The following is a 56,559-nucleotide window of genomic DNA, read 5'->3' as shown; positions in this document are numbered from 1 at the left end:
AGACTCCGGGGACATGGGATCAGCCTTGTGGGATACAGTGTGAGCCCTGTGGGACACAGTGTGAACCTTCAGGGACAGGGTATGAGACTCCGGGGACATGGGATCAGCCTTGTGGGATACAGTGTGAGCCCTGTGGGACACAGTGTGAGCCTTCAGGGACATGGGATCAGCCTTGTGGGATACAGTGTGAGCCCTGTGGGACACAGTGTGAGCCTTCAGGGACATGGGATCAGCCTTGTGGGATACAGTGTGAGCCCTGTGGGACATGGCATGAGACCCCCAAGACACAACACGAGCCCCTCAGGACATGGTGTGACACCCCCTGGGACGTGACACGAGTCTCCCGTGCCCACCCTCGCCCCCATCCTGCCCCGTCCCCCTCCGCCCCCGTACCATGAGGATCCTCTTGGGCTCCTGGTAGCGCAGGCGGGTGGTGGAGCCGTCGATGCCCACGAGCAGGACGGGGTAGAGCCGCCCGTAGTGCTGCCGGTGCAGGTGGGACACGGAGGCGCGGTTGGAATTGCTGCGGGTGGAGGCGGCCAGAGGGAGCCGGGACACGGCCCGGGGGTACAGGACACTGTGGGAACAGGGACACGGGCAGGTGTCACCGTGGGGGTGACGTGAACCTCCATCCCACAGCACAGACCTGGTGCTGTCCCAGGGGGTCCCAGACCCCACAGGCTCACCTCAGGGCCCGGCTGGCGGCCATCCCAGCACAGGCGGGAGACTCGGGACCCTCACGGAGCACACGGAGCAGGGGACACAGCCCAGGGACACCCTGGGGACAAGGAGAGAGCTCCTGGGGTGACACCGGTGTTCCCATCACAGGGAGAGCCTCAACACTCCTTTCCCGTCGTGGATCAACCCCATGGCAGCTCCTGGCAGGGTTTGGCTCCGACATGGCTTCCCCCACCCCCATAATGGTTCAGCCCCAGCACATCTCCCCCCGCCCTGCAGTGGTTCAGCCCCAGCTCCCCCCGTCCCCACCATGGTTCAGCCCCACGAGGGTTCCCCCCTTCCCCAGAATGCTTCAGCCCCATTAGGGATCCCCCCATCCCGATAATGGTTCAGCCCACGACCTCTACCCCGCGCCCCCGTCATGGTTCAGCCCCACTATGTCCCCCCTTCTCCATTATGGTTCAGTCCTACCATTCCCCCCCTCCCCATAATGGTTCAGCCCCACAATGTTTCCCCCTCATCACCATAATGGTTCAGCCTCACCACGCCTCCCCCCGCCCCGCAATAGTCCAGCCCCGACTCCCCACACCCCGCCATGGTCCAGCCCCACCATGTCTCCCCGCACCTCATCGTTCTGCCCAACACAGCCCCCCCCGCCGCCCGGCAATGGCTCACCCCATGTTCCCCCGTCCCTCCCGCGCTGTTCCCCCCCGCATCCCCTCATGGTTCAGCCCCATCCCCGCTCACCCTCCCCCCCGCCCGCTCGCGCCCTTGGTCCGTCCCGCCGCCGCGGCCGCGCGCTCCACTCAGCCCCGCCCCCGCGGTGACGTCACGGGGCGGTGGGCGCGCGCGCGCGCGCGCGGGGGCTGCCGGGATCCGCCCGCCCCCCCCATCCCCTCATGATCCACGGGCGGATTCGCGGGGCGGGAATCGCCCGGGCGGGTGAGCGGGGACGGGGACACGGGCTGAGGGGGCACGGCCGGCCCCGGGGGTGCCGAGACCCTCGCGGGGATCCTGGTCTGAGCGGATCGTGGGAGCTCAGTCGCTCACAAGGGCCTTGGGCTGAGGGGGCACAGGCGGCCCCAGGATGCTCAGCCGCTCGCGGGGACCCTTCTCTGAAGGGGCGCGACCACCTCCGGGTGCTCAGCCCCTTACGGGGGTTCTGCGCTGAAGGGGACCAGGGTGCTCAGCCCCTCACAAGGATCTTGGAATGAGGGGTCCTGGGATGCTCAGCCCCTCATGGGGGTCCTGGAATGAGGGGTCCTGGAGCGCTCAGTCCCTCACAAAGGCCTCAGGCTGAGGGGACTCAACCGGTCCTAGGGTGCTCAGCCCCTTATGGCGCCCCTGGGCTGAGGGGTCTTGGGGCGTTCAGCCTCTCATGAGGTCCTGGAATGAGGGGTCCTGGCCGGTTCTGGGGTGCTCAGCCCCGTAAGGAGCCTTGGTTTGGGGGTCCCAGCCTGCCATGGGGTGCTGAGCTTCTCATGGGGGTCCTGGGGTGCTCAGCCCCGCACAGGGACCCTCAGCTGAGGGGGCTCAGCCAGCCCAAGGTGCTCAGCCCCGCACAGGGTCCCTGTGCTGAGGGGCCCCGGGGTGCTGAGGTGCTGACCTGGGGGTGCTGATCCCACCCCAGAGCCCCCTGGATGAGGGGTCTGATCCCCATCCCTGGGGATGCTGAACTCCCTATGGCCCTCAGAGCCCTGCCCCTGCCCCGTTATCCATGTGGGCTGGCTGAGGGAGGGTGGGATACACCACCCTGGGCTGGTGTATCCCCAGCCCTGAGCTGGGATATCCCTGTTCCCACTCAGATAAGCCAGACAGGGAAGTGCACGTGGAATCAGTTTGGTTTGTGGTTTGGGATAAGCCTCCTCCGGGTATCCAAAACCAAAGCCCTGCGTGGTGAAAACACCTGTGGGGAAGTGGCTGGTGAAACCACAGCAGGGCGAGCCTCACCTCTGCAGAGGTTCACCCAGCTGGGTAAACTGGTTCCAGCCAGTGGGTGGGTTAAACTGGTCCAGTTTGCAGCCGAGCACAGTGCTGGAATCACTGGCCTGGACCTTGGAGATTCCTGCAGTGACCTTGAGCAGGTGGTTCATGTTCCCTCTGCAGCATCACTGCTGCCTGCAAGGGGCAGTGCCCATAGGGCGCGGCCAGGGGAGGGGCTAATTAGTGCTTATTAGCTAATTACTTCCGGGGGAAAAGGTGCCTGAGTGTTCCTGCCAGCTCCCTGCTGCAGTGGGATGCTGCTCATGGAATCACAGGATGGGGAAGGTTGGAAGGGACCAACCTCCCTGCTGCTGTTTCAGTGCTGCACATAACTCCCTGTCTGCCAGGGCAGATCTCTGTCTCTTTGGAAATAATCCCAAATCTTAGAAAGGTGGGAGTGGCATCTTTTTAAGGAACCTGCTAAAAATAGGGAGGAGGTTTATAATCCTAATCCAGGAGACCTTTCTCAAGGCTCCAGGGAAACTGCTTTAATCTTCTTTTCTTCTTTGTAAATGGGGCTTTGCCTTCCCTGCAAAGCCTCTCTGCTAATCAGCATTAATTAGTTTAACTCTTGTGATGTCTGTCCTTTGCTTTCCTGGTTGTGTTGCTGCCTCCCAGGTAAAATCCAGGGTGAGTTTAGCAGGCAGGAGCAGACCAGGAAACATTCCTTGATTTAGGGACAACGTCCTGTATGCTCCTTCAGTGACCACTTCATCTTTTTGGAGCCCAGGGGGGTTCACAGGGCCATTTGTCCTCAGTCCCAGGTGTGAGACCTGCCCAAATATTAATTAAATAATTAATTAGTCGTGCTGTTCTCTGGCTGATCAGCTCCCTGGTAGTTTTGGTGGGTTAGACTGGATCCAAACCCATTTTTAGGAGACCCTCAGTGCTGGGTGTTTGCAGATTGGCTGCTTTGAAAATGCCAAAACCTGAGCAAAGGATAAAAAAAATCCAGACACTTTGCTCAAAATAAATCCATCTTTGTGATGTTCCTGCTGCAGATGGCTTGGAAATGGGATGCAGGGATGCATTCCTGGGATGCAGGGTTGCATTCCTGGGCTGCAAACAAAACAGGAGGGAGAAAAAGCCCCGTATCCATCAGATCTTGGGCCTTTTTGGTGCTTTACTTGTGGGTTTTGAGGGGTTGGGAGGAGCTGCTTTGGCAGAGCTGTGGATCCAGGGAATGAGATCAGGGACACAGGGCTGAGTGGCTCTTCCTTAGGAGTGGATTTGCCCTGGGAAGCTGTGGCTGCCCCATCCCTGGAAGTGTCCAAGGCCAGGTTGGATGAGGTTTGGAGTAACCTGGGATAGTGGAGGGTGTCTCTTTCCGTGGCAGGGGGTGGAATGAGATGTGCTTTAAGGTCCCTTCCAACCCAAACCATTCCAGGATTCTGTGAAATTCCCAGTTTGCTGCCCACGAGGGCCCAGCCCCATCACCTGGGAGTGGGAATGCCTTTTGTTCCCTCTCAGTTAAGACCTGTTTTCCTCGGCAGATTCCAGCAAAAGATGAGGGATCCGTGAGGGAGGCCAGAGGAAGCACCTGCAAGTCCCTTCTTAGTTTAATTTTAGCCTGTTTTCCAAGGAAGTGAGACAAGTGATCACACCCAGGTGCCTTTTCTCACATAGTTATGAGTATTTTTAGGGAAAAAAAAAAGGGGGAGTGAGGTCAAGGAGAGGATCCCAGTGTGGACGTGCTGGGACATGGTTTGGATCTGTGGGCAAGAGGAGGAGTTTCCCTGGGGCCTTCGTGGTCCTTGGCCTGAGGTGAAGCAGTGGCTGGAGGTGACAGCCCTGTGTGGATTTGGTCCAAAGGAACTGCACTGCCTGCAGAAGGAAGTGCCTGGAAGTGTCCAAGGCCAGGTTGGACAGGGCTTGGAGCAACCTGGGCTAGTGGAAGGTGTCCCTGCCCATGGCAGGGGCTGGGAACTGGATGAGCTTTAAGGTCCCTTCCACCCCAAACTACGTGCAGGTGAAATCCTTGTCCCTTTATGCTGGTGACTGTGAGGTCACCTGCAGGGACAGGGACAGTTTTCCTGTTTCCCATAATCCCAGGCCAGCCCCCCTCAGCCTTTTGGGGGTGTTGGATGCAGCTTTGCCAGGTGGGAGAGCAGGGAGCGGAGGAGGATCCACGAGGGCAGATTAAAGCCCAGTGGGTGGCTCTCATTGGCCATCTTAAAACTGCAGCTCGTTAATTAAGGCTTTAGGAGCTCACAAATAGCCCAGCTCTGTGTCCTGAGCTTGTCTCTGCTCCCGGGGGCTGGACTGCATTCCTTGGCTGGAGGGGAGCAAAAGGAAAAGGTAAGGATGCCTTGGAACCTGCTCCCAGCCCATCCCTCCCACCCCTTTCCTGCTTGGAGTTGAATGAAATGATTGGAAGTGATTTTGGGCAGCTTAAAATTCCTGGTTTTCTATCCGTGCCCGCTCAAGGGCAGGGGAAATTTTGAGGTGGGAGCGGGGAGAGGAAAGCTCTGTTCCCTCTAGCTGGGATCTAGGACTGGGAATTGCACATCTGGAACAGCTCCTGTTGGCACAGCTGGATCACCTTGGAGGGGAAGCTGTGAAACAGCTGGGCAGGGTCTGTGCTGCCATCCCAGTGTCCCATGTGGAGCTTTCCAGGTGGCTGAGGAAGCTGGTGTGTGATGAAGGAACATTGTTTGGGAGCAGTGCTGTGAAAGTGCCCTGGGGTGTTGAATTTCTGTGGTTCCTTCCTCTTTTGGAGTGTTTTCCAAGGAAATGCTTAGGGCTCACCTGATTTATTGATGTGGAAGAGAGGAACTGTCAGGGGCAGAAGAGAGGGAAATGCTTTGGATGACTCCTCAGGGATCCTCTGCTTCCTTGCTGCAGGCACTTTGCTGGTCCTTTTCCCTCTTCTGGTATTGAATATTTAGGCAAAACCTGTGATATTTGGAAATCACCAAAATTCAGGGACTAAGGGAATGGTGAGAAGGTCCCCAAAAGGGCTTCCTGGAGCTGCTGTTTTTTGGATGATGGAGCTTAATCCAGCAACGTGGTGATGGGACTGATCCTCCAGGATCCCTGGAGAACATTTGATCTGATGGATCTCCGGGGCTGCAGCACCTGGAAAACACCAAGGGCAAAAAAAAAAAAAAAAAAAAGGAGGAATTTCCTTGTGGATAATTATTGCCTGTGGATGTTTAACTACTTAGACTTTGAATATCCCAGGTCAGACAAGTGTCCTCAGGGAACAGAGGGAGAAGTTGTGTCACTCCCTGGCTGTTGTGCTGCCTGCTGGGGGGGATTTAGGGATAAGGAGGTGTCCAGGCTGGGGTCAGGGAGGCAGCCAGGCTGGATTAGCTGCTTTGGGGAGACAGCACTTGGCTTAAGGCTGGTTAAAAAGTGAGCTGGAAGGTCGGGCTGACATTGCTCTGAGCTAATTTAAATGGAAAGGCATTACCTGCCCCCGGGGTGGTTGCTCCCCAGGCCACACCCAGCCCAGGAGGTTAAAAAAAACCTGCTTTTCCCGGGATTTTACTGCTTGAAAAAGTAATTTTTAAATAGGAAGAGCAGAACTGCCTTGTTTGATTTGTCACCTCTGCCTTGGAAGCTGCTGACGGATGAGGGTCCCCAGTGGTACCCCCTTCCCTCTCAGACAGCATTTTCTTCTTTATTCTTCTTTATTCTTTGTAAAAATATTATTAATCTTGATAATTAACATATCTTCTTCCCCAGAGAGGCAGGAACATAAAAACACCCTTTTTTTTTTTTTCCCTTTCTGGCTGAAGAAACAACTGCAGCAAGTTCTGTGTGGCCCCAGGCTGCCTTTCCTCAACCTGGAGCAGGAGCTGAACCCTTCCCTCTTGCCATGAGGCACCTCCAGCAGGAGTTAGTGCTCCAGGAAATCTGGAATGAAACCCCAAAGCACGTCCATGTCAGCGATTTCACCTGAGTTCAGATTCTCTTGCAGGGTTTTGGGATTCAGTCATGGAGGACACACTGGGAACTCTTATCCTGCAAACCCTCCTTGAGGCCTCTTTCTCCCCATAAGAGGGAAGGGGCTGGGACTGTCCCTCTGTCCCATGATTTTCCAGGCATAAATGGCATTTTCTTCCTGTTGGAGAAAGTTTTCCTTAAGATTTCAATCCCACTGGGACTCGGCTGGCATGAATTATCCCACTTGAGTAGCAGCTGGAGCTCAGTTTCCTCCTCCTTTGGGTTATTCCTGTGGGTTTAACCTCAATCCATTGAGAAGATCCTGCACTCCCAGTACTTTTTATCAGCTCTAGGCTTGTGATTTCTCATCATTTCTGACTTTCCTGCAGAACTTTCAATCCAAGGATAAAGAACTGGTGCTGTTCTGAGGAGCTGAGCACCCCTGGGAATCCATCCCCGTGTTTTCATGGATGTTTCCAACCAGACACATATTTTTCTGTCTCTCCCCAGTCATGCAGGGACCAAGGCCAGTGGTTCTGAGTGGCCCTTCGGGTGCAGGGAAAAGCACTTTGTTAAAGAAATTGCTCAAAGATTACGAGAACATCTTCGGCTTCAGCGTCTCCCGTGAGTATCCCTGTGTTCCCAGGGAAAGGCAGGGCAGGAGTTCAGGGCTGTAGCTCTATTTGTACCCCAAATAGTGGTTTTCCATGGCTTGCCTGTGTCCCAGTCTGTCTGTGGGCTCTTTGGGATGTGTAAATTAATTGGGATGCCTTTATTGAGTGGCAAGTCTGATTTGTCTGGAATAGCACTCTTTCCAGGTCTGGGAATTCCCCACAGCTCTGACAGGTAACAAGATTCTTCTGAGTGATTCTTGCCACTGAAAGTAACAAAATTCCCCCAAATTTCTCCTTCAAAAGCCACTTGATTTTTCCCTGGGGCTCTGCCAGGTGTTTTTCAGTCCGTTACCAAAATGTGTTTTAATGTCCCAACACTTTGGGTCCTGCAAGTGAAATCCTTGCTTTGAGACCTGAGATCTGGATTCACTCTACCACAAAAGAGCAAACACTGGATGTTGAAAAACTTAATGTTATGGGAGGTGAAAAGACTTAAAAATTATCTTTCTTGTTGTGTGCTTCATCCCGTGCTCTTGATGAATCTCTCACTCCAAACTAAATCTTGCTGTTTTCTCCCAGGTTTTCTCCTGGTAGAGATTTTTTTTCCCCCTAAAGATCCAGGGGTCACTTAGACCTTGGCTTTTCTTTGATACTTTGACATCCTTGGGTGATGTACAGAATTTCCAAGGCTGTTTTATTTTTTTTTTTTTACCTGCAGATACCACAAGGCAGCCGAGACCTGGGGAAGTGAATGGCAAAGGTGGGTGTCTTGCAGCTGGATTTGTCTCCTTGGAGTCTCCAAATAATTCCCCGAGGTTTCAGTTGAGACACCCTGGTCTGACTTGACTGACCTGGTTTTCCAAAGGTTCAGGGGAAACACCCCAAATGCCCAGTGCTTTGGGAAGTGCAGCTGCTTAATGAGATGTTTTAATCTTCATTAACAGCTGTTTCCCTGTTCATTTGCATGTTTAAGAAAGAACCAAAAGAGGTTTGTACTTAATTTCCAATGGGCAGTTTTCACTCTGAAATGAAAGGGAGGAATTTTAACAAAAGATAGAGAAACATTCCTTTTTTAGTCTGCTTGGTTTTGATGTTCCCTTTTATCTCCCTCTCTCTCATCCCATTCTAGTCTCTAATTATAAATGTTTCCAAATGAAGGGCCTTGCCAGCCCTGCCATAATGTGTTCCACACCTGTGGGCAAGAGCGGGGAGAGGTTCCCACTGCACCAGGAGGGGGAAAGGGTATGGAAAAGGGGGTACAGCAGCATTTCTGGCCACACAGAAAGCTCCAGAATGTTTGGGAGAGGTGTCTGGACAACTGGTGTGGAGAGGGAATGCTGTATCCAGTAACTAGGAAGGAGATCTCTGCAGTCTCCCAGCGTTGTCCAAAGCACATTTTTAAGTGTCTTCTCCCCCAGGCTCCCGCGGGTGTCATTTTGACCATGAACTTTACCTTCAAAGCTGTCAATTCCTGGCTGTTTTCCCTGTTTTTCCCTCTCCAGATTATCACTTTGTGACCAGGGAGGAAATGCAGAAGGAAATCGATGCCGGGGAATTCATCGAGCACGCCGAGTTCTCCGGGAATATGTACGGGACAAGGTACGTCGGGTGTCCCTGCCCGTGGCAGGGGGCTGGAATTACATGGTGGTTAAGTCCCCTTCCAACCCAAACCATCCTGGGATTCCATGGATTTGGGAGCAGAAGCCATGACTGTGTTGGCTGTGACGTCCTGCTCTGCTGAAGTGTCTGATTATGAATTCCGTGGCGCCCCTGGCCGGGGTTGGAGAGTTGGGTGGGTTCTAAAATAGCTTTGCCCTGGGCACTGGAGCTGGTGATCAATCCAACATGAGGCTGGAACGCTAATTAGGGGTCAGAGATCTTATATAATTATTGTGGGAAAACTGTGGTGCTGTCAGGGAAGGACCTGCTGAGGAGGGAGGTCAAATGTTTCATGGGGTATTGAATTACTTGCATTAAAGAAATTTGCCTGAAATGCTTTTCAAGAAGACTTAAATGTTTCCTGAAGAGCTGAATGTGCCTTTTTGAGGATTTTTTTTGGAGATGGCAAAGTTTCCTTCTGAGGGTAAATTCTTCCCTGTGAGGATGGTTTGCCAGAGGAGCAATAAAGACTGGTGTGCAAACCAAATAAATACAGGATCTCTCCATGCCTGTGTTTCCTCTCCAAGTGCCTGAGGATGTTTCTAATCCACTGTGGGATAAAATGGAGAGAGTCCCTCATGCCTTTCAAAAGAGTTGGAGTTTTCACCAGTCCTTTCTGCTCCTTAAATCTCATCAATGAATAATAATAAATAACTAAAAATCAGTTGCTTAATTTTAGAGCCCTGTGTGTGGGATAGCCCTGACTCCTGCCCACAGAAACCAGGATTTCTTGGAAGCTGCCTTAAATCAGAGGCTGAAATCAGAGTTCAGGTGTGGAGTCTCTTCCTCAGGCTTTCACAAGGCAAAGCAAGCCATTTTGAGCAGGTTTTTGGTGGGTATAGGTTGGTGCTGGCATCTGGGCAAGGCAGCAAACCTCCGGATTTGTAGTCCAGGTACTCGGAGTGCACCAGGAGTGGGTTGGTGTTGCTGCATTTCAAGGGAGAATTGTAGGAGTTCAGGAACAAGCTCCAGGCAGTTCCCCCACGCTGGGGAAGAGAGATTGTCTTTAAGGACATATGAGAAGCCACCACTGAAAAATTAAGTGAATCATCAAGTGCATCTCGTGACCCAGACGGAGCATCCGTGTCCATCCCTCAGGAGAACGTGTGGGTACAGGAGTCAGTGGATCTCTGGAGAAGGGAACTTCTCAGTGGCTTTGCTCTTTGGTGGAGGTTGTTTCTGTGTTTGTCACAGAATCCCAGGATGGTTTGGGTTGGAAAGGACCTTAAAGACCATCTAGTTCCAACCCCCTGCCATGGGCAGGGACCTTTCCACTGGGAGGTGGAGCTTTGCCACAGCAGGAGCTTTATGGATGGTACTTGAGTTGTGCTGCTCGTGGGACAGTCACACATGATCCATTTCCACACCTTCCAGCATGGCTTTGCCAGCCTCTAGCGGGAGGCAGCAGGTCCCTGCTCCACCCCAGGGACCCAAAGCACATTTGGAGAAACTGTTCAGCAAGAGCAGAGCCCCAGTTTGGGCCCAGGGGAGTCCCGTGAGGTTCCCCCGCTGCCGGAGGGGGACACACCAACCCCCCAGTGCACACTGACCCCTTCCCTGTGTGCTGTGTCCCCAGTAAAGGTGCTGTGCAGGCTGTGCAGGCCCAGAACCAGATCTGTGTCCTTGACATCGACATCCAGGGCGTGAAGAACATCAAGAAGACCGACCTGAACCCCATCTACATCTCGGTGCAGCCGCCGTCCATTGACATCTTGGTGAGCGCCCGCCTTGCTTTGCCGTTAGGCAGTTAGAGGTAATCAGCTCTTGCTCTGCAGATGGGGGGGTCCCACCCCTCCTTCATCCATCTCCGTGTTCCTAAGGGCCCTGGAATAGGTGGGGAGGACATTCCCAAGCAGGCAGTTCAGCTCCTCAGCCTCTGGCTCTCAGGGATGAATCTTCTCGCGCTCTGGTTTTTTGAGTCCCTCCCGCGTGTTTTCCACACCTCGGTGTGTTTGCCTGTGCTGGGTTATGGGCTCCATCACAATCCCTCAGATGGGCTTCATGCTGGGGAGAGAGGGGTTTTGTGCTGAGATTTGCCTCCACAGTTATAATGAAACCCGTGGAGGCTGGTTTTGTGCAGCACCATAAATTCTGTACCCCATAAATTCTGTGCCTCTCTGGTCTTGCCCCATGTGAGTGATTGCAGTGGGCCTCTGCAGAAATGGAGTCACTGTCATGGTTCAGAGAGGGATGAGGACACGTGAGCACAACCCCTGACTCTCCCCTCTTGCTCTCAGTACATCAGGCAGTGTCTGGTTCTCGTTGAGCTTGAGGAGGAGGAAGCCAACAGCACCACGTGGCCAGAGCCCAGCAGAGAGATTTCATTTCCAGCAGTACCTGGAAAAATAAATAAATAAGAGGGAGGTAAAAAAAAAACCAAACCCTGGGACCCCGAGCTCCAGGTAGGAGATGCTGAGCCCAGTTTGGCCACTGGTTTGCACTGGGCTGTAAATGAGGGTGCAGGGTATTCTCACATGCCCGTGGTCACAGACAGCCCTGGCCTGAGGGGGTGGGTGGTGGTTTCCACCTGCAGCTTTCAGAACACTTATTTTTTTAATACATTTTTCGCTGTGTTTAGGAAAAAAGGCTACGAGACCGAAAGACTGAGACAGAGGAGAGTTTACTGAAGCGTTTGACTGCAGCCCGAGTGGACTTGGAGCTTAGTAAGTCCTTGGAGTGGTGTGAGATGGAGAGGGGATGATGCCTTGGTGATTCAGGAGCTGGTTTTTGCAGGAATATCTGATTTGTGCTCTCCAGAGCCAACTCTGATGGAAGCACTTGATGCCTTTCCCACTGCAGCTCCCTGTGGGTGGTTGGCAGAGCAGTGGCTGAAGTAATATTACCAAATAACACAAGAGGTGACCCAGGGAAGAAACATCCTCCTCTAACTCTTGTCCTTGTCTCCTTCCCCAGGTAAAGAGCCTGGGCTGTTTGACCTGGTCATTATTAATGATGATCTAGAAAAAGCCTATTCTGAATTGAAGGAAGTGCTGCTGGAGGTGAGTCCTTGGAGCTTTTCCACCTCATTCCCGGGCAGGTGTCACCACTGGGACAAGAAAGTCTGTCCTCAGGCAGCTCCAGGAATGTCAGCTCATCCTACACTTGGTCTGGGTTGAGGGACCTGACTGAGCACAACTCAGTGATGATGGATCTAGGGCCTAAAAGTGGGAAATGAATCCAGCACAGTCCTGGGTTAGGGAGAAAATAAAGATACATCCCTGGGTGGTATAGAAGAGGATTCCTATTTTTGGAGCCTCCAAGTCAAACCTTGCCTTGTCCCTGAAGGTGAACTCTGGGCTCAGTCCTCTGATCTGAGTCACTCCTGACCTCCAGAGCTCTGAAACCAAGAGTTTTTCCCCAAAAGTGGCAGATTCTCAGTGGTTTTCCTGCTCTCCTTGCAGGAAATCAAGAAGACCCAAGAATCCAGGAAGTCCTGAGCTGAGCTGACCCTGCTTGGACATTTCAATTTTGCACATCATTCCCGAAGCATGTCGCACGGCTTTATTCCAGAAGACATTCCCTTTAGGCTGCTCCTCCTCCCAAGTTTCCCTAGGATGTTTATATTAAAAGGAAAGAAAAGGAAAACCTGGTCGTGCTCGTGTTTCTCTTCGCCGCACGTGCTCTCCCAGGTTTGTACCTCCGGATCCTCTGGAAGCTGCCGAAGGGCAGAGCCCTTCTGGAAGGCTGTGGAGGAGCTCTTTGGGCACCTGCATCCCTGGCACGTGGCTTGGGATGCCACTGTGGTATCTGGGGAGGGACACCTTGTGCCAGCTGATGCCACTCCATAAAGGGCAGCTATTTTATCACCAATCCACTGCTTTTTTTTTTTTTTTCTTTTTCTGGGGGAAAACTCCTGTGAACTTCTCTGCTATCCCAGCAGCAGTCTTGGAATTCACACGTTGTTCCACTTGAGTTGGGGTGCAGGTAGATTTTTGGATGTTCTTATACCTACAAGTTGGGGGGGAGAAAAGATTTCCCTCCCAAGCTGTGCAGCCTTTTGGGCTGATGTGCTTGAGGGCAGCAATAAATCCCTTTTCCTGGAGGAATCCGTGGTCAGCCACTGTCACCCATGCTGGTCTTTGCTTTGAGACCTAGACAGCTTTCACTTCACTTCTTTAGTTTTCTTCATCCTTAATGTTGATGCCTTCATGGAACTCATGGTGGGATTTCTGGGGTTGGCCCGTGTAGGGCGAGGGGTTGGACTTTGATCCTTGTGGGTTCCTCCAAACTCGGGATATTCTGTGAACTTCCAAGCCCTTTGGTCCCTCCAGCAGGTCAAATCCTGAGGGTCCTTGGAGAGGTTCCTCACGGAGGGTGAAGACTGTGGAGCCAGGCTGGGAGAGCTGGGAGTGTTCACCTGGAGAAGAGACGGATCTAGGGGGAGCTGAGAGCTCCTTCCAGGGCCTAAAGGGGCTCCAGGAGAGCTGGAGAGGGACTTGGGACAAGGGATGGAGGGACAGGACAAGGGGGAATGGCTTCCCAGTGCCAGAGGGATATCGGGAAGGAGTTAGGGTGGGGAGGCCCTGGCACAGGTTGCCCAGAGAAGCTGTGGCTGCCCCATCCCTGGAATTGTCCAAGGCCAGGTTGGACAGGGCTTGGAGCAACCTGGGCTAGTGGAAGGTGTCCCTGCCCATGGCAGGGGGTTGGAATGACATGATCCTTAAGGTCCCTTCCAACCCCAACCATTCTGGAATTCTGTCCTGTGAAATGGCCAGTCCACCAGAGCTCCCAGCCTGCTGGTGGTGACTTCCAGCTGTTTTCCCCAAAAACCAATCCCAGATCCAGCTGGCACCGAGCAGCCCATGAGCGGCTGGACCGACAGTGCCAGGCTCTCAGTTCCTCACCCCCAAACCATGTCTTACCATGGCAGGTTTGTACCTTAACCCTCCAGTTTTGGGTTTCATCCTCTTCATATCCCATCCTTCCAGTTTATCCAGCTGCTCTGAGGTACCTTTTGATCCAGGTCACTCCAAAGCTCCGTGTTCTGGACAGCAACAAGCAGAACCCCACCCTGGGCAACCCTTTTAGCCCCTCATTTGCCTTCACAAACGTGATTTGAGGGTTGTTTTGACCATTTACCTCTCTTGGACTGTTTTAAATACATGTTTCCTAGATTCCCTGGAAATACTCCTTCCTCTTGTGGGTGTCCTGTTGCTTGGTTCTAACTCTGGTAAAACAAGCAGGAAAATCCCGTGTGGATTCACGGTGTGAACCTCTGTGTCCAGGCTCTTCCTGCGCCATCAAGCGATGGACCGGGATTATTTTTTATTCCTGAACCTTGGGATTTTGTTACAATTTGAGGGACGTGTTTGCAATGGGAAAAGGTCCCCTCTAGATGGCAGCTGTGACAGCGGGAAAGCGCCGGGATCAGGGATCGGAGTCACGGAGCAGCAGAGCCGGAGGTGTAGGACACGGCGCCGGGCTCAGTCTGGTGAGCTCCGGCCATCCCGTGGGACCTGCGGTGCCGACACCACATGGAAATGCCCATTCCCTGCCTGCTGATCCCTCCTGCCAGCACCTCCAGCCCAGCCTTCACCCATCCCAGCGGGAGAGGTGAGTGGTTCCCGGGAAACAGGGATGATGCTCCAGCCGTGTGGCAGAACGGAAACAAGAGGAGTCGTGCAGACCCCTCGCATTCCCCTTCCCTGTGGGAAGGGAGAGGGAAGTCTGGAATAACCTGGCTTGTTTTGGGTGACCTGCTTTGGCTGCTGTGTGTGACGGAGCCGAGCAGGGAACGCCTGGATGGCCGGGGCTAATGGGAGGTGACGGGGTGGCCGTCGGGATGGGGATGGGCAGCGGAGGGATTGGGAGCGGGTGGTGGAGCCAGGCTGGTCACCGAGCAGGTGGCACGGCTGGGGGGCATCCCAGGGACTCATTTTGGGTGCTGGCAGTGCCCCTCTCCAGGTTGGGGGCCCCTCTCTAAGAGGGGCATCGGATCCCAAAAGTGGGTGGGCGAAGGGCACTTGTTGAGATGAGTTTAATTCCTGTGTCCTGAAAAAATGAGAGTTTATTTTGTTACTTACGTTTGAAACCATAAATACCTTTTGGGATCCATGTTTTTGGTACTGGCTCGTTGGTGTTCCATTCCCACATCCCAAGGACCACGCTGGGCAGTTGTGGCAGCTCCCAAACTCTGGGTTCTCCACAGCTGCTCCTGGTGCTCAGTGTGGAGCTGGGATTGAGGCATCAGACTGGCAAAGCGAAGGATCAGGAGCCTCCCTGCCCAGGGGTTATTTGTGATTTAAGATTCTCCTCCTGGAGGACACTTTCTCCCACCCAGGAGATCTTCCAGGCAGGGAGGTGCTGTTCCCATCTCGGGGCACACCCAGGTAAAGGAACAGGCCCTGCTCCTGGGTTGCTTCCAGAAATGTCAGAAAAAGGGATTTTATGTAACTGTATATTCACTGTTCTGTCAGACTGGGATAAAACTGGACAGGCTTCAGCTCTTTTCAGCTCTGAGACGCTTTGGGAAACGTGGCAGCACCTCATCCTACATCCCTGCAGGAGGAGGATGGAGAAGGGAGCTGGGGATGGTGTGAGGAGCCACACCAGGGAAAAGCTGGGATAAAACCTGCCCTGGGAGCTCTCCCTGGCTGGGCTGGGGGTCACTTGGAGCCGATGCCAAAAAAAGAACAGCCCCCTGTAGCACTTCTGCTTCAAAGCTGTTGCTTTGCAGTTGTTGCCTTGCGGGTTTTTGCTGAATCTGGGCTGACACCACTTTTGGGGCAGGAACTGATCATTTTTCCCTGATTTTTTTTTTTTTTTGTATCATTTTTCCTGCCCATCCCCCTTTGGCAATAGAAATACCTCTCCAAGGAGAGAATGTGGGTTTGGGATGCACCAAGAGCCTGCTGGGAAGGATGTTGTGCAGGGATACACGAGGGCAGGCAATCCCTAAAGCCCAAACCATCCCGGGGGAAGCCAGGAAAAGCTGGAGGCACACTCCAGGACAGCTTCAAGCAGCCAAAATTAGCCCAAATTCGCCCAAAGCCCCCACCCTGATGAGCCCACGGTCCAGAGACTTGTCCTTGCCGTGGTTTTTCTTGGCATCTCAGTGCTGTTGGAGGCAGCTCTGATTTCCAGGCTCCCTTCCATGCCAGTGCAGAAAGGCACCGCGGGGCAGAGCCAGCCTGGGAAATAATTGGGCAGCCGGCGTGGAAAATGAGCAACGAGGGGAAAAAACGGAGCGGGAATAACCCTGATCTTCCTGCTTGTCCGTCAGTGTCCGGCCCCCTCTGTGCGTGTTCCCAGCACGGAGCATCCCAGGTGTGGAAGTGTGGTGGGATGGGCTCGTGTTGGTGCTCAGGGATGGTGTGTCATGGGCAGGGCTGTGCCTGCAGTGATCCGAGAGCTGTCCCACGATTTCCTGGGAGAAAAAATCTTCCTGGAGAGAGTGTTCAGCTCTCAGTGGGGTCGGTGCTGCCTGGCCCCGAGTCCAAGGGGTTCCAAGGGTGCAAATTCCCACTTCTTTAGGCAAAAATCGTCTTTTTTCTGCTCTATCCACTCTGATGGAAACCTCTCCTAGGGAATCCTCTGGTGCCTGTGTGGCCTCAAACAGGAGCTGAGAGGTTTAATCCAGGGAATTTGGGGTGCCATCCCTCTCCCTGGGGTCGCAGTGGAGCCACAGGGTGAGACCTGCTGGTGCTCCCTGATCAGTGACAGTGCAAAATCCTCTGGCATCATCCCAGAGCGGATGAGGAGCGATGGAACCTGTGGGAGCAGAGGGAGGTGGGCTTGGAATGGCTTTCCCAAGATGAGGAATCCAGCCATGGTGGATTGTGGGCTTTTTTTTTTTTTTTTAAGGGGCCTGCAGCTGGGCTGGGTCTTGTGCCGGGTGGTGTGACCTGTGCCAGAGCTCCAGGAGCCTTTGGATGATCCTCTGGGACACGGGGTGTGACTCCTGGGGATGGGCCTGTGCAGGGCTGAGGGTTGGACTCCGTGATCCTTGTGGGTTCTTCCACCTCAGCACAGTCTGTGCCATGCCGGGTGTCCTGATGCCCTTTGTGCTTTCCCCCAGGACAGGGAGGTGACATCCACGTGCCAGCTGCTGCCACCTCGCCCTGAGACACCCCCAGCACCGACAACAGGTAGGTCCCACAATCCCACCCAGCCCATCACCCTCCCGGGGCATCCCTGATCCACGTGGGACTCAAACAGCCCCGTGCCAGCACCCCTCATCCAAGAGCTCCTCCAGGGCTTTTCCCTGACGGCCTTGCTGCTGGGAAGGACGTTGTGTGGAAGGTTGTGTGGAAGGATGGAGTTTCCTCTCCAGCACAGGGCGCTGGGGGAGAATCCCGATGCCCTGGATGCTCCAGGGTGCTTGTAGGGTGCTCCATGAGGATCAGAGCCGCCCTGGCAGCCGGACCAGGCCGTGCCAGCCTTGTATTTGGGTCAGCCACATCGACTGGATGTGCAACTGTGTCATCCCTGGAGAGCGCGGGATGCCGATCCATAATCCCGGCCGGCTCCGGATGGGGTGACACGCACGGCCAAGCGCCGGCACCCACGCCCTGCTCCAGGTTTATCCACTTCCAGCCCCCAAAACTGGGGAATCCAGCGCAGCCTCAGCTTTTCCCAACAACAGCAGCTTGTCCCGGACGTGACTCCGGCCCTGCAAACACCGGGAGCCATCTGCAATTCCGATTGTACCAGTTGCCACCCGCAGGACGACTGGAACAACCGGATGCTTGTGAAATCAGGGATGCATCCCCCCCTCCCGGTGCCTGACTTCTCTCTGTCCGGGCACAGAAAGAGGGAGCAACAGGATGTTTTCCCGGATTTTACTCTCCCCATCTCCGGAGACACGCGGAAGGGATATAAAGAAGGGAGGCAGGAAGGGCAAAATTCCAGTATCCAGGTGGAGATTGGAAAATATATATATATATTAATTTCCACATAGAGGGGGTTACTTCGGTGATTCTTTTTAATGAATAAGACCCCTGGAGGCAAAGGGCACAGGGAAGGGCAGGGTGACTGTCCCCCCACAGCGCCCACGTCCTCAGCCCAGCACTAATTTTGCAGGTATTCCCTGAAGGATCAGGGGCTGCTGCTCCTGTTTGCATCAAGGAAGTCTTGATGGAATATAAAGCGCCTGTGTGGTGGCACTCCAGCCCTAGGGGTGTCCCTGGCTCCCCAGTGCAAAGCCAGCAGGGAGGTGACGGGGGAAAAACTCCTCAAAAAGTTTTCCCAGTCCCCCCAGTTACACCAGCAATGTGCTGATGTGGATGTACCGGGTATAGGATGAGGAAAAGAGGGTGGCTTGTCGTTTTTCCTGGTTGGAAGTGCAGGATACTCGAGCTGCATCCCTTGTTCTGAACACAGTGGTGGTCCTGTGATGCCTCCTGGATATGGACTGGAGAGAGAAAACAACACCCCAGCTTAGGTGCAGAGGGGGAACCGGTGGGATCCCAAACCAGTGGGATAATGTCCCTGCCTGGAGCACATCCATGGGGTGGGAGTGCCTGTCAGACAGTTCCCCTGAGGAGGAGGGTGATCTCACCTGCTCCATCAATTCCATATCCCACTGGAATTATTGCAGTGGCTTGACCTGCAGACCCAGAGAGCCAGAACTTCCACAGTCATCCCAGCCTCAGTCCTGGGAACATCCCTTCTGCTCCCTCCTCCCAGTGCTGCCTGCACCTCTGCCCACATTCCCAGGAGCAGCCTGGCTCCATCACAGCAGCATTCCCACATTTAATCTGCCTTCATAGATATAATTTTTATGTAATACTCCGTGTTTTATGCCCTCCCAAGTACAGGTGCTGCTGCTCCTTGGGGCCATCCCCCTCCTGTGGTGGCACCTCTGGGCTCATTGCTGGGTTTATTGCTGAAATCCAACCTCACCCCCCTTGGCCTGTAGGGAAAAAAATGTCACCAGTCTTCTTGCAGTAGCTCCTGGTGTTTCCAAAGACAGGCAGGGTCTTCCCTTGTGCCTTCCCATCTCCTTGGCTGCCGCAGATGGGCCCTGGGGGCCACTGAGAACATTTTGCTTTTCTTTTCTTGCCACCTTCACATTTAATAACTTATCAAAAAGGTCTCCCTGCTCATCACCAGCCTGACCAGACCCAGCTCACCCACCCTCCAGCCCAGAGAAGCTGTGGCTGCCCCATCCCTGGAAGTGTCCAAGGCCAGGTTGGATGGGCTTGGAGCAACCTTGGCTAGTGGGAGGTGTCCCTGCCCATGGCAGGGGTTTGGAATGAGATGGTCTTTAAGGTGCCTTCCCACCCAAACCATTCCATGATTCTGTGATCTCAGTGGACACCTCCAGACCCTCTCCAGCTCCTCCGTGTGCTCCTCCCGTGGATGCAGCTCCAGATGCAAAGTCCCTGGAAGGATCCCAACAAAATACCACTGGGAGCTGTTAACACCCCTCCTCAACCCCATCCTCCCACCACCTCTGTACCCCTGATGTATTTGATCCAAGATCCCATTTCCTTCCTCTGTTGGAGGAACCTCACCCCGGGCAGCAGCGTGGCAAGGGAAAACCGGGATCCCTCCTGCCCTGGGAGGAAAATAAAAGGAAAACAAAGCCTCCTGCTCCTCTCCAGCGACAGGAGGAAGCCTTTTAGGAGCTCTCAGAGGAGCAGAAGCTTCACCCTGTGCCATCACACATAGGAGCTGCAGCTCCAGGGGGGACAATGGTGCCATTGAGCAGGACACTGAAACGCTGCCGTATTGTGCCTGGCAGAGAGATTCCCGGGAATAATCGCCTCCTCCTTGGCTTTGTTGCAGGGCTGTGCTGGTCCTGCTGCAGGGCTTTCTCCCCACGGAGGACTCCGGTTATGTGGTGAAGACCCTCGGCCCAGAGGCACCTTTTTTCCTGGCTGGGAAAGGTATGGCTGGAATTGTCATTCCCGAGCGGGATGGGACCCTGGGGGTGGCACTGGGAGGGAGAAATTGGGGATTTGGGAGCAAAAGGATGCTCTGCTCCTCATCCCGGGGGGCCCTTGTCACTCCTTCACTGATCCTTATAATATATTGTATATATTATATTGTGTATATATTATATTGTCTGTTATATTGTCTATCTATTATATTGTGTATCTATTGTGTATCTATTATACTGTGTATATATTATATTGTGTATATACATTACATTGCATATACATTATATTGAATATATATTATATTGCATATATATTATATTCTTAGATATCTTTTTTTAGATATCATATTTTTTGGAGACCCTGTTTTTTAGATATCCCATAAAAAGTCAACGTCGAGAGCCACGAAAATGATCTTATTTCTTTTTATACAGAACCTTTTGCATTAAATACGAGCTTGAGCCACAGACACCCGGCTCTTCTTAGGGGTCTGGACAAACCCTGAAAATTCAGAGCCAGGGTTTTGCTTGGGACTGTTTTAAACAAGGCTGAATGAGACTTTGCTCTAGGTCTGATACAAAGCAGGGCTGAGATTTTTTTAGGAGCATATTTAAGGTTGTTTTCGAGCTGGGCACCTTCAAAAAGCATCTCCCTACATGTTTTCTGGTGAGAGTGTTTTCCTTACCCCAAAATCTGCTTGAAATCCTGGGATTTGGGCTGAGCTTTGGGTTTGTGAGCGTGTCAAGGGCAGCAGCAGCTGCGGGAGCAAGTGCTGTGGTGATGTCTCCCTTCTCCCTCCTCCTCCTCCTCTATCCCTGGAGCATCCTATGAGCTGATTTCCTCTTGAAAATTCCTTCTGGGAACACATCCCCCCCCTGCATGGTCAGCCAGGTTGTTTCCCAGCTTCTTCCTTGCCTAAAGCAGCTGGAGAGCAGAAAACCACTTGAAAAAAATGCAATAAGAGCCTGAAAACTTGGCTTCCCCATCCCAGGAGAAGAGGACATCTCTCAAAAATCCTTTTAAACCAGGAAAAAACAACTTGTTTTGAGCAGTTTCATATGGTGGGAGCCACTTAAGACACGCTGAGGGTCATGTAGGATTAGGAGGTTGGAGAACCACGAGATTTTTGGAGGTTTAGAGTCTTCTTCACGCTGGATTTGCCAAGAGTTAGGATTTTCTTAAGGTGCAGTGAGTAAAACTCCTCTGGTTTGGACCCCTGGAAGCCAAATCTCACCTCCCAACCCGGGACCTTTAAGGAAAACATCAATTTTTGTGAGATCAGCCATAAAATCATCTGAGTTGGCAACGGGAAGGAACAGCCAGTGATGTGCCAGAGGTTGTTGCCTCTGGATGGGGGAAGTTATTTAATCCCTGGGTTCGAGTGAGGGGCAACTTCTCCTCCCCCCTGCAACCAGAGACCTGCACAGGGGGGAAAAAAATCCCTCTGGCAGGGAGCAGGAGGGGCTGGGAGAGGAGGGAAATGTCCCCTCTGTCCCCTGCCAGCTGTTTTCCCTTCCAGCTGTTACCCACAGAGCCCAGCAGTGCTTCCAGCTGTCCCCCCCTTCCCTGCAAAACAGGGCTGGGAAGGGAAAAGAGGGATGAAGAGGAGCTGGGAGGGTGCTGGTAAGGAGCCTCTTGTTAAATACTAGTTAAATATTTTTAGTATTTAACTAAAAATATTTAGCTGTAAAGTAAAACCAAAAAGTTTTGGCTCTGCTTCGGACGTGAAAACTGGGGGGGGGAAACAGGTTTTTTGGTGGTCTGGGGTCTGTCACTGCAGCTGTGAGGACAGGGTGGGTTTGCAGCCGATTTTCTGCTCGACTTCAGTGCTGCTGGAACAGAAAGGCAAAGAAATTCCAAACAAGAGGGAAGCATCTCTTATCCTGCTGCAGCACCTCCGCTTCCCTGCTCCGAGGAGCTCTTCCTGCTATTTTTAGCCCTAAACCTTTGGACTATTTGAATTATTCGATTTTTTTTTTTCTTTTCCATAAGCACCGGCTCTGGAAGTATTCACCACATTCCCTTTTTTTTTTTTTTAATGGGATTTTTTTTTTTCGGGGTGTGCTTGGAAGGAAATTCAAGAAATAAAAGGAAACCAAGGAATCCTTGGCGTCCCGGGGTTTGCAGTGTCAGATCCAGAGGAGCTTTCCCGGCTCGGGAAGCCTCCCCAGTGGAGGTCTCCACGTCACCATCTCCAGGCTGGATCAGCGGGAAGAGCCCGCGATCAAAGGGGTGTGGGAGGGAGGAGAAGCGTCGGGAGCTCTGCCCGCGGCACCGGGCAGGGACAGGGATCCACAGCCAGCCAGGATGGGACGTTTTCGGGAAGGACTGAGCCCGGAGATTCTCTGTATGTTACTTTTCAGCTTGTTTTATTTCGTTCCCCCCCCTCCCCTTCCCCGCTTTATTTAGCTGATGAGTTTTTTAAGCTTGGCTGATTCCCAGCGCTCCACAGATCCCCTCCCTCTGCTTCAACCCCGCTCTGCTCCCACCCTGCTCCTCATTTTCTGCCCTTTTCCCGTCGTTTTGGGTGTGAAATGTGCTCGTTTTGACTTGACGTTCGTGTCCTGCCTTTCCTGCCGGTGGTGAGAGCCTCAACATCCCTATTTGGCAGCAGTTTGTGCTCTTGGTCGGTGTAAATCATCCCCCGGCGCCCAGGGCACTGCAAATCCAGCTCCTGGGAGTTTGGGATTAAGCTACCGGTGGTTTAGCTTTTTCCTTGTGGAAAAAGTAAGGAATTCTTGGCTGGGAGGGTGGGGAGGCCCTGGCACAGGTTGCCCAGAGAAGCTGTAGCTGCCCCTGGATCCCTGGAAGTGTCCAAGGCCAGGTTGGAGCAACCTGGGCTGGTGGAAGGTGTCCCTGCCCATGGCAAGGGGTTGGAATGAGATGATCCTTATGGTCTTTTCCAACCCAAACCATTCTGGGATCCTGTGAAACCCCTCTGTGCTCTGGGACCTCCTGGCCTCTCCCTGTCCCAAACCTCCTTCCCCTCTCAGACCACCAGAGGTGGGGAGAGGAAGATACTTCAGGATCTGGTTTTCCTGCTGGTCCTGAGTTACACTTTTGAGGTTTCTGCAGGTTTTTGGGTCTGCATCCTGCTTCCTTTGGGATCAGCAGCTTAGATCCCTTTGCTCCTGCATCCCAAGGTCTTTAAGGAGGACTCTGGACACAGGAGCTCATCCCAGCAGAAGATGTGGATTTGCAGCTGCTGCCTCTGACCCACGGACAACAGGTCCACTGATCTTCTCTGTGAGGTGCTTTTGGATTGTTTTTAAAACAGATTTTCCACGCTTTTCATCCCCACATCCAAAAACACCTCACAAAGGATGTGCTCCCTCCTGTCAGCCGGGGAAACCGAGGCACGGGGAGCATCACCACCAGTGGGAGCTGCACCTGCTCCTTGGTGGCCTCCTCTTCTTCGCCAACCAGCCCTTCCTTGAGGGAAAACTCTCCTCTTGGCTACCGAACACCCAGGATGTTCTTCAGGAGTGGGATCTCCAACTTGCATCCCCCATCCACACCTCAAAGTCCTGAGAAGAGCTTCATGTGGAGATGCTGCTGCGTTTTTGTCACCTTTATTTGTCCCATCCTTTTTAAATCTCTGAGATCTTCCATGGGGTTAATGGGTGACCCTGAGCTACGTCCCTTCTACCTCCAGACCTCTGCAAACTTGGGTGCAACCAGCATTTGTCCAAAGGGTTTTCAGGAAAGGGGGGCTGGAAGGAGCTCCTGAGCCCTCCTTGGTCATGCCTGAGCAGGCATTTCTCTCTCCCCTGCTGGAAACTCCATCTCCTCCCATCCCAAAATGCCCTTCCCATCTATCCCAAGCACAGGAGCTTGGCTTAATTAATTGATTTGAGCTGTGCTTAATGGGAGAGTGTCGTGTCCTCTCCTGGTGGGAGGCTGAGTAAACAACCCCATATCCCAACCTGAGGGACACAAAGAGTCTTAGGAGGCTACAGACATCATCTCCTTTCCCCAAAATTACCTTGGAATGCCACAGGAGGGCAATCTGTCCTGTGTCCAAAGCCTCCTTAGGAAGCTGGAGGAAGGAAATCCATCCTAACCCAGCTCCAGTGAGTCACTGGCGGGTGGGAACGGGAGAAAGGGGGATGAGGCTGATGGGGAATCTGAGCCTTGTGCTCCTCCTGTGAGCTCTGAGAGCTATTTCTGAGACAATCCTTGGGTCTTGTCCAAGACCAAAATACCAGGAGACTTTTTTTATCAGTGTGTGTAAGAAGGAAACCCCTCCTTGCCCAGCAATCCGCTGTGGAGGTGGAGCGGTATTCCTGCAGATCCCAGCGCTGCCCAGGACTCTCCTGTAATTCAGGGCTTCTTTGGAATTCTTCCACCCAGTGTTCATCCAACCAGCCCAGGGGTCATTTTTAAGGCTGCACAGCTCCCTTTGACCTGATTTGTTTCTTGGAAGTCGTGGTGAGCAGCCATGTAAATCCACGTGGTTCCTGCTCCTCGGTGCCAGGAAAAGGGAAAATGAGGGAGCTTGTGTGGGATTTCTGCTCATCATCGCTTGCAGCCTCAGGCTGCAGAAACAGAGGACGGGGAAAATGGAAGGAAAATCAGGAGCCCCATCCTATAAATGAATATAAATTGCTATTCCACCTCTAACTTCGCTGGAGCAGTTTGTTTCTCTCCCTGCCTCGGCCTTTTTTTTTTGGTGCTGTGGGTTGTCCCCTCATTGCTCTGGCTGCACCCTCAGCAGGTGGGGATCCCCTGTCCCAGCCTCAGGTGTGCCCTGAGCTGTCCCTAAGGAGTGAGGTGACTTCACAAGGACGAGCCAAGCCCTCGAGCAGGTCAGCAGAGCTCCTCCAAGAGCTGCACGCCCTCCTCCGTGTTCTGACTTTTCTCTTCTTTTCCATCCTCCTGGGGAAGGCGGCAGCTTTTCCCAGTGGATGTGGAGATGTGGGAGACGCTGAGCAAGGTGGGGATCTCAGGGCTGAGATCCCTTCAGCAGAGGCTGAAGGCACCTCAGGTCAGGGAGCAAGGCCAGCCCTGATGTTGGATGGAGCTGCCTGGAGTCCTGTCCAGCCGTGTTGTCTCCAAGGTGAAGATCCCACCAGCTCCCTGTGCCACCGTTTGTCTGGGAGACTTATTTCATATCCAATTGAATTCTTCCTGGCTGCATCTTGTCCTTTCCTGGTGTGTTTTTGAGCTGTCTGCTGAGAACCCCCCACCTCTCCACTGCTCCCCCCGAGGGGGACTGGCCCCAAGCTCGGTCCCATCACCCCAGTCATTATTGACACTCAACAGCCTCATCCCTGGGAGATGCCACCACCAGCTGGGAGCAGTGGGGGTGACAGGGTGGCACCTCTGCAGGGGGCAGGGTGGTCACAAGAGCCTCTTTTCTGGGTGGATTGACACAGATTCCCCCCGTTTCCTCAGAGATAAGGTCTGTTTTGACAGAGCAAGGATGGAGGGATCCTGGCATCTCCCAAAGATGTTATTTCTGGCCCTTTTTAATTCCCTCCTGAACACAAGTTGGGCCTGGAGCTGAATCAGTGTCTGCCTTTTGTGAGGGGCCTTTCGAGCACAAGGTGGAGGCCAGTGAGGCAACGAGCCACTGATGGCACATGCAAGCCCACCAGCAGGATGTACATGGACAAAACCATGGGAAAACAGCCCAGAAATGTGGTTTATCCCCCACTGTGGCCAAACCACACGGGGTGAGGCATCACTTCCAGCTCCAGCCCAGCCTTGAGCAACTTTGGGTGCTTAAATCCCTCCTCTGGATCAACACAGTTAATCCAACCCACGATCCCAAACAACGGGTTCCAGCCCCAGAGAACACCCTGCCGTGCATCCGGAAGCCTCTGCTTCGGAAACCTGAAGCTGGTTCAAAGATCAGCCCCAGCCAAATTCCTCCAGGCGCGTTTTTATCGTCCCTTTTCTTTTTTTTTCCTGCCGGGGACAATGGGTTCGCTCAGTGCTCTGCCCAGCCCTTTCCTCTGCGCTCCCAGACAGAAACAGTTAACCAGGTTCGCTAAGGAATGAATGTCCTGGTTTCCTTTCCAGGGCAGGCAGCTCCCCCTGCCTCCCCCCTGCCCCGGGGAGGAGCCGCTCTCCAGTGACATGATGCAAGAGCAGGCGATGTCTCCCCGGCTCTGGCTGTGTTTTCGCTGACCCCGTGGCCTCTGCGAGCGCTGCCAGGTCGCCCCGGGGCCTTTGTGCAGCACGAGAGCAGCCCTTTGCTCTCCTCTGGTGATCGGTGGGACGCGGGAGCACCTCGTGGCTCCCGGGGGGATGCTGAGCCAGCCCCGGCTCTGGAGAGTTCCGAGTCAGAACAGATCAAGGCTGATAAAAAGGATGAGACGCTGGAGAAGAGGAGGGGAGGAGAGGGGGGAAAAGATGATGCCAGGGGCATCGCAAAGCAACCCCTCCTGTGGAAACAGCCTCATTTGGAGAGCCGTGGCTTCTCCCGGGGGTTGTGGTTGGATCTCCCGGGAAAGGGGAGAGTGCCAGGGCCGGGGCCCTGTGCTGACCTCAGCCCCCAGGGGCCGTGTGAGGGACACTCCGTGATGGGTTTGGTAGGTGTTTAGGGGTCATCCCAGATGTCACAACCCATTAGCTGTGCCGGGGCTCCGGGGAGAGCCGCTGGATCGTGTGATGCTCCAGCTGCCGGAGCAGCCGGCCGGGAGGAGCCGCTCCTGCCGCCGCTTCTCCAAGGGCACTGGAGGGAGGCTGCCTGGCAGTGGGGCTGTGTCGCATGCTTGGTTTGGCTTGGCTTGGTGGGAGGTGGTGGCTCTCGGGCTGCAGAATTCCCAGACAAAGCGTTTTCCGTGCGGCGGGGCCGGAGGGAGACGGGCGAGATCAGCCGCGGCTCCCGCGCCTGCTTGGATGGGGCCGGAGGTGTGCCGAGCATGGATGTGGCACGGGGTGAGGAACGCTGGGTTGGTGGAGAGTGAGGCATCCCACGGCTCCGTCTGGGGCGTGGAGACCCGCCTGGCATCCCGGTGGGAGCGGAGAGGTGAGGAGCTCCAGCTGGAGAGCAAAGCTCTCCCGACACCCCCGGGGTGGGGAGAGGGACCGTGTGTCACCGCGATTTTGGGAGAGCAGGGGGACTGCTGTGCCCTCTGCTTTGGCCCCAGCCTGGGAGATGGCTCGTGCTGGTCTTTTAGGGGGCGGGACCCGTGGCAAAATGACCAGAGCTGGGGCTGGTCCCTGCCTGGGGGCTGCTCCAGACCTCCCTCGGGGCTGCTGTGAGGTTTGGCCAAGGCTGTTTGTGCCCGGAGATCAGGGACAACTCCAGTGCCAAATGTAGGGTTTGAGCTCCTATGTCAGCCCTGAGCTGTGGGGTCAGTGGGGCGCTCCCAGTTTTACGGGATAACCTTACTCCTGGCTGTGACAGCAGAGAGGGAATGCCCTGGAAAACAGGAGGAGAGGGATTCAGCCGAGGCAGAAGGGCAGCTTTCTGCAAGAAATTCCGTGTCTGCAGGTTTCGTGTGCCGGCCAGGACACGTGTGGGGGTGGAGCTCGTTTATTTAATCTTCCAGGAGCGGAGCTCTCCCGGAGATCCCGAGGTGGGAGGGTGAGGAGGAAACTCTGCTCCAGGCCAGCTCCCTTCTTGCAAGCTTTAGTCCCTGTCTCCCGGATCTCGTGGCTGCAGAGCCTCCTGGCACTTTTTGAGCCGTTCCAGAGGATTTTAATAGCAAGTAGTGAGGGTGAGGTCAGATTTATAGGGAGTGCTTTTTATGGTGTTTATGTTGGCAGGGTGGAGTTTATGCACGGTTTGAAATATTCACTGAAACCTTTTATCACCAGAGCTTGAAAACAACAGAGCACTGATGAAAGTCCCGTGCTAATTAAGGAGAAGGGTTGATTTAGGGCTGGGGCTGCTGCAAAATGCCTGGCTTTGGGAGGTTGCTGCAGCCTGAAGTCCCCCGTGGGGAAGGAGAGATGATTTCATCCCTCAGCATGGTGGGATCCATCCAGGTTTAGGGATCCATAGTGCCAGTGAAGGTCACATCTGGCACTGAGAGGGCCAGACCCTGGTGCCTGGGGCTCTGTCCGTGCTCACAGCTGGGCAGAGCGAGAGGATCAGCAGCTGTAAGAGGCAGTACCTTGGGAAAGCAAGCAGTTGCTTAAATGTGCTTCTTTAATTACCCAAACCAGCTCTCCCACACGGATATGGGGCAAAGCTGCTGTTAAAAACACACCCCATCACTCCTCTCCCTGTGTCTCTGCGGGATCTCAGTGGCACAACCCACGTTTTTGGTAAAATCAGGGGCTTGGTGAGACCTGTGGGGTTTGGAGTGATTGAACCTCACGAGCATCTCACAAAAAACACCCTCCTGCTGCTCTTTTTCCACTGAAGGGCAGGATTACCCCTCTCCCAAGGTGTGAGAGTGTGAAACTTCCTCATGTGCCAGCAGTGGGTTATCTTAGAGCATAAGGAAGGTCTTTATCCATAAGACACCTACTTTACAATCAGCTCCTGATCCCTCTGGTTGTGTCCACCTTCCCTCCTCCAGCATCACAGGAGAGGAGGAGAAGTGGGTGATCCATGGGGTGCAAGCAGCACCTTGGTGTGGGGTGGTTGTTTTTACGGATAGTTAAAGATGTGAACTAGCAGGAAAGAGTTGCAGGGGGATGACACATCTTGGACAGGGCGTGGTTCTGCTCTCCTGGTTCCCCAGAGCACGTGGAGAGGTTTAGAGGGGAGAGAAGAGCTGGAAGCTGAGCTGAGTCCCAGACCAGCCCTTGGAGGCCAGGCAGATCACAGAATATGGAATCCTAACATCACAGAATGGTTTTGGTTGGAAGAGACCTTGAAAATTAGCCCGTTCCAATTCCCTGCCACGGGCAGGGACATCTCCCACCATCCTAGGTTGCTCCAAGACCTGTCCAACTTGGCCTTGGACACTTCCAGGGATCCAGGGGCAGCCACAGCTTCTCTGGGCAACCTGTGCCAGGGCCTCCCCACCCTCACAGGGAAGATGCTGAGCTTGGTTCCAGAGAGGGTTGAACACCCCAGTTTAGGTATCTAAATCCCACCCAAATGCCTTAAAACCAGTCTTGGAGGATGCCAGGAAAGATCTTTTCACTTTGAGGAGACCATGGCACATGGTCCTTCCTCCACACCACCCCACAGTTGCTCCATACCCCTGCAACCCTTTTCCTAGAAACATCTACTGGGACTCCCCTTCCAGGCAAAAGGGCATTTTATTCCAGGCCAGCTGGTTAGGAAAGATCCTGATTTGCTTTAGGCATCCTGGTAGCTGTATCCCAGTAGATATATCCTACTAGGTGTATCCTAATAGGAAGGAAGGGGGAGAAAGCCACAGGATTGGGGCACATCTCTGAGCCTCCAATCTCCATGCACGAGCTGGAAAATTGAGGGAATTTGGTTCCAAGTGGTTTAGTGGAGCAGGGAGCTTTCTATTTTAGGAGATTTCTGATATCTCTCAGCCTGCACTGCACCACACAGATTTAAAAAAGAATAAAAAAAAAAAGGCACAAAACCAACAACCCCCCCACACACACACACACACTTCTGCTACTGGCAGTGAAATTTTGGCTGACACACGTGAATCCCAATTAACCCGTGGCCCCTGTCAACGTGCTGGTACAGTAGGAGAGCCCATCCTGCTGTTATTCCTTGTCGTGGGAAGCTTCCAACAAACCAGCCAACACAAATATTTGGAGGAAAGGCAGGGGCTGCCTGGAGGGAGCCGTGGTGGGCAGGAGCAGCTCCTGCCACCAGGCAGGAGGTGACATCATCCGGATTCCTTCGCCGAGGAATGCGGGATTTGGTCTTCCCTGCCGGTAATTGCTCTTCAAAAACAGACCTGCCCAGGGAAGCAGCTTTCACCCAGCCCCTTCCAGTGCACGTCCCCAGCTCCCCTTCTCTTGCCTGGATTAATGGAGATGTTTCATGAAAGAGGATAAAATCGGTCGTTCCCCAGATCGCGGGTGAAAGCACCTGACATTCCAGAAGTCGGGAGCTGGGCAGAAATCTGGGCAGGCACTGGAGCTTGTGGGGGGAGTGAGGATTTCTCAGGGCAGGTGATGGGCTGTGTGTGTGGAATTCCGAGCTGCATGTGACAGAATGATGGGTGACCCCCAAGGTGACCCCGTTTCTTGGTCCTGTCAAGCCCAGTGCCCACGTCAGGTGTTTTTGGATCCAGGGCTTCAGTAATGAGTGAAGTGAGTTGGACTTGATGCTCCTTGCAGATCCCTTCCAATCCGAGATACTCTCTGATTCTGTGGCTGGAGCAGATGTGCTGATGTGCAGAGCACCCTGGACAACCAGCCAACAAACACCTTGCTCAGTCCAGGGCAGGGGCTGTCCCCCTGTGCTGGGCACTGGTGAGGCCACACCTTGAATTCTGTGTCCAGTTTTGGGCCCCTCATGACAAGAAGGACATTGAGGGGCTGGAGCATGTCCAGGGAAGGGAACGGAGCTGGGGAAGGAGCTGGAGCAACAGGAGCTGCTGAGGGAGCTGAGGGGGCTCAGCCTGGAGAAAAGAAGGCTCAGGGGGGACCTTCTCACTCTCCACAACTTCTTGAAAGGAGGTGAGAGCAGCCAGGGGGTTGTCGGGCTCTGCTCCCAGATAACAAGTGAAAGGATAAGAGGAAATCACTTCAATTTGCTCCAAGGGAGGTTTAGTTTGGATATTAGGGAAAATTTCTTCATTGAAAGGGTGGTCAGGCACTGCAACAGGCTGCAGTTGTGGAGTCACCATCCCTGGAAGTGTCCAAAAAGTGTGTGGATGTGGCACTTGGGGACGTGGTTTAGTGGTGATCAGGGCAGTGCTGGGGTAATGGTTGGGCTTGATGATCTCAGAGGTCTTTTCCAACCTTAATGATCCTATGATTCCATGATTAGTCTGGCAGAGCTAATTCTCCAGCAAAGCCAAAATTCCCTCTTGGCTTCTCCCCGGGGTCGAGTTTCCCCACGTCCCGTCTCCAGCCCCTCGAGCTCACAAACCCTCCACCCCCGACTCTGCACTGGCTCCAACCTCAGCAAACACCTCTGGAAATTCATGTCATCAGCACTTCCAGGGGCATCAGGGACAGCAGAGGGGTCAGTTCCTGTGGGAGGGAGCCTGTTCCCCTCATTTCAATAGGTGGAACTAGGTGTAGTTCAGCCACCCCCCATTACGAGTCCAACAGGGTGATTTAGGGGTTGGAAAGGCCTGGACTATTTTGCTCTCAGTGCCTGACAGAGGATGGCTGGCAGGAAATGAAACCACTGTGCTCCGAGGCAGGGGTGGCTTTGCTTCTCTAATTTTCCACCAGGTTTTGGAAATTCTTGGCAATTAAATAAAGAGCAGAAAAGAAGGGCTCTGGCCAAAGGAGAAATCCCACTTGGTCAGCTGGATTTTTGAAATGGGTGGAGTGAGGGCTTTTTGAATGGACAGCAGGACAAGGGCTGGCCAGGGTCTGGATCTGCATCCTGAGGGTGGTGGGATGTGGCACTAGGGGTGCCAGGAGAAGGCCTGCTTCTTTTTGGGGACAACCATATGGGTGGACACAAAGTGGAGCCTGGGATCGTGGCAGGGAGATGCCCTGACAGTTCGTCAGGGCAGAGGAGGCACATCTAAGGAGGCAACAATGCAGCTGGCTGGGGTCAAGTCCCACATGGGACAGGGTGGCAGTGCCATGGGAGAGACCCTCATGGCACATCCTGGGCCTGGTTTGGATATTGTCTCCCAGCAGGCAAGTCCCTTCCTTCACCATGTCTTGTCCACCCTCCATCACAGGGCTGTGTGTGGTGCTGCTGATCAGGGCTCATGGTTTGCAGGACTCTTACTGCTCCAGAGAAGGCAAAAACACATCTTCCTTGTGCTCTTGCCTTTAGGAGAGGTGGGAATAGGGGTCTCCTGCTCATTTCTGCCTGGAGACACCCTGGAAACAGCAGAGAGTTGGCTGAGCAGCACCAACACGAGCTCCAGAGGAGCTGCAGCGCTGCAGAACATAATCTGGGGGTTTGGTTCATGTTCCTTAACTTGTTGCTTCTTAACATTTCTCAGAAGCACAGATGGTGGTGTGGTTTCTTAATTATTTGTGTCTGGAGGGAGGATGACTTGGAGAGGAAGGGAGGGAAAGAACCGGAGATGGAAAGAGTGAACTTTCAAGAAGAGCCTCCCACCACTTCATCTTCCTTCCTCAGCTTCTGGTAACGGCTGAGCTCAGTCAGGGTCACTAATTGCAGCTTTTCACCCCAGAAAATTCTCCAGGGGTTTCCTGGAATACCAGAATGTGGTGGGCTGGGTGTCCAGCCAGTGACCACCACAGCAGAGAGGAGGGACCTCAGCTGAGCAGCAGCAAACTTAGACGTGTCCCAAAAACTGGCTGAGGCCAGAGCCCCTGACTTGGCATTTCTAAGGGTGAATTTACCACAAAGTGAAGGAGAATCAGGGCTTTTTTCTTAAATACCCTCTTTCCACAGGATTTTCCATGTCTTTTTTTAGCTTAGCAGAGGAAGCTGAACCAGCTCTGGGCTGACAGACAGTGTGGAAGAAATGTGAGCGAGAGACTGGGAGCCTGGGAAGGGCCTTTCTGCAAATCATGGGGGGATTTTAGTATTATTGTGAATTAAACCATGGCTGTAACATCATCTCTGTCCCATCCCCAGCCTCACAGTGGAGCTTCAGGCATCCCTGCTTAGGAACCATCCGAAAACACGAGGCCTGGTGGTGCCAGGGGTACCTGCCCTGGCAGCAGGAGCCCCTCCAAATCCCCAGGGTGGTGGAGGGTTTGGTGTGAGCAGGGCAGGACTCACCTGAGCTGCTCATTTCTCTAGGAAAACCTGCACCTGGCACTCTCCCCTGGGAAGATCCCTGCCTTCAGGACCGACCACTTGTATGAGCAAAGAGAGAGGAACCTCCCCTCGCTGCCCTCCTGTCTCGGGGTGTGGATCAGCCCCAGGCTCTGCTGGCTCAGTCCCACAGCCACGAGCTGTGTCACAGGCATGGAAAGGCTGTCCACCTCCTCCTCCCACATCCTCCTTCCTTCCCCTTCCGCCTCAACGAGCTCATTCATGACCAGACCTCGGCGGGAAGGACGCGGGGAGAGGGATCGGCGCTGGCGCCGGTTTTCCCGCGCGCTGGCCGAGGGAGGTTGTGGGCCCGGAGGGACTCAGTCCTTGTTTTCACAGCTGGATTCCTTATTATCCTTTCTTCTCTCCAGCTTTTTATGGCTGCTCGTTCCCTGGAGCAGCCTGTTGGGAAGCAGGGAGTGTGTGCTCACGTGGAGGCACAACCTGCTGCTGCTTCAGGAGGGGCAGCGAGTGGGGCTGTTCACCTCAGGACTCGGGACCTTTTTTGGTCAGGATGAGGAGCAGTGGCCATAAACTAAACCACAAGAGGTTCCACCTCAACGTGAGGGAGAACTTCTTTACATTGAGGGTGGCAGAGCCCCGGAACAGCTGCCCAGGGAGGGCGTGGAGTCTCCCTCTCTGGAGACATCCCAAACCCACCTGGGTGTGTTCCCGTTTCACCTGCTCCAGGTGACCCTGCTTTGGGAGGAGGTTGGACTGGATGATCTCCAGAGGTCCCTTCCAACCCTAAGGAATTTGTGATTCTGACTCTGTGACCTGCACAGAGTCATTAAGGATTCAGGCTCTAAGGGGTCGTGCATTCCTGCAGTGGGGCCACACGAAGGATCCTGTCTGGGGAGGGGGAAATCCTACAGGGAGGAAGGTGCCATCCCATAATGGTCCTCTGAGGGTGCCCAGACCTCCTGGCTGCGGGGTAGCAGGGACACAACCAGTGTGGGGTAGGTTTTGGTGGGGGCTGATGTAGGGTTTGGTGGTGTGGTGTAGGGTTTGGTGGTACTGGTATAGGTTTGGTGCTGTTAGAGGGTTTGGTGGTGCTGGTATAGTTTTGGTGCTGTTAGAGGGTTTGGTGGTGCTGGTGTAGGTTTGCTGCTGTTAGAGGGTTTGGTGGTGCTGGTGTAGGGTTTGGTGGTGTGGTGAAGGGTTTGATGGTGCTGGTATAGGTTTGGTGCTGTTAGAGGGTTTGGGGTTGCTGGTGTAGGTTTTTGTGGTGCTGCCGTTGGTTTGGTGGTACTGGAGTAGATTTTGGTGGTGCTGGTGTAGGTTTTGGTGGTTCTGCTGTAGGGTTTGGCGTTGCTGGTGTAGGTTTTGGTGGTGCTGGTGTAGGTTTGGCAGTGGTGGTGTAGTTTGGGTGATGTGGTGTAGATGTTGGTGGTACTGGTGTGGGGTTTGGTGGTGCTGGTTCAGGTTTGATGGTGCCTGTCTGGGGTTTAATGGTGAGGTGTAGGGTTTGGTGGTGTGGTGTAGGATTTGGTGGTGTGGTGTAGGGTTTGGTGGTGCCATTGTAGGGTTTAATGGTGTGGTGTAGGGTTTAATGGTGTGGTAGAGGGTTTAATGGTGTGGTGGAGGGTTTAATGGTGTGATGGAGGGTTTGGTGGTGTGGTGTAGGGTTTGGTGATGTGGTGTAGGGTTTGGTGATGTGGTGGAGGGTTTAATGGTGTGGTGGAGGGTTTGGTGGTGCCAATGAAGGGTTTGGACAGTTGGTTGCCCAGCCTGGCAGACAGGCAGGTCTGTGCCCATGCCCAGTGTGGTGGAGGGGGTGCAGAAGGTGCTGCCAGTGCCCCACTGGAAGCCCGAGGGCTCGGACCTCCAGCACTGCACATCTCAGAGCCAACCTTTGCTTCCAGCATGGCCCAGGGCCAGGTGGGACTGGCTCCAATCCCACCTGGTTGCCAGCCTGGGGGCACCTGTTCCATCTCAGTATCTCCAGAGGGGATGGAGGGACACTGATCCCACCCCCTCCAGCCCTGCACGCTTTGGGGACGCGGAGACACGTGGTCTCCCTTCTTGGCACGGGGCACCCGGTGGCTCCAGAGGTGAGGCAGGAGCTGTGACCTCTCCAGCGTCAGCAGGGGGGGGCCACCTATGTAAACACATCCAGGAAGGCTCCCATCCCTTTCCCAGCCCGTGCTCCCTTTGGATCAGACCGTCCGGGCTCCGCCGATGCTCCATCCCAGGGCTCCGGGAAGGTACCGTATCCCTCCCCCAGGCACTGCTCCGGGCACTCCTCCCTCATCCTCCTCTTTTCTGCATGAAAATACGGCTCTGTCATTAAATCTGTGCATAATCACCTACGGGGTAATTTATTAGTGGGTTTTACAGTTAATAGTTGCTGGTGATGATGGTGTATGGGAATATTTGGGTGAGCAGGGTAGGAGTATCCCTGCTGGTGCTGGGATCCCTGCCAGAAGGATAGGAAAGCACTTGGAGTAATAACGTTTCCTTTTTTTTTCCTTTATTTTCTGTTTTCTCTGTTATCTAAGAACAGTTGGCAAGAGCACATCCCGCCCTTTCGCTTCTTCATTTATCCCGTTCGAGTCTCTCTCTTTTCCCTTTTAATTATGTTTAGGTCTAATTAATAATGGGGAGATGGGCCATAAAGAGACGTCTCAGTTTCTGGAACCTTTGCTCTGGCATTTGCTTTCTTGTCTGGAATGGTTTGGGTTGGGAGAGACCTTAAAGCTCATCCAGTTCCAACCCCCTGCCATGGGCAGGGACACCTTCCACTGTCCCAGGTTGCTCCAAGCCCCGTCCAACCTGGAACTCCTCCAGGGGTGGGGAGTGACAACCTCTCTGGGCAACTTCTTGTTGTCTTCAGTATCCTTTTGAAGTCGATGTTGGATTTTTTGCAGAGGGGTCTGGTGTCCAGGGCTGAGCTCAGGAGGGTGTTTGGGTGATTTGGGGTGGCAGCTCTGCAGCAGAGTTTATCTGGGACAGGGATGGGTTCCTGTGGTGGAGGGAGGGTTTGGCAGCTGTCCCCAGCCCTTGTCCCCATTTGCACAACACTCGGATCACGGAGCAGCCTCACTCCTATGGCTCCATCTGACCTGGCAAGTCAGAGGCTTCTCCAAAGCCAAGATATTGGGAAACAGATGTCCCAGGAATAAATGTTGGGATTCTCAGAGAGGCTTGGTGTTTTGGATACCATGAGTCAGATAAGATTTTGTCTTATCTTCCAAGTTCTGCTGCCAGAGCTTCACCTCAGGTCCTGCAAGCAGAGCACTTTCCAAAGTGCTGGATGGTGGCACTGGGACACCAGAGGAAGGTCACAAGGATGATCAGAGGGATGGAGCACCTCTCCTATGAGAAAGGGCTGAGAGAACTGGGATTGTTCAGCCTGGAGAAAAGAAGGCCTCAGGGAGACCTTAGAGCCCCTTTCCAGTGCCCAGGGACTCCAAGAGAGTGGGAGAGGGACTTTGGAGTGACAGGACAAGGGGGAATGGCTTTAAAATGACAGAGGACAAGGTTAAATCAGATATTGGGATGAAATTCTTCCCTGTGAGGGTGGTGAGGCCCTGGCACAGGTTGCCCAGAGAAGCTGTGGCTGCCCCATCCCTGGAAGTGTCCAAGGCCAGGTTGGATGGGGCTTGGAGCAACCTGAGCTAGTGGAAGGTGTCCCTGATTAATTAAAATCTTTCCCCTTGTCCTGTCACAATCTGCCCATATAAAATATAAAATATCCCTCTCCCTCTTTTCTAAGCCTCCTTTAGGCCCTGGAAGGGTCTCTCAGGTCTCCTTGGATCCTTCTCTTCTCCAGGTGAACCCCCCCAGCTCTCCCAGCCTGTTTCCAGAGCAGAGGGGCTCCAGCCCTTGGAGCATCCCCGTGGCCTCCTCTGGACCTGCTCCAACAGCTCCACATCCTTCTTGTGCTTTGTTTGTGTGGATGCAGAGGACACAACTGCTCCACCTCCACTTTGGGGGGTTGCTGCCTTTACCCTCAAGCTCTGCCTAAGGCCTTTCTGGCTGCTCCACCCCTTCCCTCTTCCTGCACTGACATTGGGAATATGGTTTTCATGCAGCTGAAAAATAGGGGAAAATGTTCCTTTTATCCGCTTGGCAACAGTCAGGGACCTCACCCAGCAGGTCCTGAATGGAGCCCAGAAGCCGTGGCTGAGCTTCCAACCTCTCCTGCCCCCTTTTCCTGGGGCTCTTCCAAGCTCCCTCCCCACACACCATCTCTGCCTACCCACAGGTGTTAGGGAAAAAGAGAAAAAAAAAAAAACAACAAAACAACCAACCCACACCTTTCTGGAACGGCCAAAACTGTGTCTGTTTGCCCTTTTTTTTCCAGCATTCTCCAACATTTCCCATGCACCCTGACCTTTTTCCTCTGCCCCTGCCTGCATGAAGGCACCTCTGCTGGGTGAACTGTGGATGGAGGAATGTCCACGTGGAGCAGGGAGGGAGGAGACGACGTGCCGTGACCTTTGCACGGGGACGGATTTCCTCTGGTTTTTAATTGAATTTATTATTTTATTTTATTTTATTTTATTTTATTGTCACTCTTTTGTACGAGTTCAGGAAAGTCTGGAGCAAGTCAAGCCTGGCTTGGCTTCACAGGCTGGAAAGTTTATTGCTTCCTGTTATGAGAGCTCAGGGAGCCAGGATGGGTTTGCAGGAGGAAGGTGGGCAGCGCTCACGCCGGGGGTGACCCCGACGGGCGGGGTTGGACATGGCCTTTCATTCCCATCCCTCCTCCAGCTACTTCAGGAAAGGGAAGCAAATACAGAAGGGGAATGATTGCACCGTTTGACCCCTGGCTATTGAGGCAGAATATTTTCTTTGGAGCAGGAATAGACACGGGGGAAAAAAGTGCTATAAAAGGGCTTTGCTGAGCCACGTCCCGGGGCTCCCCGTGAGTCCCTTCTTGCCACCTTTCAGGGCCTCCCCTGTGTTATCTCACCACCTTGGAAAACTCCAGCAGAAAGGTTCCTCTGTGAAAAAAAAAAAAAAGGTGTTTTTTCTCCACACTGAAATTTATCTCAGGAATGTGTCCATCACAGCGAAATTTGCAGCTGGGAAGGGCTGGAATAAATCCCTTCTGCTCTCCAGCCCAGGTTTAAATGCTTCCTCTGTTTTTTTGTGCTTTGCAATTTAGATCTTATTGTTTTTAACCATATCAGATTAATTTTTTGGTCGTTTTCGAAGTGAAGTGCTTTTACCTATCAGTCGGTGATATCCAAAGGAAACCTTTCCCTGTTTTCCAGCAGAAATGTTACTCTTTCTGCTAACAGCATTGGCTTTTTGCTCCAGGCAGAAACCAATGCAGAAATTCACAGAAATTCCGTGTTCTGACCCATCTTCTGGGCTAATTGAGGCACAAATTTCATGGAAATTCTGAGTTTACATTTGCAGAGTGGACAAAAGAAAACAGCCTTCACCTCGTGCCCAAACAGCCTTTATTAAGCAGCCAAAATCCCCACAGGCTTTGGAAAAATGTGTGAGATCAGATTTTCTCTTGCAAAGAGCCAGAGACCAACCACATCATCCTGATCCAGATCAAAACCTTCCTGGGTTCATCCAAAGATCCACCTGAGGGTGAATAGGAAGAGCCCTTGTCTCTCTGTCACCCAGATGACACGTTTGCACTGGGGTTGTTGTCACCTCTGTCCTGAAAGGTCCTCCCAGAGGTTTGTGATGGAGCAGATTTTAGCAACAGCCCCTGGCACAGCTTTTTCTGCTGCCTGTAAATTGGGTTTTTAGGAGAGTTAAAGTTTTGGCTGTAAATTGGGTTTTTAGGAGAGTTAAAGTTTTGGCTGAGTTCCTGGGATGGGAGCCCTGATTAGTCCCAAGTCTTAGAGAACCCCCAGAGCTCTGTGTGAAGGAGGAAGAGATGTTTTCCTGCGTTAAGTTGGGAGTGTGGTGGGATGGAAAGGGAGCCTGGAAGTCCTTGGCTGGTGTGGTTGAGTTGAACAGCACTGGGGCCATTTCCATCTGCTCCCTCCTGTCTCTGCTCTGCAGCTCCTGGGCAGATCCCTGGGACATCCAGGGTTGGAACTACAGGATCTTTAAGGTCCCCTCCAGCCCAAACCATTCTGGTGTTCTCTGCAGGTTTACCTGGTTCTGTCAACCAAGGATTGCCTGGGAACGAGCCACTACAAATGTCAAATAAATAACACAGTTCAGTGAACTTTAAGACTGTGCAAAAGATGACAGTATTTTCCAAGTCCAGTATTCCTTTTTTAGCAGGGCCTTTGCCATACTTTCCCTCACAAAGTGGATGGCACCCACAGCCACCAAGGGTGAGGATTTGTCCTGCATCCCATGTCTGAGAGTCAGGGAGAAAAGGTTAGAGAAGTTAATCCAAGAGGAAAAGATAAGATTTAAAATAAGATTTCCTTCAGCATTTGCCCTCGCTTGTGGTGCTCAAGCATTTTTGCTTCTCAGGCATGAAATTCTGTCACTCCAAAATCTCAATTTCCAATAAGGTAAAACCTGACATTCTTAATTTATTTCAGTTTTGTGACATTTGTCCCAAGTCAGTGATGCTGCTTCCTGGGTCATGTTTTAAAAAACAGGATTATCATTTGCACAAAGATGTGTATCTTCATTTCATTTAGCTTAAAAACTGAACAAATAAATATCCAGAAGGGGAAAATCAGAGAAGAAAATGAGCTGTCAGCACAACCCAGTGCAGAGCTTTGGAGGTTTGTGCTCAGAGTGGACAATTACGGTCCCTGCTCAGCACTGACGCAGCAGGGAGATGTTACACCAGGTCTCATTATCATTTGTGACAGCACTTATTTATTTCAATGGGACATTTAAATAAATATGTATAGATCCCTGCTCTGAAACACAAACGGTGCCTGGGGGAGAGGTGACCTGCAGAGGTGACTCCCAGCAGCAGCAGCCAGAATTATACAAGGCTTCATCACATCTTTTCCCCTCTGTCTCCTCTCTTTCATTCCCCTTTTCTCGATGCCAAGCATTAAATTGAGGGCATGGGATGCTGCAGGGGCGGGTTTTCCTTGTACATTCATTTATGGCTCTGCCTCCAGCCTTCTGCCTCCTTCCCTGGGTGATGCTTTGGTGGTGGGAACCACTCAGTCCCTGCCACTGGGGTGGCTGGAGAGGCTGGGCCTCAGCTGGAGCAGGAGCAGATGTTGCCTGGCTTGCCTGGAGCACAGATGCCCCCAAAAAACTTCCACCAGGCAGCAATTGCTGCGTTTGTAAATAAACCCACGCGGTCGGAAAGCAAAGGGCCTGGAAAATCCGTGGGACCCACGGGACCGGGACCACGCCGAGCTGCCTTTTATCTCTGAGCTGCTGCCTGAAGTCCTGCAGAGCCTGGAAGTTGTTCTCAGCTGGTTATTTTTAAATAACTAATAATACTTCCCCACAGCTCCGTCCTGCACCGGCTGGAGCGGGCAGGAGTTTCAGCACAGCTCTTTGATGGGAATGAGACCTTGGTGGCCGCCCCTCAGGCCCGATGGATCTCACAGGGCTGGTTTTTTAGGAGGTGGTGGGACATGTGCTGGAAGCTGTGGGGTCCCTCCTTGTGGGGGATGCACCCAAAGACCACCCAGTGACCCCTTTGGAGGTGACCACGAGGTGACCCCCACCACACTGCGCCCAGACGTGAAGGACCACGAGGGGAAGGAGATCCCTGTCCCAGCGTGCTGGAGGCCAAACCCAACCCCAGCAACACGCAGGGATAATGTGGCCTCAGCCTGTGCATGTTTTCACCCTCCCAAAGGGATCCCAATGGGAGATCTCCAGGGAGGCTGGGGGTTTTTGGAGATCTCCAGCCTTGGTGCTCTCCTCTGAAACCAGCTCCCTCTGTCCTTTTGAGAGTGCAGGTTGTTGCTGTGCCGTGTGCTGCAGTTGAAGCATGAAGCTGGGGTTGTGATAAATCGTGATAATTTAACTCCTTATTTCCCCAAAATGCCTCCCAAAACTTGGTTTCCCTGGTGTGGCTTATTCCCACAAGGATGTGGTTTCCCCTGCACCTGACTTAGCTGACAGGGCTTTTCCACTTGCCCGTCTCAGATGACTAACTCCAAGCAGTGAATTAACTTACCACTGTGTATGAGTAATTAATATATAATGTATCACTGTCGGTGAGTAATTAGTTTATAACAGCCTTGAGGGCTGTTGGTTCCAGATGCTCCAGTGAGCAGGAATTTCCCTTCCACGTCCGTTCAAGCTCCTTGGGAAACCAGAGGTCTGACAGCAGGATGAATATCCTGCTTTGTCAGGACCAGGGATGAAAGCTCCTGATAAACCATGTGGTTCCCAACCTTCCCCTTAAATGAAATGCATCTAAACATCTTCCCGTGCTTTGTTCCCTCAGGGACTGGGTCTGATCCTTTCCATGCCTTGGCTGCTGCTGTGGCTTCCTTCTCCATCCCTTGGATGGACCTTCTGCCTTGACTCCCCATTTCCACCTCAGCAGACACCCAGAGCCCTGACCCTGCTGGGATGGCAATGCCAAAGCTCCCCACAGATGGAGAAGGGACAAGAGGTGCTCCTTGGAGCACCAGGATGGAGGTTTTCTTCTTGAAAACCACCTGGCTTAGGCTTCCCGCGCACTCCCATCCTACTTCTTGTTAATCATTGCTCCTGCAAAGAAGCCGGAAAGCCTCAGTGTGTGCTCAGACCCCCTTCCCCACCCTTCACCTGCTCTCTGCTCCAGCCACCAGCCTGGAGAGAGGAGCACCCCCTCTTCCAGGGACAGCCTTGCCTGGGGGAGCAGCAAAGCAGGAGCTCCAGGGCGGTTTTTCCTGCTAGCGAGCCTTCCCTCTTTCTTTACTTTTTATTTTTTTTTGTTTGTTTTTGTTTTTGTTTTTTGTTTTTGTTATTTTTTCGCCCCCCAACAGCCAAGGAACCTTTGCCAAAGCGTGTTTTCCACATGCTCCCTGTTAGTCACGCTCTCTGTCTTACAAATCTGTTACCAGCGCCACAAGCCGATGCTATTAATTTACTTCCAACCGAGCCCCGGAGCTCGGCGGCGGAATTTCCAGGCAGCGTTCCTAAAGCCAGCCCCGGCGGCTTGTTTGGATTTAAAACCGGTGCCCCCCTCTCTTCTTCCCCCGGTGTTATTTTATCCAGCGCCTTCCCTTCCCTCCTTCTCCTCCCGAGGCTCGGCGAGGTGGGAAGCGCCGGGAGCCGCGGCGGGGTCGTGCCCGGGGGTCGGGCAGGACCTGCCGGCGGGGGATGCCACAGAGGCGGGGTCTGACAGCAACATTAAATACTTCCCTGGAGCTGCTCTTTCCAGCCGCTGGGGCGGGGCTGGACCGAGGCAGCGGGAGTTTATCTGGGGCAAGGCACGGGAATGTCGGTGGAGTCACCGCGGGAAGCACCATGTCTCTGTAAGTAGATATTTTTTTCCCCCCTCATTGTTTTCCACGCGGTTTAAGCAACCGTGCAGAAAGGAAAGGCGTCCAGCTAGCGCTGGGTAATTTCTTTTCTCCCTTTGGCTTACTTTAAACTCAGGTTTTAAAAGTTTTTTTGCCCGGGTCTGACAGTTGGTGCCTGTGATTGTGTTAGAGGGATCAGCAGGTTTTGGGAAGTCACTGCGATGAGAATGTGGAGCCAAAGGCTCATTCCTGTACCTGGCTACACATGATTTTGACTACTTTAGGTGTTTCTGGTGGTTTGAGCAGTCCAGTTCCTGCTGTGCCTCTGTCTTGGAGTGAAACTTGTGCCCTGTGTGTCACCTAATCGTGTGAAGATGGATGATTGAATGAATGGATTTCGAAGCCAGAGGGACGATGGGTCATTTCTTTGGTAGATAATGAGCTTCATGAATCACCTAATCCAATCCATCTACCTGCTGCAGATCCACACAGGTTTGGGGTTTTTTTTCCCCAAACTGTGTAGCTTTGCCACCGCATGAAGGAATTAGATCTCGTGGAAAGATGTAAAAATCCATTTTCTGTGCTTTTCTAGTTGGCACTGTGAAGAGAAAAGACAGTCTTTTTCCTGGTAGCATCCTATCCATCAGCACTGAGAACAAATCTTTCCTTGGAAGCTTGTTTGCCATATGATTGATCCCAGATTATCACGGTGCACTAACCCCCACTTGAGCAATTAAAGGCATTGAAATCTCTTAGTGTGGTCTTTGTAGCCAGTGAGCCACAAAAAGCACTGGAAGTTCAACTGAACTAGCTGATTGTAGGAGGGGTTTTAACTTGTTTTCTTCAGCTCCCGCTCTCAGATCCGATGCCAGGAGGGTGGGTGGGCACACAGGAGTGTGACATCCAGGTGTGATCCCACGCAGAGGGGTCCCAGGGGCACAGGAACGGCTCGTGGCTGCTTCCTGCAGATGTTCCTGCAGATCCAGATGTGCACAGAGGGCTGAGCTGCAGTGTCAGCGGGCAGGACCAGCACCTCGAGCTGGTGGCTGGTGGCCAGAGATGTTCTTCCCAAAGTAACAACCCTCCACTTGTGTTATCTACCAGTTTCTTTCCTTTTCCTTGGCTCAGGAAGTTTGGGAGCTGTCAGGGACTCCTTCCTAAAACGTGTCTCCCAGAGGAGACGGCGGGTGCTTTGCTAACAACCAGTTCAAAACTTGAATATTTACTCCAAAAGCCATCATTACCTCAGTCACACCCTCCCAGCCCCATCAAACAGCTGCTGGGAGGTGAGTTGGAGCTTTGAGAATCGTGTCTGTGAGTAACACTCCCAAAATGGTAAATTATCCTTGGTGTAAACCTCAGAAACCCTTTAGGTGAGCCCTGAATTTTGAATGAACTGCTCTACAGGACATTTTTAGGGACAATTTGGGGCTTGCAGTTATTTGGGGATGCAAGTGGGAGCTGGTGGGGGCTGAGCAGATGAAGCTGATGTGTCCTCAAGCCTCGGGCAGACCTGGGTGTCCCACACCCAGCAGGGTCTTCCCTTCCCAGCCCCCCAGTCAGCTGGAGCCTGGCTGAGTGCCTGGATTGATCCTACAAATCATGTAATGCCCCGTCTCACCCATATTTGCATGTGAACACAACAAGGGAAGGGTTAAAGACACTTCAGGGTGTACCCACTGCAAAGAAGCAAAAAGAGGCACTCAAAGGGAATATTTTTTCCCATTTCACCCCTGAATAAACCCAAATTCCTCATTAAATATCTCCATGGGGGTTGCTTTCCACATTCACCTGCGCAGTTTTTCTATGCTGACCGTCGGGTCCAAGGCATCACTTTTGGGGCAGGAGGGGGGGATTCTGGTCCCGGCAGCTTTTGGGGGCTGTTGTTCTTCACCAGGCAAGTTGAGGACAGAGAGGAGAACTTCCCCAACCCTTCTCCTCGCTTATTACCCAGAAGTTCTCCCTGCCTCAGTTTCTCCAGCTGCAGGACAGGAACAACACCATCTGCAGAGCTCCCACAGGCCCAGCCCGGCGTGTGAAGACTCGGGGGTTTGGGTTCGCAGGGGATTCGTTTGATCTGGAAATAGCAGGGTTAGAAAATTCCATCTGCTGCTCTCGAGAGCCCTCGACAGCACAGGAATTTCGCTGCATCTAGAGGCTGGGACGGTGCTGCCTCCTGGGGCAAAGCAGCCCTGCTTGGCTCCTGTCCTAAAGCAAAGCCACATTCCAGGAAGGCTTGGTGTGGAGAACAGAGCAAGGCACGTTTCCCTTCCCGCTCCCGTGTGGGGCTGTGCCTGTGGCTGCTCCCACGCTGTGCCTGGCACGGGCAGCGGGATCAAAGCCTGGATTTGGACCATGGAAACCCCACAATTTCGTGTCTCCAGTGGTGCAAAGCCAAGTTGGGACCTCGCTCTTGTCTCGTGGCATCATCAAGCCAGGGTGGACGGGGCTTGGAGCAACCTGGTCTAGTTGAAGGTGTCCCTGCCCAGGGCAGGGGCTTGGAACTACATGATCTTTAAGATCCCTTCCAATCCAAAAAATTATAGGATTCTGTGATTCTATGATCGTTTCCCCACCTTAGATCTTCATCCTCACTCAGCCATGCTCACCCAGCATGGAGGGTTAGGTTTGATGTCAACATTTTTTCCACACATGGACAACAGCCCCTTCTCTTCCCTCTCTCCTCCCCTCTCTTCCCTCTCTTTTCCCTCTCTCTTTTCTCCTTCCAGTGCTCTCTAGGTCTGTGATATTTTCCCTGTCACTCTCACCTCCAGGCATCTGTCAGGGCTGTACCAGTCAAGCAGTAAAAAGCCTCCTGTCTTTAGTGATGCCTGGAGTCACCCAAGGAGCTTGGGCTGAGGTCCCACTGCAAGTTANCCAGTCAAGCAGTAAAAAGCCTCCTGTCTTTAGTGATGCCTGGAGTCACCCAAGGAGCTTGGGCTGAGGTCCCACTGCAAGTTAAGCTAAACACAGAATGGTTATTACAAGCTCTTCCTCCCCAGCTGTCCAGGTCTTCTAATAAATACATGGGTTTCTCTTGAAAGCTTTTTCAAGGTTTATTTTTGAAACAATCTGCATTTGATTAAAGTTTTGTTTTGTTTTGTTTTTTTTCAAAAGGGACTTAAAAGGGCCATCGGCCTGTAAACATAAATATTCCCATTCTTTCACTGATTCTTTGCATTCTTCTGGGTTTGCTAATGAAGGGTATTGCAGCAGTGCAAGTCTCTGTGATGTGGGCAGCACCCTCTGCTCCTGCTTTCAGTTCAGGCCCTTGAACCCATGTTGTGCGAGTGAGTTTATCCCACAGAATCATTTAGGTTGGAAAAGAAATATTTTTTTTCTTGGTTGTATTTTCCTCCTGTAAAACCTTTTGCCAAAATATCTTGTTTTTTCTCACTGAATTAAAAGAACTTCTCTTGGAGAAGAGAGTGTGACTCTTTGTCCAGAGGCTAATTTGAGGTTATAATGAACCAAAAGGCTTTTAAAAAGTCTTTAATAAAATGTAACCTCTCTGGGCAGCTTGTGGCTTAAAATCTGGAGTGGAACACTGCCCCTGGTGCAAATTGAGGCAATTTCCTCTTGTCCTTTCCACTTGTTATCTGGGAGAAGAGCCCGACCCCCCATCTTGCTCTCCGCTCCTCTCAGGGAGTTGTAGGGAGGGAGAAGGTCCCCCCTGAGCCTCCTTTTCTCCAGGCTGAGCCCCCCCAGCTCCCTCAGCTGCTCCTGGTGCTCCAGCCCCTTCCCAGCTCCCTTCCCTTCCCTGCACACGCTCCAGCCCCTCCATGTCTTTCTTGTCATGAGGGGCCCAAAACTGTCCCCAGGATTTGAGGTGTGGCCTCACCAGTGCCCAGCACAGGGGGGGACAATCCCTGCCCTGCTCCTTCTGGCCGCCCCGTGGCTGACAGAAGATGTGACCTCACAAAACCGTGGTTTTTATTCCCCCCCCCCTTTTCCTGCAGGTTATAACTGAGTAGCCCTTATGACCAACATGAGCTGGAGCTTCCTCACCCGCCTGCTAGAAGAGATTCACAACCACTCCACCTTCGTGGGGAAGGTCTGGCTCACCGTGCTCATCGTGTTCCGCATCGTCCTGACCGCGGTGGGGGGCGAGTCCATCTACTCCGATGAGCAGAGCAAGTTCACCTGCAACACGAAGCAGCCGGGCTGCGACAACGTCTGCTACGACGCCTTCGCGCCGCTGTCGCACGTCAGGTTCTGGGTCTTCCAGATCATCGTGATCTCCACCCCTTCCGTCATGTACCTGGGCTACGCCATCCACAGGATCGCCCGCTCGGCCGAGGAGGAGAAGAAGTTCAAGGGGTTCAAGAAGAAGAAGCAGTTTGCCCTGAACTGGCAGGCCGTGCGCAACATGGAGGACGCGATGGAGGCCGACGAGGAGGAGCCCATGATCTCGGACGACGCGGCGGAGCACGAGAAGGCCAAAGCCAAGCCCAAGTGCAAGGAGCCGCAGAAGCACGACGGGAGGAGGCGCATCCAGCAGGAGGGACTGATGAAGATCTACGTCTTCCAGCTGCTCACCAGGGCTTCCTTCGAGGTTTGCTTTTTGATAGGGCAGTATTTGCTCTACGGCTTCGAGGTGGAGGCGTATTACGTCTGCAACAGGGTGCCCTGCCCTCACACCGTGGACTGCTTCGTGTCCCGGCCGACGGAGAAGACCATCTTCCTCCTGGTGATGTACGTGGTGAGCTGCCTGTGCCTGCTGCTGAACATGTGTGAGATGTTCCACCTGGGCTTCGGGACCATCCGCGACGCCATCCGCAACCGGAAGATCAACAGCTTCAGGCAGCCGCCCTACAACTACGCCTACCCAAAGAACATCTCCTGCCCCCCCGAGTACAACCTGGTGGTGAAGTCGGAGAAGTCCACCAAGATCCCCAACAGCCTGATGGCCCACGAGCAGAACTTGGCCAACGTGGCCCAGGAGCAGCAGTGCACCAGCCCGGACGAGAACCTCCCGGCGGATTTGTCCACCCTTCACAAGCACCTGAGAGTGGCCCAGGAGCAGTTGGACATCGCGTTCCAGAGCTACAGCAGCACCCAGGCCAACACCCAGCCCTCCAGGACCAGCAGTCCCGCCTCGGGGGGCACGGTGGTGGAGCAGAACAGGGCCAACACCGCCCAGGAGAAACAAGGTGCTAAACCCAAGGCCTCCTTGGAGAAGGGGAGCTCCAGCAGTAAGGATGGGAAGACGTCTGTGTGGATATAACTTTGTGGAAGAGGTGAGGGGGCAGCATAAGTGGGGGGGTTTATTTTGGTTTGTCTCTGGTTTTTGGCGTTACCTTGCGTTCGTTTCGCTGGGCACAGGCACAGTTTTTGTGTGGAAGTCGAAAGAGAGAGAAGGAATTTCAGACCAGTTTAGTGCTGTCTTCCAGGGTGTTAACAAAAGACATTTCTTCCCTGTTTCCAACGTGTTCTCCAGCTGGGAACCTCCAGTGAGTAACAGCAACCCCCCTGCACCTCCCACCCCTTGGGCCACCACCGGAGCCCCCAGCAGGGATGGACAATGCGCTGTGGTGGGACGTGGAGCTGCTGGTGGCTCAGGAGGGAGGTCAGGTTGCACGAGCAGCCGCCCTCCTGCACGGCAAGGCTTGAGGGCTGCAGGTCAGGCGGCATTTAATTACTAAATACCCTTAATCAAATTAATTTCCGATCCCCTGATATGAGGACAACTGACATATTGCACGGACCTTCACGACACGGCGTCCTGCCTGGATTGGCGGGTGCTCTTGCAGGGCATCATGAAGACGTTGTTGGGATGCTGCAAGCCAGGGGCTGGCACCCACATCAGGTTATGGGGTGGGAACACGGCGACTGTCTCACTCAGAGAGCCCTAAGAACAGCCCAGCACTGAAGGTTTCATCTTTTATTCCTCTGCATCGAAGCAAAAAGCAGATCTGCTCCAACCCTCCGGAGCAGGAGCGAGCAGTGACACTGCATCCTACCGGTGCCTGTGTAGCCCTTGCTACAGATGTGATGGGAATCCTTGCAGTTACAGAGTTTTTTTTTAACAAACTGCTGCTTCACATCATCAGAAAGTGCCTTTATGCAACCAGGAAAACAAAAAGCGTAGAGGGTTTAGGCTTCTTTATTTGCTGAGTTTAAGTAGAGGTTGGAAGGTTGGCATCGGCAAATTTGGTTTTTCTGATTAATCAAGGAAGATCTCAGTTGGCAAATCTGGGGTTTTTTTGATGAATCAAGGAAGATCTCTGGTGGTAAGTTTGTTTTTCTGATGAATCAAACCCTTATAAATAGTGGCAGAAGGCAGATCTATGCATAGTGTGTCTATGGTGTGTGTGTGTACCTGTACGTATATATACAGACACATATGAACATGTGTGTGTGAATATAGACATAGAGAGATATATGTAAATGTAATATCAACCCTCTGGTCATTTTACAGCCTTCCACCTCCCCTGGGAAAACCCAGCTGCTCCAGGGCTGGGGCTGATCTCATCCTGGAGCAGTTGTTGGGCTTTCAGCCTCCAGCCTCACCTGGGCCATGGGGAGCTTTCCCACACTTCCTTGAGGGGCTTTGCAGGAGATCTGGCTTCGGTGGGGACAGGACCAGGATGGCAGCAGGAAGTTTTTCCTCAGTTTGTGGGGCGTTTTTTTCAGCTTGGCTTGTTTTCAGGGTGGTTTTTCTGCACTTGCAGTACTCTGGGGGCATGTTGAAAGCTGCTGAGCTCCAAGGCTCCTTCTGGTGCTGAGATGTGCTTTGTCAGGGTGGTTTCATCCCACGTCTCCTGCACAGCTCTGGGGCTGTGGCTTTGTTCTCCTACAGAGAGAAAACCTGATCACTGGGAGCACAGGGAGCATCTCCTGCCAAGTGGCAGAGGCTGGAGCTGCCCAACTCTACCAGAGAGAGTCTGATCCCTGAGATGTTCCCAAGATACCTGTGGCTTGGCAGATGCTCTCACAACCTCCCAATAGTCCCGTGGCTGATTCCTCACCATGGAGAACCCAAAGAGGCAGAGCCTTCAAGATCAAACCTAACACAAAAGAAGTCAATCCTCCCTAACACAGCACTGTCCCTGTGCTGAACTGCTCCCTCAGGGCTGTGCCAGCCACCCAAAGTCACATCCAGGTCCCTGGACCAGTAGTTTTTTCTCCATTGGATTTACAGAATTTCTTGCTGGGCATCACTGTCATGTCCTTGAGATCAGTCCCTGAAAGCCTTGAGGATGCCTGTTGTATCCAGGCCCTTTGGCCGTTCTGAGGAACAGGCAGAAAATTTGGATATGCCCTTCATCTCCTGGGAACCTCAGCTGAGCTGCTCTATGCCTTTAGAGAACAAAAAGTGGAATTAAAAAGGAAGCAAAGAAACACCCTACAAGGTATCCAGCTGCAAATAGTCAGTGTGGCTTTGTGTAACAGCCTGGGGAAGACTTCCAGGCTTGTTCCTGGTCCTGCTGAAGGCATTGGTAAAATGCCTGGAATGCTGTTTGCTCTCACTGCTGGAGATCTTCCCCTCCAAAATGCATCGAGGAGGAGGATCAGCACATCCCCCCAGCCGTGGCAGTAGCACACATCCATCCCTTTCTGCTGGGAATTTTGCAGGAAAGGCTCAGCAAGTTCACGCCACGGTGGTGGGGAGACAAACATATCCAACTGAGCTGTTTGTCCTTGTGTTCTCTCCTGGCTGGGGGTGTGCTGGGCAGAGCAGGAGAGGCTGGATGCTGACAGGGCTGCTGTCCCCTGTCCTAAATGCCTGCACGTCCACAGCCCAGGCTGCTGGGAAGGAGAGAAAGGTGCTCCTGGGTGGAAATCTCTCCCTGGTCATTACAGGGCACAAGGTTGCCCTCCACATCAGCGTGACTTCTCTTTTATTCCCAGCCCTGTGTCCCATGGGAAACAGTGTGTATTTAAAGTCACGATCCCAAAGGAATGATGGAAGCTCTGAGGAGATCCATGGTTGGATGCTGCCTGGGTTCTTCTGATTCCTTTTGGATGAGCAGCCCTGGGTAAACTCGTCCTTCCCACACAACGCTGGGAAGTGCTGCCCTGTGCAGGAGTCTGGATTTTGGATTTGTCCTGCCCATACCAGTGACATCTCCCTGAGCCCCAGATGTGACCTGAGCGTTTCCCAGTGACTCAGATGTTCCCCTCAGCTCCTGCTGACCTGCAGGTTCACCGCTGAGTCACCAAGGGATGGGAATGTGCATCCCTTGCTCTTCCTTCAGGAAACAATCCTGGCAAATGTCTCGCTGTGGGGAAAGCAGGGCACAGATTTTAAGCCAAAAAACCCCAAACCTGGTCACAGAGACCTGATCAACTCATTAAACCCACTCTTACAGGGCAGGTTTACCTGCCTCAGTGATACAGGGGGTCAGTGCCTGATGGGAGGAGATTCCAGGGCTTTGTGGCTGTAGGTTCAGAGACACTTGGAGCAGCAGGGTTGGGAAAGGACCATGGATCTTCTTGCTAACTTGCCACCATCAAATGACTCCTTAATGGGTAACATGAACCCTCCTCACTGCAACCCCTGGTGTCTCCTCCCCTCAGCAATGGAGAATGTCTCATGCTTTTAACATCTGCATATTTTGGGTGTTTGAAGATTGTTTCCATCCTCAAATCTGCTTTAAGTCAAACAACTCCAGCCTCATCAACCTTTCTCCAAGGGCTGCTTTTCTAGCATGGTTTTCCCTGGTGTCTTTGAACCAACACCAGCCATTCCACATCTTCCCAGTGGTGTGGCAGTGCCAGTCCTGGGGCCACCTTCCCTCTCCTCTCCACGCATCCATCTGCCACCCTGGTCCTCCCCAAAACCCCATCCTCTGCAGGCATGGGGATTGCTCCCCTCTCCATGTGTGGTTGTACTTTTGGGACCCTCCTGCCCTCCTTCAAACCACTTTTTTTACTGTCCCACCACAGTCCTGGGGTTCTGGGTGACCTGTGGGTCCTGCAGCGGGTTCACAGCCCCCTCCCTGCTGGTGTCACCAGCACACTGAACACTCACACGCAGTTTTCCATGGGCAGAGTCAATAATTGCAGTATTGATGAGTGCCAGAGCCAGGGCAGACTGCTGGGTGATCAATACACCCCCCCTTGCTTAGGGACACGGGGTACCCATTCCCTGCACCCTCCCTCAGCCAGCCCTGCTCATCTGCCACCCCCGAGGTGCTTCCCTGCATAACATCCCTTCCAACACTGCTTTCCCGTGTTTTCCAAGTGTTTTGGCAGGGATTGAAGCACGAGGGCACATTCCCAGCAGGAGTGCTCCTATGTCATGAGCTGTCTGGGAGAGATGCAGAGTTTCCTACAGGTCCCAGCCAGCCTGGAGGACACCACTGGCTCCTCTGAGCCTGGGGAGGAGGGATCCCGGTTCTCTCAGATCCCATCTGAGCCAGCACAAGTCAGACAGCCCTAGAAACAGAAAAGATTATTATTATTATTATTATTTTTATTACTCTGTATACTGCGTTGCTCACTTTCCCCCTTCCTCCTCCACTCAGTGACCTCTAAATCCTTTAGGATATTGCCTCTTCCCACTGAGTCACTGCCACGAAGGCATTAATGACTCTGCAGGAATGACTTCTTCTGGGGGAGGAGCAACTTTTATCGTGTCAGCTGGGGAAGGAAAAGGACAGACAGGAAAATATGCATAACCACGAGCAAAATCCCCATCAGAATCATTCCAAACCCAACCAGCAGCTCAAGGAATTTCAGTTAAACCACGGAGCATCAGCCATGGAAGAAATGCCAAAAGTACAATTAATGCTTTGCTTTCCTTTTTTACAGTTTGCAGTGTTGTTCACACACGAGGCAGGTTTGGCTCTGCAGCTGAACTAATTGTAAATGTTGACTCTCTTGCTAAACTTGGTCAGATGAAGTGCCCACACTTATATTTCTCTTCTTACCATTCAGGGCCAGGAATGTCCCACGTAAAAGCCAGATTACCTTCTTGCTTGCATTGCATTCCACTGGGAAATACTTGAACTTAACTCAAGGCCATAACCAGTCTGTGCTGTTACAAAGCGTCTGGGATTGTTATTTTTATTGTTGTTGTTGTTATTTTTTTTTTTTATTATTATTATTATGTACTAACTGTATTTGTACTAGAAACTTTTGGAGTATGAGGTTGAATCTGTAAGTATTTTTCAGTGTAAATGTTGTTACATCTTGGACTGTAGTTAGGATATTAAACACTGGTCAAAGGAGAAGGAGACATCAGTCCAGCTCTTCAACTGGTTGTTCCACATCCATTACTAATAATATGGAATAAAACTTACATTTTGTTACATTATGTAAAGCGTGTGATGTTTCCTTGAGAAGGGCTCTCGAGTGCTGAGAAGAAGTTGTTCTCAGTCCATTATTTGCCTGTTTTAGCCATGGAGGAGCTCTTTTTTTCCCCGATATGGCTATAAATCATTGCAAAATAGTTTTGCCTTAAGAAGCAGTTGACCTTCTAGTTGTTTGGGATGCGTTGTCTCCCTGATGAATCACTGCCTGCAGTTCCTTCAGGCACGGAGCTCAAACTGCTGAGGAAAGCCTGCGTTCCCAAAAGCAAGAAAACTGTGGGGAATCTGGGAGAAACTGATGATTCAGGCTGAGCAAACAATGGGAAAGCACTTGTGAGAGAGTCTGACTTTCCACACAGGCTCGGTCTTTGCTCTTCCCGTTAAATCACGGGCACGTTCACCCCCAACCCCTGTCCAAAAAGTCTTCAGGAAAAAAATTTCCGGACACAAACACGCATTTTCTTCCTGTTTTTGTTCCTGTTTCTCTGGAATTTGAGCTGTGTTGACGAATTCTTTGGTATGAGCAGGATGCGGTTCCACCAAGAGAGAGAAGAGCCAAGGCCAGGCTGGATGAGGCATGGAGCAATCTGGTGTAGGGGAAGGTGTCCCTGCCCATGGCAGGGAGTTGGAACTGGATAATCCCTAAGGCCCCTTCCAAGCTAAACCATTCTGTGATTCCGAGAGCAGGATCCTCTGACAGGCCCACGGGGGGGTCAATAGTCAGAAGCATTTTAGGCTAAAACGCCCCAAATAAAGGAGACCTTTGCTAAAGAACAAAGTGTCCTCCAAACCAGGGAAATGCCAACAACAACGTTACCTTCATCCTCAGTCCCATTAACATGGAATCATTAGGGCTGGAAAAGCCCTCTAAGATCACTGAGTTGAACCACTAACCCAGCACTGCCAGATCCACCACTAAACCATGTCCCCAGGCACCACATCCACACGTTTTTTAAACATTTCCAGGGATGGTGGTTCCACCACTTCCCTGGGCAGCCTGATCCAATGCCTGACCACCCTTTCAGTGATGAGATTTTCCCTGATATCCAACCTAAACCTCCCCTGGTGCAACTTGAGGCCATTCCCTCTTATCCTATCACTTGTTACCTGGGAGAAAAGACCAACCCTCCTTTCAGAACAGCCCCTTTGTCTCACTCCCTGCAAACTCAGCTGCCACTTTATTCCTGCATCCTGCCTGTTGTCCTTGCAATTTCCCTCTATAATCACTGGTCTTTGCATTGCCCAGGCCAGCCACAATCCATGTTTCCCTCTCCAGCACTGTGGGATATTGTCCCAGAGCCAGAAGTGCTGCCCTGGTTCACCACAGCCCCGTGTCCTGCTGGCTGCCTGTGACTGATGTTCCAGAGCACAGCTTGGGGAATATTTATTAAATAGGGTTTGGGATGAATAATTGCAGCTCACGTGGGTTTGGGGGTGAGGGTTTGTGCTCAACACACCCCGAGAAAAAGCTGGAGAAAATGAGTTTATTATACCAGCATACCAGTTTATTATACCAGTGGTTATCCCTGATTTCTGCTGGTGGAGGAGTTGTGGATGAGTAAATAAATGCCAAGGATGAGCCCTCACAAGTGGGAGCCTCAGGGTGTCCTGCTGCCACAGGGTTTTGGGCAGTGGGAGAGCAGAGAGTGGAAAGCTGATGGAACAAGGGACTGCCAGGAGCTTGTGCCACTGCCCAGGGGCTGGTGAGGAACAGAGAGAGAGTCTCTGTCCCTTGTCACCATCCTCTTATCTGTGAGGATTTCCAAGTTGCCCCAACACACCTGCCTGGATGAGAGGTGTTCCACCAAGGGGGGATTTTCCCTTTGGGATAGACCTTAGCCAGGGATGCTGTGCCTTGTCACCCTGTGCCACTGGCTCTCCTTCCAAAAACACCTTCAGGAATGACAAGGCTGGTGGGGGATGATCCATCAGGCTGATGTGGAGGCAGATTCATGGATAAGAGGGAGTTGTAGCTTCCATGGGTCCCTTCCAACTCAGAATGTTCTGTGATTCTGTGTCGTGGAGAGCCTTGGGCACAGAGGAGAGACTGATCTCCAGCACCACGAGATGCCTGCATGGATCTGGTTCCCAAGGCCCACTTGGAATCCATGGGGAGAACAGGCACTTCTTGGGCACAGCTGATGGGATCCAGCTTACAAAAACATTTCAGAGTGAAATGAAGCACAGATCCAACCTCTGCTCCAAACACAGATTCCACAGAGGGAGAGGGCATTACTCAGTGCCACAGTACTAATCCTGTGGGAGAGCATCAGCCAAGGGCAATACTGTTCCCATGAGGAAAGGCAGGAGGATTTAATCCCTCTGGAGATGGGTCCAGCTGTGCCAGTGGGGTTTAAAGTCAGTGTAAGTTCATCCAAACAGCAGCAGTGATGGGGAAGAATCACCGAGTGTCTGCTGAATTATCACAGAATCAATTATCACAGAATCCCAGGATGGTTTGGGTTGGAAGGGATCTTAAAGATCATCTCATTCTAAACCACCTGCCATGGGGAGGGACACTTTCCACTAGAATTCCCCACCTTCCAGTAGAAATTCATGTCATGGAAGCTCTGGGAGCTGTGTTGTCCCTCCCACAAGGTTTCGGGTGCCCTGATTTTAGTGAGGACAGACACCCATTCAGTGAGGGCTGGCACTAATCTCCCAAGGGCTTTGCAGGTCTCAACCATGCCATGACTTGTCTCAAACCATCCCCTGAGCTGACTTAATGCACTAAACTGGCAGAGTTGTAGTTTCTGACACTGAAATATTTAAATATGACTTTACTGGCTGCATAACTCTGTGATAAAAGAAAAGAAAACCCAGAGAAAAGTGAATAATAGTATGGGAGAGGGAAAAGCAAATGAAGGCTTTAACTGGCCGCCTGATTCTTTTCCATTTTTGATTTTATTTAACTTACTGCCTTTGCAAATATCTACGTGGGGTTTGATACAACCTGTGTGATGGTTGGGAAGCAGCATGGGAATGCATGGAGATGGCCAAGGGCTTCCCATGGAGTGGCCACTGCTGGTGCCCGTGACTTGGTGGGTGCAGCAGGGATGTGGCACCGGCAAAGAAGAGCCAAAGCTGGATTCAGCTGTGAGTCCACGTTGGGCTCTGGAGCTTCAGCCCAGCTGTGCTTCCACATATGTGAGTTTTCCCCTTCTCCTGGGCCTCTAAAAAGCAAACACAGCTCTTGCTCCTGGCACATTCCCACTTCCAGGGAGAGGAGAAAACCCCGCTGGGCACCAGCTCCCTGCATCTCCAGATGGTTTCAGGCCAGGCTGAGGTTTCCTCAGCCCCGTTTCTGACACCCAACACGTGCCAGGGGGAGGTCAGAGCTCGTCCACGTGCCAAGGTCACCTCAAATCACATCTGTGCCAGTCTTTATTTCCCCACCTGCTCTGCCTGTGCCTGACAAGTGTCACCTCCAAGCAGGGCCAGCCCCGAATGGAACACTCTGTACCTCCTGGCACCACCAGGAGCTGATCTGTCCCCCACACACAGGGGTGTGTGATAAGGTTATCACACCCAGGACACGCAGGGAGAGCCCAGTCCCGCCCCAGGGCCAGCTGGAGGAACACACTCTGCATCCCCAGCTCCTGGAAAACAGGTCCCTCCGCTCAGGGTTTTGGGATCTGTGGGTTTTAGGGGCTTGGCACCGGTCCTGGTGGTTTTAGCAGGGTCATTCAGGGCCAGGCGACCACCCCACTCCCTGCAGAGCTGCTCATTGCTGGTGGGGGCAGCAGGAGGGGCTGGATGGCCTGAAACCCAACTGCAGCCACTGCAGAACGGGAATTGCAAATGACAGGGGTGACTCACGGCTATTCCTTGGACTGTGGGATGAATTCCAGCAGAAAGAGCTGCAGCCAAACCCGGGGCTATCCGGGCCCTTCAGACTCCACTTCCCAGAGCGCCAGGGAATATTCAAGAAGGAAGCAAAACAGCACCTTCAGCTCCGTGATTTTAACAGCAGGATTTTAACAGGGATTTCCCGTCCCTGGAAACATTCCAGGTCAGGTTGGGCTGGGTCTCTGAGCAACCTGAGGGATTGAAGGTGTCCCTGCTTGTTGCAGGGGGCTTAGGCTAAATAACCTTTAAAGGTCCCTTCTAACCCAATTATTCCATAATTCCATGGGGTTATTTCAGTGCAATGCTTAGTAGAATTCCCACTGCTAAACATTAAAATTTGCTCTAAGACAGAGCTGCTGACAAGTTTTTCCAAGAGTGTTAAAGAAGGAGGGGGGCAGTTGGTGGGTCCTGCAGAAGCAGAAGTAGGGGAGAATTAAAACAGTGGAAAACAGGGACCTTTGGAGTTTTCCAGCAGGTTAGCCAAAATGTCCCTGGAAGAGAATGGGTCCATGTGGCTTTTAGGGGATTTTAGGCTTGGCAGGGGGAGGAGTGGAGGTGTTTAAGGAAACACTGGGCATGGCACTCAGTCCTGTGGTCTGGTTGACAGGGTGGTGATAGGTCACAAGTTGGACTCGATGATCTCAGGCGTCTTTTCCAACTTTAATGATCTGCGATTCTGTAACGACTAAGGGGGAGCAGCCGGGCTGGGCA

The 56,559-nt window shown here is 52.8% G+C and overlaps 3 protein-coding genes across 7 annotated transcripts in view; 2 read left to right on the top strand and 1 right to left on the bottom strand.

Moving 5' to 3' along the window:
• Positions 1-1,479, bottom strand: part of MRPL55 (mitochondrial ribosomal protein L55) — a 2,386-nt gene extending 907 nt beyond the window's left edge. The window contains exons 1-3 of the mRNA XM_017830064.1: positions 1,426-1,479; positions 687-778; positions 394-577 (exon numbers count right to left, since the gene is read on the bottom strand). Of these exons, the coding sequence (XP_017685553.1) occupies positions 394-577; positions 687-709 (207 nt within the window). The 5' untranslated portion in view covers positions 710-778; positions 1,426-1,479. The remainder of the gene's footprint in view (positions 1-393; positions 578-686; positions 779-1,425) is intronic.
• Positions 1,480-1,511: 32 nt separating this feature from the next.
• GUK1 (guanylate kinase 1) lies at positions 1,512-12,404 on the top strand. Of its 2 annotated transcripts, XM_017830062.1 has the most exons (8): positions 1,512-1,620; positions 7,063-7,176; positions 7,885-7,926; positions 8,669-8,765; positions 10,402-10,540; positions 11,404-11,488; positions 11,739-11,824; positions 12,227-12,404. In XM_017830062.1, exons 1-8 carry the CDS (start codon positions 1,578-1,580, stop codon positions 12,260-12,262), a joined length of 642 nt encoding a protein of 213 aa, XP_017685551.1. In that variant the 5' UTR covers positions 1,512-1,577; the 3' UTR covers positions 12,263-12,404. The 2 variants fall into 2 exon arrangements, with proteins under 2 accessions (XP_017685551.1, XP_017685552.1); XM_017830063.1 differs by lacking the exons at positions 11,739-11,824; positions 12,227-12,404 and adding an exon at positions 11,063-11,189 and having other exon boundaries at positions 11,404-11,483.
• A 7,144-nt stretch (positions 12,405-19,548) lies between these two features.
• GJC2 (gap junction protein gamma 2) lies at positions 19,549-52,119 on the top strand. Of its 4 annotated transcripts, none has more exons than XM_017830058.1 (2): positions 19,549-19,657; positions 45,700-52,119. In XM_017830058.1, exon 2 carries the CDS (start codon positions 45,720-45,722, stop codon positions 46,965-46,967), a length of 1,248 nt encoding a protein of 415 aa, XP_017685547.1. In that variant the 5' UTR covers positions 19,549-19,657; positions 45,700-45,719; the 3' UTR covers positions 46,968-52,119. The 4 variants fall into 4 exon arrangements, with proteins under 4 accessions (XP_017685547.1, XP_017685548.1, XP_017685550.1 ...); XM_017830059.1 differs by lacking the exon at positions 19,549-19,657 and adding an exon at positions 21,871-21,995; XM_017830061.1 differs by lacking the exon at positions 19,549-19,657 and adding an exon at positions 32,106-32,129.
• Positions 52,120-56,559: the final 4,440 nt, after the last annotated feature.

This window comes from Lepidothrix coronata, unplaced genomic scaffold, assembly GCF_001604755.1.
Source record: "Lepidothrix coronata isolate B3197 unplaced genomic scaffold, Lepidothrix_coronata-1.0 Scaffold173, whole genome shotgun sequence".
Classification (NCBI taxonomy): Eukaryota; Metazoa; Chordata; class Aves; order Passeriformes; family Pipridae; genus Lepidothrix; species Lepidothrix coronata.
Note: the sequence above shows the minus strand (reverse complement) of the source record. Positions and strands in the feature narration are given on the sequence as shown.

What these genes read in the sequence shown, in the direction of transcription:
- GUK1 (XM_017830062.1), top strand. Translation starts at nt 1,578, where the DNA reads ATGATCCACGGGCGGATTCGCGGGGCGGGAATCGCCCGGGCGG. An exon ending in GGGAATATGTACGGGACAAG is followed by an intron (nt 8,766 to 10,401) that starts GTACGTCGGGTG and finishes CTGTGTCCCCAG; the next exon opens with TAAAGGTGCTGTGCAGGCTG. An exon ending in CGCCGTCCATTGACATCTTG is followed by an intron (nt 10,541 to 11,403) that starts GTGAGCGCCCGC and finishes CGCTGTGTTTAG; the next exon opens with GAAAAAAGGCTACGAGACCG.
- GJC2 (XM_017830058.1), top strand. Translation starts at nt 45,720, where the DNA reads ATGACCAACATGAGCTGGAGCTTCCTCACCCGCCTGCTAGAAGAGATT.